Consider the following 72,089-nt stretch of genomic DNA (forward strand, 5'->3'; position numbering starts at 1 on the left):
AATTTTCTGAGCATCTCCTTATTTGGAGATGCCACTTCACCCATCACCATGGCAACCACCTCTTACCCTCTGTCAGGCCTGCATAAAGAGAGGAAGGGAAAGCCCAGAAATGTTCAACTTTTTTTCAACTTTTCTCTAACAGAGTCAGGCTCACAAATGTATACCTTCTGAGGCCTCGAATAGTGAGGCAAACCTCTCCTTCAAAACCTTTAGAGAGGAGGCCTCTCTAAATATCTAATGGTGTCTGTGTGTAGTAATCTACATCCAAAATATCTCTACAATACACTGTGTGCAACAACGAACAAAACACAAATATTTGGTGATAATTATAAGGTATTAGCCTTACAGATAAATATACATCTCAACAGTATATTACCTACCACAGGTGAGATTTTGAGAGCATGCAAACACAGAGTGCCCAGAATTATTTTTCTAAGCTTGTCAAAAACTGCTTCAGGGAAATCAAAGTTTACCTACACTGAAGTGTCCTGTTATGTGATGGAATTCAGTGAATTGATTTTTATTTTAAAATCCTCCCAATCTAAAAAGTACATTTGATTATTGACAGGCAAAAAAGCCTGAGGCGGCAGCCAAGCCGACCGCTGGGTGTCATTTAGTTACTTTTAAACCGGAATTTCTTCACAGTGCAGCCAAATATGAAACGGGCATCTTTTAAGGCACAGGATCGTGCTTGTGTGACAGCTGGTAGATCCTCCTCAAGGTAAGAAGCTAAACTGGACCAAAACCAATTATAAAAATTACTAATAGGAGGAATACCTTTTGTGGCTCACAAGGAAGCTAAAAAACAACGTGGATATTTTTTTTATAAAGGCAACTTGGCAGTGCTGTCTACACTCTGTCTCTCATCTCTGCTTCCAGCTAAATGCATAACACGGCACATAAATCCAAACTGTCAGTGATATTGTTGTGATGTGGGGACTTCTCTGGTAGAATTAGTTAGGAAGCTCAGCATCTCATCCAGGAAGTGTTCAGTGTGTCTGCTTACATGAAAATACTCCAAATGTGCAAACAGGTTTTTAAAGTCCAATCTAGTGCTGTTGGAAATCTAATGTAATCTAATACTGATGGATGTATGGCCTCAGTCACTAGTAGTCATAAATTATGGACTCATCAGGAGAAAAACAGGTGGTAAAACATACATGCTTCAAAGTGGTGCTACATTGTAATTGAAAAGTGCAGTGTAGCTCCGCCCATTCACCCCGTAAACCAGACCTTCCCAAAGTGTGGGGCCCCCCTAGGGGGGCGCAGAGCCGTTGCAGGGGGTCGCGGTATGAAAAGGGAAAAAAAAAAACAACGCTTGGACACTGCTAGCATATTGGACAGGTTTTTGACAGGGCTCCCACACAAACACAAAGCAGGAGATGAAGCATAGCTGAATATGTTTCCAAACCAACTTCATTCTAAGCCAAAGACTAGAAAATATGGTGAAGCATATCTTCCCTTTGGCTTCACCTGCACAAGTGCCAAGGTAGGTCTCCCCTACAGAATTGGTTTTCCCTTTGTCGGGAGCACACGCTGGGCTCTTCAAATCACGAACAAACAGTATCCCACATTCTTGATTTTTAGTTCACAAACACTTCTTGTAATGACTAACTACTCCTGACATTTTGGAGATGTAAACTCTGTATACAGTAAAGTTACAGTGGGATACAAATAATATCAGGCTGATCCTGCCACGATTTGTTCCCCCTGTCTAAATCAGGGACAAACAGTATCCTACAGTTTTTTATGTTTTTAAACCCATTTCCACAGAGAGGCATTTTTTGAAAAATGTATTGATAGCAATTTTGAATATTATTACCAGTGTTGGGACTTATTAAGTAAAGTGTTACAGTAACTATGTTATTATTGTGGTAACGAGCACGGTAACTAGTTATTATGCCAAAACCAGGAACGCGTTACTTGTTACTGGGATTTAGATAGGCTCGTTATTTGTTACTTTGTGTGGTGGCTATCACGGAGCTTCCACAGATTCAGTAACATTAGCAAGTGCTGGAGGCCAGCAGGTGGATGAGGGAAAGGGGAGGCAAGAGGAGAGACCCAAAGCGGCCGCTGGTCCGAGTGTCAGGAGAACTGAACTTCAGGTAAGAAGTTATGACCTGCAGTCTATCTGGGTCAGATATAAACCAAGTTTAGGTGGAGTTAATTTCGTTATGCTGACTTTTTCGTACTGCGTACTAGCTAGCATGACGGAGTTTCTATACAGCTGGGTGGGTAGCAATGATGTTAGTGATGTTGAACTTTATTTGGTTCATAAGGTTAATTATTAGAGTTGCCAACCGTCTCCTAAAAAACGGAATCGTCCTGTATTCAGAGAAAATTTTACGCGTTTCGTATTGACGTGAAAAGGAACGCGATTTGTCCCGTACTTCAGCTACGAGCTCAGTACGAGAAGTGCGGAAGTGAGAGGCTTGTGAAATGGGACGGTCTAGCCTTCATCGCGCTGTTCAGGTTGCCTAGCAATCATGATACTAACCGCGAGAAACCTTACATACAGCATTGTGTGACATAAATGAAGGAGAAAAAATGTTTTGTTGGTCATTCATTTTTGATACTCAACTAACTTTGATTAGTTGAGTATCTGAGGCTGAGACCACGGGACTGTAAAACATGATTGTTGGGGTTCATTTCTGTGCTGAACAGTCATTTCAAGATTAGTTAGTAAATAACAATGAGCTAATGTTGTTCATGAGACTAAAATCATCTCACTGTGGTAATATAAATATAATATGGCCAATATTATATGTATTGTCAGATTATTATGATGTATATATATATACAGTGGGGCAAAAAAGTATTTAGTCAGCCACCGATTGTGCAAGTTCCCCCACTTAAAATGATGACAGAGGTCAGTAATTTGCACCAGAGGTACACTTCAACTGTGAGAGACAGAATGTGAAAAAAAAATCCATGAATTCACATGGTAGGATTTGTAAAGAATTTATTCGTAAATCAGGGTGGAAAATAAGTATTTGGTCAATAACAAAAATACAACTCAATACTTTGTAACATAACCTTTGTTGGCAATAACAGAGGTCAAACGTTTACTATAGGTCTTTACCAGGTTTGCACACACAGTAGCTGGTATTTTGGCCCATTCCTCCATGCAGATCTCTCAAGAGCAGTGATGTTTTGGGGCTGTCGCCGAGCAACACGGATTTTCAACTCCCACCACAGATTTTCTATGGGGTTGAGGTCTGGAGACTGGCTAGGCCACTCCAGGACTTTCAAATGCTTCTTACGGAGCCACTCCTTTGTTGCCCGGGCGGTGTGTTTTGGATCATTGTCATGTTGGAAGACCCAGCCTCGTTTCATCTTCAAAGTTCTCACTGATGGAAGGAGGTTTTGGCTCAAAATCTCACGATACTTGGCCCCATTCATTCTGTCCTTAACACGGATCAGTCGTCCTGTCCCCTTGCCAGAAAAACAGCCCCATAGCATGATGTTTCCACCCCCATGCTTCACAGTAGGTATGGTGTTCTTGGGATGCAACTCAGTATTCTTCTTCCTCCAAACACGACGAGTTGAGTTTATACCAAAAAGTTCTACTTTGGTTTCATCTGACCACATGACATTCTCCCAATCCTCTGCTGTATCATCCATGTGCTCTCTGGCAAACTTCAGACGGGCCTGGACATGCACTGGCTTCAGCAGCGGAACATGTCTGGCACTGCGGGATTTGATTCCCTGCCGTTGTAGTGTTACTGATGGTGACCTTTGTTAGTTTGGTCCCAGCTCTCTGCAGGTCATTCACCAGGTCCCCCTGTGTGGTTCTGGGATCTTTGCTCACCGTTCTCATGATCATTTTGACCCCACGGGATGAGATCTTGCGTGGAGCCCCAGATCGAGGGAGATTATCAGTGGTCTTGTATGTCTTCCATTTTCTGATGATTGCTCCCACAGTTGATTTTTTCACACCAAGCTGCTTGCCTATTGTAGATTCACTCTTCCCAGTCTGGTGCAGGTCTACAATTCTTTTCCTGGTGTCCTTCGAAAGCTCTTTGGTCTTGGCCATGGCGGAGTTTGGAGTCTGACTGGTTGAGGCTGTGGACAGGTGTCTTTTATACAGATGATGAGGTCAAACAGGTGCCATTCATACAGGTAATGAGTGGGGGACAGAAAAGCTTCTTACAGAAGACGTTACAGGTCTGTGAGAGCCAGGGATTTTCCTTGTTTGAGGTGACCAAATACTTATTTTCCACCCTGATTTACGAATAAATTCTTTACAAATCCTACCATGTGAATTCATGGATTTTTTTTTTCACATTCTGTCTCTCACAGTTGAAGTGTACCTCTGGTGCAAATTACTGACTTCTGTCATCATTTTAAGTGAGGGAACTTGCACAATCGGTGGCTGACTAAATACTTTTTTGCCCCACTGTATATGTATATATATATATATATATATATATATATATATATATATATATTACAGCAGTGAGCTTGAACTCTGGGTCAAAGATTCAGGTTGCAGTTATTTATATTTCCTATCACCTTAAATCTTCACTCAAAGACAAGCATCTTTGACAGTGTATATATAGATGTATTATATATAAGAGACAAATATTGTTAGTTTAATACGTTGGCATTACATTACATTTGGCTCAATGCTTACATACATGTGTAAAAACAAAATGTATGAGCTGTGAAGACTGTTGCTGATAGAATGAAGAGTAGATTGATATATTAAATATTCCTTTATTGGGTGAGAAAATGAGACCATGTCATAACTGCTTTAAGTCATACAGAATAGATATCAGAGCCTTAAACAGGCTGACTTCTGCTAAATGGGTCAAACTGGGCAGAAAGTCTACAAACACATAACATCCTTATAGAATATGATGTAACACTATAAATCAACTTACCTCAGAATATATAAAGCATATAAACAATTACAGCAATATGATGCAACAAACACAGCAGTGCTACTGATCCAAAATACTCAAAGCTTCATAGAACTGAAACAAACATTTATTTTTAGCTCCATTCTGCTGCTGATACATACTTTAGGTTTCTGAATATTAAACTTGTTTCTGCCTTTCATAGTGTGTAACTTGAAGGCCCTGAGTACTTTCTCCCACACTGAAAACACTGGGATGATCAAATTATTTGAACATTACCTAATAAGACTGATTCAGGACAGACAGACAGGTGACAGTCTCAGGTGTATACACTGCTACAAAACAGCACAAGTGAAGGAGGATTTAGTGTTTGTGTTATTACGAGTGCTAAACAGGAAGAGTTCCCAGATGGTACAGTGGACACATGTGTGACTCCTGTGATTAAAGCATCTTTCTTTCAGCCTAACGAGTGAAGCGTCAGCTCGTTTAAACACACGTTAAAGTCCGTTTGGCTCGACACCACCGAACAGAGGCAGCAATATAACATAGCTAACATTAACAGTGCAGTGAATCCTGCTTGTGCTGTGATATTCAGGACTGCAAACCGAGCAGCATCACTGACTTTCAGCTTGTTGTGTTTGTGGATATATGACTGACTTTAATTATCCACAAAATCATCACATTCTCTGTAAGATTAAGGTCGACTATATATATATATTTTGAAGTAGAAGCTTTAAAACCAAGTTAATGCTGAAAGTACAAACATCACTAATGTCACGTAACTTTTCCGACATGTGGCCAACAGGAATGTTTTAATGTTCTTCATTATTAAACATTCGCACATAAATAAGTGACATCATATTCAGTACTTACTTTTGACAGTTCACTCTTCGGCCGCTCCCTTCTGCCGTCTGCCGTATTTTGCGGCAAAATTATCCACACCCACCGTTGCGCTATGAATTGTGGGATATATGGGACCACGAAGCATGCCCCAGACCACGCTTGATATTTGGGGAAATCAACGGCGCATTTGGAGTACACTTCGAATTGGGACAGCTGTCGTCGCGTGGCGAACATTTTTCTTGTAAAACAAAGGGGGGCCTAGCAAAAAAAGTTTGGGAACCACTGCCGTAAAGATGGTGAAAACTGAACTTGAGTACAGTGGCTGTATCAGATCCTTATATATGTATGACACCACACTTTGATGTGGAGTTAATTTGCAGACACATTAACGGTTCATTAGACTCATGTTTCTTATGTCTGACTCAGAGAGTCAAAGCATATTTTCTCTGTAGCAGTTTACACTCCAGCAGAGCAGACAGACGACTGATGGTACAACAACACGGCTAATGGGTGAGATGAATGCTGTCATGCTGTTGAACTACGATGCAAATGAATGTGTCAAACCAAAGTTCTATTCAGGGAAAAGATTCATGCTTGTTAGCGACTGAATGCCGACCAGAGTGGTGGGATCAGAGCTCCTGTGGTTCAACAGGCCATCTTCAATACATTCATATCACTAATTAAAATGCTTTTAAACCTGCACCCTAATTATTATGTACTCCAAAAAAATCTTCCCAATTTTGAACTTTTCCTTAAAAATGACAGAAGAAAACCTTTTGATGGCAGCATGTCACTCCAACACGCACTAAACCTAAGTGTCGTCTGGAGTCCAGCTGAAGTGAGAAATGCATCACTTTGTGTGGCTGTTCAGCGACTGTGACCAGCCGCACCAACTCCCTTACGTCCGTCAGGCTGAGTGTGCGTGTGTGTTTCTGTCAGGACAGACATGTCAGTACGATTAAATCTGTTGGCAGGAAAGCCACAATCTCCACGGCAATATCCATAAATAGCCTGCAGGAAAGCCACTCTGGCCTTTGCTCACAGATGACATAATTTCCATGTCAAAATGTGCTTTTATAAATAACTGTTTACATTGGGTTTCTGCTCATTTTCAGCTCCATATTTGTTTTTAATTCTTGGACTGCACCAGTACAGCTTTACATGACTTATGAAGATAATTGCTCCAAATAAACCTTATTTATCTTATACTGGCTCTGAAACAAGCTGTTCGAGCTGCTCTCTTTAAGGCCAGTTTCCTCTGATTGGCTGCTCCTGTAAACACATCTCCATTCAGTTATGTAATAAAGATCCAAGATCAGGAAAAATTATCAACAGTCTGAGCTTCTGGCTCACAGAGATGATTTATAGAGTGTTTTCACACCAGCGGTGTTTAGTCTGTTTGGATCGAGTTTGTGTCACCCCTTGGTGAGGTTTGTTCGTGCCGGTGAAAACACAGTAATTGCGTGCGGACCAAAAACACTGTGGTTTTGGTACAGTTACAAACTAACACAAGAGCAGTTTTTTGATGTGACCGTGATCCGACCCCAAATCAAACCAACTACCAGGTGAACGTTACAGGTTTGATGCTTTGTATTCTCAAGGCAGGAAGGTAATATAGACTTGCAAAGGTGTGTACAACTGTGAAATGAATGCAAACTCTGTTTTCTCACGCAGCACCTTCTTGCTGTAGTTACTTTTGTTCCTCGCACCCAAACACATCTGGCAAATGAGCAGACTGAACATTCTTAAAGTGTTTGTAGTGGCACATTTTGGTTCGCTTGGAGTTTACATTGATTTTTCTCTGCATGAAAACCAAATCCTGGCAGGAAAGCTACAAGTTAGCAAGCTCATCAACAGAGAAAACCAACTATAGGTGTGAAAACACCACTACATAAATGGACCTCATTATTTGAAACTTTGGTGATGTTTAATCTGAGAATCTACGCTGGGACAGTGTTTATGTGACAGATAATAAAGAAAACTGTGGAGCTGATTCTTAACAGTCACAGCAGGTAACACCAGTCTGTGTCCTTCAAAATGGCAGAATTATTTAACTCTGAATCTTTTTTTCTATTTTTCTTCCTCTTCACAAATGAAAGGATTGTGTGCTCGAGCTCATCCAAAGGTATATTTACAGTTTCCTCCCCTCAAGGTTCAGCCACATAAATTTCTGCTTGCTGTGTTTGAATGCCCGACAGTTTATTTGAGATGTGACTCTCACTGCGTGTAATAGTCTCCGTCGTAAGCCGATTTTAATCTTTCCGGAAGGTTCTCCTGAAACCTGGAAACTCCTCCGATGCCAAGATTATTGAGTTTCTTCTCCCCAATAACAGCATTAGATGCCATATTATGTATTTCAGTCACAAACACAAGCACATGCTCATAGTGTGGATCTCGTTATTACTCTGAGACTCCCTGTCTTTGCAGCATACATCACAGAGAGTGTTTGCGTATATCTGCGATCGAGATGGAATTTTTTCAGCGCAGTGACACCAAATATAGTGAGAAGGGACGTCAGACAAAAAATTAGTCTGGGAGCCTCAAACAGTAGGAACAGATATACAGATACACTCCAGAGTAGTTTTTGAGCCTCAAGTGGAAAAATGCCAGAAGACATGCAAAAATATCATTATTAATGTTATTAAAACACTTACTAACGGTTAATATACTTAAAAACAGACCATTTGAAAAATATCAGTGCAAAACTAGACATTGATTTTGTTGCTAATTCAATAACAAAGTCTTTGTGTGGTGGCTTTTATGATCATTTTTCATTCATTCATACACACAGGATCAAGAAAAATGTTTTCAGAACTGTGCGGAAATGCATGTGAGGACAAAATTACAGATTTTAAAAGCGACAAACACATTTCCTGCTGCTGTGTCAGGTTTTTGTGTATTCATCTGTTTCACTTTTACTAAATTTTAGAGGTCAGAGCAAACTGCGAGCTGCTCTTTGTGAAGTCGGCTCACAGGCAGAAACAGCAATATGTGGAATATGTGATCTAGTGACAGCATAATTTCTCTTTCCCCGTGTATTGTGAACGCTGAGCTTTTCCCTGCAGCGGTGCTTTGACAGGATACTCTTTCAGTGAAGCAGTCCTTACTGATGGACCTCATAACCAAACTCCCAGTTTCCCCACTCTGCTCTCACACACTCTTCTCAAACGCCCCTGTAAGACCACCAACTCACAACGTAGAGTCATCACAGCACCTAGAAGGACTAATACTAATAATGACTTGGACGTGTGTCAGCCGCTCACTGAAGGACGATGCTTCTGTTATATCTACAGGACTTTAAAGGACTTTTATAAAGAAAAGAAAATGCGTCATAAAGTCCGGATTCATTTTGTTTTAAAAGGCTGTGAGCTGATCCCCACCGCAGAATAAATTTGCGTCAGTTGCGTCAATTTCATTGAACGCTGAAACAAAACAACAAAGAAAAACTGTAAAAATATTTAACAGGATGAAGATGAGAAAAAAGGAGTATTTTAATATTACTCACGTCTTTGACAAATTTCGCACATCATCGTCTCCGCTTGAAAGAGAAGCTTCTGTGTGTACACGTTTTGCATGTAATGCTTCGAGGTCAGATGTTCAACGTGTGTAATGATGCTTTTAACACTGCCTTTTAACAGGTGACTGAAACCGAACAGTGAATAACAGTTCCATTAAAAATATCTGCCAAAATGGAGTAAAGATAAGCGGCCGATGAAAAGCTACATATTGGAGCTGTGGTGTTTAATATTTAAAAATGAAACCTTCGAAACGGTCAGAGGGTCCTGGCTTTTTTTTTCCGGGACACCGGCACTGATGGGAAAAGCACTAAGGGAGCAGCGCAGCCAGAGCTCTGAATAAATGTCAGGCGTCCACACTCGTTTCTTATTAATGATCCTGTCAGAGGCCCGACCCTGTCCCTCCTCTCTGTCTCACCCCCGGATAGCCTTGTTTTTACAGACTAACCAGAAATCTTGTCTTTAACAAACAGAATCCACTGAGTGACTTTGCAGTTTTTGCATTCATTATGTTAAGTGACTGGTATAAATAAGCAGTCATGATTGTTTCCTCTCACTATTAGTGAGAAGCTTCGTGAACTTGTTGTGTCTGCAGTCATCTAAAAACAAAAGTAGACCCTGTTTCATGTTTTATGTATCAAGGCATAAAAAATCCATCTGGTTCTTAACAGGTTCTAACATTTAGATGAAATATTAATGAAAATTAATATCAGTTGTTATTTATTTAACACAGATTAAACATCGTGCAGAAGCAGTACACCCCATGAAGTGTGGTGTGTAGAGCCATCTTTATCAGCAGTGATCGTTTCATGACTCACATCAGTGAGCAGGAAGTGTGGTCCACTCTTCTTCACAGCCATGCTTCACTTCATTTATGCACAGCTCTCTGAAAGTCCCAGCACAGTTTTCAGCTGGATTATGGCCTCCAGACCTCGCTCCTTTTCTTTTTCAGCCATTCTGTTTGCTGCAGTGCTTGGGATTGCTGTCCTGCCGCCGTGCTGCCATGTTGTTTTCAGGGAGAGGAGGCTTTCTCTTGCAGCCATGCTTGTTCAGTCTTTCTCTCCTTGTACAGTCATGAACTTTAACCTTTAACCTGCTAACTGAGGCCTGCAGAGTCTGAGCTGGAGCTCTTGGGTTTTTCGCCGTTTCTCTGAACTTCTATTTATTTTTACATAATTTGAAGCTTTATGCGCATCGTTCAATCAGTAAATTAAAAATCACTCACTGATGTTTTTTCAGTGGAAAAAAACCTATCACCTTCCTTACAAGAACACTCACTGAGCCCTTGTTTTAAAAGTTTATGAGGATAATCCTTTCAAGTAACGATCCGGGTGGGTTTTGTAATTACAGAGCTTTAGCTAAAGCCGTTTTCTTATTGTATTTGTGTCTCAAAGCTACGTACTAATACCTGTTTTGCATTTTCCTCTTCATTATAAACTCTGGTAGTAGTAAAGCTTTCCCTCAGCTGCTCAGATGCACTAAAGAGGCTCACAGCCTGAGGGTGGGATAGAGGCAGGGTGTGAAGTGAAATCAGTGCTGTGTGTTAAGTATGTATTAAACTCTTATAAGAAACCGCTTTGGCCCAATTTTCACTTTTCCTTGGCACGTTCGATCTAGAACTCTTTGCTGAGTGAAGCTTGGTTTGGATCAATATTGACAGTTTGTCAAGCTTCTTCAAACCAGCCTCGGTCAATTAATCACTTATTTTCTAGGTCTGGTTTGAGTCATTATTCACCAGTTTAACAGATGAGTTAGAGGCCAAATAGATGTAAAGGCAACTTTCTCTCTTACCCTTATGAAATCACTGCCAGAGACAGAAAACACAAAGAAATATTTCAAATGCCAGCAGAGGACATTAAAAGAAATCACTGATTCATATTTCATCAGCTTGATAAAATAGAAAACAAAACAACATCAGACCAAGAGGAGTCCTGCTGTGTCCACCCTGACCAAACCGACCCTCAAACTCAGACTCTATTGAAGCAGACATGTCAGTGTCTGTACTCCTGTGGCCTCATTAGACTATAGCCACAGCCCACATGGCTTTAGAACGGACTCTGTGAAGGCTTTATTTTCTAGGAATAAAGGTCTTTATTAGACATGAAACTGGTTTGCTGCATGCAGGGTCTTAATTTTGTGGTTCAGTTTGATCTGATATTCTGTGGCAGTGTTTGACGGTGGTTTTCTGTTTGTTGCTCCACAAACACTCCCTCTCACGCATCGTTTCCTTTCTCACTCTTTTGGACATTTGCTCTTCAGCAAGTCGCTGATCTTACCGTTCTGCTTCAGTTGCATATTCCTTACATTCACCTTATCACCCTCATTTGTCCCACCAACACGTTCTCATGCCAACACATGAATCACTTTGGAAAACACTATGTGATGGCTACTACATGAAGCTATTTTATTGTTGAATTATCAGTGATACTACTAACTCATGTGTTTGGACACGGTTGGAGCCTCTGCTCTAAGCATCTCTTACCGCTGCGAGCCGGTTTGTATTGGAGTCAATGGAGAAACCAGAGCGTTTAATAAGGACGTGGAAGGGTACCCTTTGCTTCACTATCAAATGCTTAGGGGCATGACAAATTGTCTGTATGTGACGCATTGGGAATGATAATGCTCTGGTTCCACTGTGCTTTTCCTATCAGCCTTGGTGTGGAGTATGTTGTATCCTCGCCCAACGATGCCTCTTCAAACTGTAATGCTTAAGCCCTGATTTTACAATAGCTTTCCTTTGAGTTTGGTTTATTCCAACACTAGCTTTCATTTTCTTTAGTGTAATGTTTATTGTTTTACAGCAGTGATTAAATCCAACTTGGTTTAGTCTATTATCATGCACCATTGCTGCTGTTGTGTGTAATATGTCGCTTGCCCTGGTTTGAATTTTCCCATTTTGATTGTGTTCTACTGCCTGCATTGACATTTTTGCAGTGATCCCTGAGACACATGGTGCACCACATCTGGAAGTCTTCATTACTAATTCTACCGCAGCACGACAGTGACTACATGTTACTCATGTTCACACTTGCATGCTGGTGTTCTGCTTCCACACATGATCTCCCTCACATTTGTAATCCACTCCTGGGTAAGTACTCGCATTGTCCTTAATTATTTGAATTGTTCTTTTAAAAGGAATTTGGTTAAGTTGCAACCTCATCTTTCAGTTTGTTTTGAAATAGTTTTATAGAGTCGAGGGTCAGTCAAGTCAAAGCACAGATCAGGTGAGGGAATGATCTGTAATGATCTGTCAGTCAGCAACTAGCAAGTTGCAAGAAGTTTCACGCCTGGTGTATTTATAGTCTGGAGTACACTCTTTTTATCTGTCCACTGTTGCCAGTCAGGATGACTGGTGGAATCCTACCAGAAACCAGATAAACCACGGGCCATCTGATTGGTTGGGCAGATCTGGATCACCCTGGGAGGCTCGCCATCAATTGGAATCACAGGTTTTTCCTCATAGAGCTCATAGCTCAATAAAAGACCTCACTTGTATTTAGAAACAGGTTTTTAGTCTCTGATCTATCACTTCATTTTCATATAATAAAATTATACTGTACGTTCTCTTTTACAGCATTCAAGTGAATCATAAATTCAACAATTAAACCATAACTGCAATTTGCAATTATTTACATCCTGAAAATGTGTGGTACTCTTCAGTTAGCAAATTAAATGTAACTGTTGTTAGAACCTCTGTCTAACCAACATAGTTGTGATTCACACACAAAATACAAATTATTAGACAAATTAAAATATAAATGTTAAAGCTTAAATTTTCCTTAGAACATACATCACAACTAAATTCTACATAAAAAGTTATGAAATTGCGTTTGTTTCATCATAACAAAAGCACTCCTTATTGATATGACACATAGAGCAGAAAATAGCATTTTATGCTTCAACTACTGTGATTAGCATCATCAGAAGTAACATCTGCAACACACAAAGAAAATAACACAAGTGCAATATGTAATTGCTCTCGTTGTGATTGTTGAACACAAAAGGTGAAACACTTTTTAACAACTTTTACGAAGCTTTTCTTCAGTAACCGAGGCAGTTTCTGCTGCTAATCAAGACAGCGTCTGCTTTTGTCTTTTGTCCTTCAAGTTTCTGGTAAAAACACTCCATGTTAACGCACAACTTCCGGTAGATCTTCAAAATAAAAGTTCCCACTAGGCACAGAGGGAAGTGTGGAACTAAAACACAGTTTTTTTCACATCATCACTTCTTGTAACAATAAAATAAAATAAATAAAAGAATGATTCTTTAGCTAAACAATCATGTAAAAGACAGGAAACAGCTGCAGTTTCTGTAGTACATACACACACTAAAGTCTAGCTGGTGTTTTTATTGACCTCGCTTCATGCATTTTATTTTATATTCCACGCAGACCCAATATGGAGCTTGCACACATGCATAGCAACTGTGACTGATGCGAACTTTTTCTGGTTTTTAAAACCCATGTGACACTGTCTAACAAAGCAACTTTCTAAAATTTCTAATTTTCTAACTGTAAATGCATCAGAGGAAAATATGAGTATGGAGATCACCCAAAAAGAAGGAATCACAGGACAGCATACTGACTGATGTCTGTCTGCTTTAGTAGTCTTAATATTTGATGGAGCTCCAGGTATTTGGGCCGAAACATCTTAATGCATTCACTGGTCACCGATTGCAAAATGCGGGTAAATTAAATTGTAATAAAGGCTAAATCATCAGCAGATAATACCCAGTGGCTTTGGGAGTGAATTTGAGTAAATGCATTCCCTCTTTGTTGCGACCAAAAACCAGCTCAAATGTAACCTGCTCAAAGAATTTGGACGGTAAACAAAACGTATACAGGGACAAATTTCTACATACATACATCTAGAGCTGTTATTTGCGCAGATTAATGTTGATGATCCCATATTTTAGCAGATTTTCAGCTTCTTTTATAACTACAGTCTCCAAGCTGGTGGTTGGTCCTTCCAAGTGTTGTGATATAAGTAACAAAAACGACTTTGTTTCCTTTCACAGTCATCATGTCTAAGAGTTCTGAGGACAATGAAACTAGGTGAGATGAGGTTAATTTTTTTTTCTTTTTGGGATCAGTAGCAACTGAGGTGGTTAGTGGACAGAGGAGGGATAATGAACATACTGGACAAGATGGAGCTGCCAGGCACGAGGAGAAGAGAAAGCGTACTTTTATTACCAATCAATTTTCCTAATGATACCCAAGTAAACCATCCAGTGCAGGGTTCACTTGGGCGTGCGTGAATACTTCTCCCCTGTCGTCTTTAATTCCTGAAAATGCAGATAAGCTTTTATTCGGCTTTGTTCTCCTCAGCGTGAAAGTAAAATGTTTAAACACCCTGACAGCTCAGAGCAGGTATCACTGGGCATCAAAGTCAACACGAAACACAGCAGTGTCTGCAGAAAGAAGTCACTCACCCTGAACAACTCTGGCCTAAAAATGGGATGCACACAAACAAACACACACACACATACAGGCCATTTCTGAGGCTATTCTCTTGAACAATCATCGGACACCATCTTTCCTAATCCTCCCTTTCCCTTTCCCTCTTCAATCCATCATCATCCGCATGAGAGAAGAGAGGCAGAAAACACTGACTGTGAACCGGAGGCCGAACAGATAAAGATGCTGGAAAGTCCATTTGAAGTGTGTTCACTGAGCTGGACTTGTTTCTTACATGGTTATATTGCTTTTCAGATCCTCTAAACCACAGGTGTCGAACTCCAGGCCTCGAGGGCCGGTATCCTGCAGGTTTTAGATGTGTCCTTGATCCAACACAGCTGATTTAAATGACTAAATGACCTCTTCAACATGTCTTGAAGTTCTCCAGAAGCCTGGTAATGAACTGATCATTTGATTCAGGTGTGTTGACCCAGGGTTAGATCTAAAACCTGCAGGACACCGGCCTTCGAGGCCTGGAGTTCGACACCCCTGCTCTAAACTGAAAGGAAAGTAACAGTAAGCTTTAAAGAAAATTGCAGACACCTGAAAACACTAAAAAAGCCTTCTGTGAATGCCCAAATTGACATTTCAGAAGAAAAAAACCCAAACCCAAGTCCCAACATTGTCTATCTGAGTCTTCCCTGCCGGAGCTACAGCGTTTCACATTACCTGCATTAAGGTTTTTACACATCCAGCCAACTGTAATTACCTCAAAGTGAAAGATGAAAAAAGTAAAGATTGGATTCGGAGCCTGACCATGACTCATTGGCAGTTCAGATGAGTGAAGCATTGATGGAGGCAGAAATCAATTAAGATGAGAAAATAAAGATTTCTTTTCCAGATCATGCACAGACCGAGAAGCTGTGCATGAGGTGCTTCTTACGTGGTCTCAGCTTTAGCTCACATGTATTTTCTGAACCTCCTACATAATACATGCACGTTTCTGTATGACTGAATTCTCTGTAGATGCGTGCAGAGGAAAAATGATGAATGAACTGTTTGTTTGAAACAAGCTGTAACACTGCATGACTTCGGGCTCTTACGCCATGTTCCAAATAAGAGTGTGGAAAGTGAGGCCCAGACTTCAGCTACATGGTGTATGTTGTGTTTATATAGTTTGTGAAGAATGGTTGAAATATGAGGGAAGGATCTCAGCTTGCAATATTTTTCTGCCTCACTCCTCATTGTGATATAGCAAAATTAGGACATGATAGGTGACAATCTACAGGGACTAGACAATGAGACCAGCTCAAATGTCTCAGCCATCCTTTACAGCAGAAATAAATGTTTACAAGCTGCTACAGACAACCGCTTTGGTTTCTATGGATAGTTTCGTCATTCTTAACTACTACATGATGGTTTAATGCTGTCAATACAACAACTTTGATTGGCAGCTGTCCTGACACAGGCAGCCAGATTCTCCTCAGCTCACGAGAGTCATTAAATGGGACCGCTCCACTGTGTTTGGCTTTTGAAGAACTTTATTGGATCACATGGTTGTGAAAATAGAGCTGTACTTTTCCTGATATTAGGTTTTCATTTTTGTGTTACATATTTGTCACACGTCCACGTTTCAGACCATCAACCAAAGTTTAATATTAGATAGATAATGTCACGGTATATTGGTTTTTAAAGGTTTATGTATTTCTGTTTATGTATTTCTAGCTCCTTTAGTTATTCTTCGGAGTTTGGGTCATTTCTATCCTTTAGGTTTTGTTACTGTGTCTCTCTTGTGTCCTTTGTGTTACATCTAGTCATCCTGGCCTCTATGTTAGTGTATTTCCTGTTTTACTTTGACAGTCCCCTGTCCTATGTTAGAGTACTCTGTTTTCCTTCCTTCCCTGTCTCGTGTGTGTAGTTGGTCCCCGCTGTGTTTTCCTCCTGGTCCTCACTCCCTCGTTATCCTTTTGTGTGTTTAGTCTTCTGTCTTGTTCTGTCATCTGCTTCTCTCCTCCCTTGTTTCAGGGTTCATGTGGTATTTTGAGTTAGCTTTCCCAGTTTAGGTTTTGTTAGTTCCCTTCCTGCCTTTTGTTTTGTTTGGCTTGCTGTTTGGCTTGTTTGGCTTGCTCTAATATCCTAACTCTGTCTCCATTGTCTGCATTTGAGTCCACATTCTCTCCTCTCCACCCCGTCTGCTTCACCAGACGTGACAGATAACCTGAGTAAATACACAATGCAATTTTTACCCCTCAGCTATAAACACGGATGTGCTTTTGTCATCACCGGGCGTGCAATGTGGACACCCAAGTGTTGGGTCTAAGTCAGACCCCGCTGATCCCAGAACTTATTCCCATGAAAGAAAGACAAGGCAACAGCGATCAATCTTTTTACTTGCAAGGGAGGCCTTGTCGGTATGTCAGCTTATCACAAAATTACATCTCCGACTGCCACCTCTCGCTGCCTTTTATTGGCAACGTTCACACAATAAACAATAGTTCACAACACGTACCTTCCCCACGTAACCCCCCTTGGTTACAAAGACAAGGCACTGTGTGTGTGTTATGTGAGAATGTGTGTGTGTGTGTGTGTGTGTGTGTGCGTGTGTGTGTGTGTGTGTGTGTGTGTGTGTGTGTGTTAGACCTCCTGCTGACCAAAGGGTCGTAAACGCAGGAAGCTTACATCAAAAGCACAAGGATGATAAAAGACTACAGCCCTACAGCCCCCCACCTAGAACCTCGAGAATCTGGGGAGGGGAGGACAGAAAGAATTCCTTTCACAGAATTAAAACAATGTACAAATGGCAAACATAAAAATGACAAACATTTAACAATTCACCCTAACACCAAGTTTGTGAGTGCGCTAACTCGAGAACACGGCAACTTTCAAATTAATATCATAGACGTGTCTACTAAAGGTCTTGGACAAGGTCGAATTTCAGTGACCTTGACCTTTTAAGGGGAAAAAGAAACCAAAGAGAAAAACCACTGCGAAGCTCAGGAGCACTCGGGTTATGCAGCAAGACTATGATGTGAAACTTGGCAGCAAGTCCACCTCTAATTGGCTCAAACAAACCAAATGTAGGTTCTGGAGCAGCCAAGTCAAAGTCTGGAATTGAATCAGATTGAGATGCTTTAGCGTGACCGTAAACGTTCACACTGTTCATGCTGGAAAACCCTCTAGTGTGTCTGAATTCAAACTATTCTGCAAAGACAAGTGGGCCAAATTCCTCCAGATATGTGAAACACTCACTGTCAGCTATCACAAATGTTTTTTGTAGTTCTTGCTGCTAAAAATAACACAAGCAGTTATTTATTTCAGTTTTGGGTGAAGCAGATTGTTTAACCAAGCTTGCAAGCTGATGATTTAGCGCTCCTTGTCCAAATACGGTCACTTCAGTACAGCAGCTGCCAAAACACAACTAGTGAGGTTTCAAAATGCTGAATCCTGAAACTTTGGGGTGACATGTCCATCTTTTATAGTCAATATTTTGCTGCTAGTTATTGAATTCCTTCATAGCTCTGTGTTTACTGCTCATGTTGCTCTTGGAGAGACCAAAACCCCGGAGCAGAGAGAATGCTTCATTTTAAACAGTGTCAGACTGACAGCAGCAGTTACACCAAGCAGCTCTCAGCTGTGACATCTGCTCATCATAAATACATGCAACAGTAAAAAGTCAGGTGATGAATTGAGGAACAGTGACTTCAGCCCATCTTCTTTTCTTCGACTTTTGTAATATCTAACTTGGGGGACTACATTTGCAGCCATGGATACACATACACATACATTAATGCATTCATGCATACATACATGAATGCATTCATACATACATATATACATATGTCTGCCTGTTGTTTTTTTACCCACTCTCTGCTGTCCCCTGGGATTTGACACTGCACTGAGACCTTTAGCATGTACCACTTCTCCCATCTCCAGACACCAGCGGCGACCTTACAAGATGTCAGAGTCGATTCGTATTAACGCTCGAGCTGCTGCCGTTAATCCCACCGACATCAGCAAACACACAGAGCTTCACTTTTTCCATCAGTGCTGGAGCGGGGCCGGGAGGACACACTCGCTCGGTCACCAGAAAGTCGGCACCAACTTTCACCTGTTTCCTGACGTCTCTCAAACTCATACAAACACATTTATATTTAGTCATTTCACACTAAGCGTTAACATAATTAACGGCTGAGAATCAAAAGCTCCAGATTGGAAAAGAGTCGTGCGAGGCATCATCCAGTCAGTGACAACAGGTGACTGACAGGTGCATACCTTCTGCAGCTTCCTAATTAATTAAACAGTAAATACATGATCAGTGACAGTAAGAAGACACCAGCACGAGGAAAAAAATAATTGTGTTCATTTAAGAAAAGAACCTTAAATCACATCTCAAATGACTAACTCTTGTATTAAATTCACACATTGTTAGTTTTCCACATGTAGACATGCAGGCAGTGCATTATTATATTACATATATACATATACATATATATATACACACATATACATATACATATACACACACACATATATATGTGTGTATATATATATATATATATATATATATATATATATATACATTATTATATGCATTATGTTTCTTACTGAGGAGTATAATTATATGCACATGACATATGGCTCCTCTAGCAGAAGCTGGAAAGTTTCTAGGAGCTTCTAGGACGTCTCAAATAAGTTTAGAGAAACATTTCCTGGAAATAAGCTGTAAAATAAAGTTTGGCCTTGCTTTTGTTTTATTTGTACACATTTGTATTTATCCTGTTTCTGTAATTTAATGTTATACTTCTTGTGCGCTTCATCTCTGAGGAAATATACTTATTGATTGTTTTTCGACTGAGATTGCTGAAGTGATTATGCCGCAGCATCGGGTCTTTATTTGGCTCCTCCGCCTGTAACTGGAGCTGACGACCATCACAGAGACGTGCTTGAGTCACAAAGACCGCCTCTTTGATTAACTGATCCTCTCAGCGTCGGCAGAATTGCATTTTTTCTTAAAAGCCAGATCAGTTCTTCCTGCTGCCACTTGCTCGTGTTACAGATTGTTTGCCTGCGTCGGCAGTTGAACGATTACTTTTTCAATCCAATCCTCTTTTTACTGGACAGCCTCATCAAACACTCCATATATTTGTTGTACGGTTTGCCTCTCACTGCGGGCCATCTCTCTTTTCAGCTTTGTCGTCTTTGTCATCATTGGTGTTTCTAGGGATTTTAGTGTGCAGTGTATTCTTTGTATAAGAAAGTGTTCATCAAGCCTACAGCACTGACTCCTGACTGCAGCGCTGCGCTGTAACAAAGCTGATGATTCATCACTTGTCTGGGAGGATGCTAATATCATGAAAACACCTTTGGTGATGAAATGACATCAGACTTGATGTCGTCGGTTTGCTCCTGCCAGGAAATATAAATAAATAAAATAAGAGTTTCCATCCTTTTGCCCTTTTCAACCAGATAGCCATTTTATCTGATGCTCGGGTTTGTTTACTGCCCCTGCTGCATGTGAGTAATTGCTTGTTTTTTTCTAACAACATCTCTTTATACATTCACTTAAGCTCCGTTCAAGGTTGTTCACTGTTTTTCCTTTGACACCCTTTGTACTCGAGTAGAACAGTTATGAGTAAGTCAGACTTGCTTTTGGGACTCTTTTGAGTTCAAATATTCTATATTTATTATCTGCAGTCCCACAGAGAACGTTTATTAGCCCAAAGTGAGTTTTTCACCTGAATCTTACCAGTGATTGTTTTTCGAATTCCTCTCGTCTCATTAACAGAGCTTACCTCCTCACCTGCACGTCTCCAGACTTTGACTGCAAAAATGCAAAAACGAGGTGGAGGCGAAGGAGGAACCTGCTGAAGTTCTTTTTGTGATCCAGCTCAGTGCAGGTGGGCTGTCGGTCTTATCAGATCTTTAAGCTTTGCAAGTGCCTTCTAGTGTTTAGAAGAACAAACAGATATTTGATATAATCATAAAAAGAAATGGTGTTCATATATGGTTTTTGATGAGTTTTAAATATGGTTCAATTTATCTGTATGTTTTGTTGGGGGGGGGGGGTGTTAGTTATGAAGTAAAACTTCAATTTGTCCAAGTAAAAGGTTTAGTGTGACTTAAATGAGTCATTTCCACCACTCCAGCCACCTGATGGAGGTCATCTATTTATCACCGATGCCGTGGGTAGATAAAATCTTGTTAACATAAAAAACTGACTGTTGGGGCCTTGAAGGCTAGTTTAAAACACTACTGTTGTCTTATTTGTGCCCTTGCCGTCCTCTTTTCTAGTTCCATCAGCTCTAAGAGAATAACGTGCGATTTTCAGAAGTCCCTTTCTCTCGTGTTTTACGTGCGAGGCACCGAGTGCTTGGATTAATCAGGCGAGTCACACTGAATATATTCTGCTTCTCTGTACAGTGAATCATTTTTATGCTGCATGCTGAGGATCTTTAACTGGAACTCTTTCTGGATGAATTACATTCTGTCTTAACAGGTTTAAGTGTACAGCTCATTCGGCCTGGTGGAAATATGTCTAACAGACCAGACCTACACTGCAGATATCAGGTACATGCACTGCAGCACAAAAATTAATTTGTGTTGCACATCTTTGTCTGCAAAGGCCCTAGAAGGCCCTTAGAGAGAGGCACATGGCTCAGGATAGAAATGCTGCTCCTTGTGTAAAAAAAGAACACTTGAGGGTATGATGCCTCCTGAGTGACGACCTGTGGATTTATTCTGAACACTAGTGATGGGATTTCCGGCTCTTTTTAGAGATCCGGCTCTTTCGGCTCGGCTCACTAAAAAGAGCCGGCTCTTTCGGCTCCGAACCGGCTCTTCAGGTTGTTTTGTTGCTTTAATTATTTAATCATTAACAATAATATAAAATTATGCAGAAAAGGAATTACTAATGTAAAAAAAGTGGTTTTATTTATATATGTTTATATATGGCCCCTAGAGACAAAGCACGTACAAACTCTAAAGCATATACAAACTCCAAAAAGCACGTACAAACTCTAAAACACATTTCTAGCGTTTACTGAACTTCCAAAACAGAGCTACCCAGATCACTTAAATTACACAATTGAAAGCATGTGTGTATTGTTTGTGTATTTATAGACAAGCACTCATATTTATTCAAATAATTTAAAAAAAAAGTTCATTTACCTGTTACTACGACACACCAAATCCGGTTGTTGATACTTCCTGGCTTGTGTAGCCACTAGGTAACAAAAGCTCAACACTGCGCCCTAGAAACCTGGAGCACTTCTGTTGTCATTTGTACGTGTTTTGGAGTTTGTACGTGCTTCTGAGTTTTTATGTGTTTTGGAGTTTGTACGCGCTTCTGAGTTTTTACGTGTTTTGGAGTTTTTACGCGTTTTGGAGTTTGTACATGCTTAGGAGTTTGTACGTGTTTTGGAGTTTGTACTTAAATATACTTTATTTATTCACTCCACATAAAATGTAATAAATAAATCATATAATACAAAAAACAACTATTTACATTTTAAACTTTTAACTATTTAAATTTTCAGCTTTTTCCTTTTGAAACAAATTTAACGTGAAACAACACAAAACACTGCAAACCACAACACAATTAAATATAAATTAAAATATTAAAACAAAAAGAAGATGCACATTCTCTGTCATATGGGCCTGCATGATTTCTGAATCCTTTATCATCTGCAACTGAAAATAGCGGATGATTACTATACCTTTCTAATGTGACGTTGTTGTCCCTCACTCTCTTTCTCTCTGGCTCTGTTCCTGTGCTACTGCGAGTGTAACTAACGCCCCTCCCCCCTCTGCCCAGCGCAAAGTACAGGCCGCGCATGCGGAGTTTAGCGGAAAAAAGGGCGAGAGAGAGAGAGGGTGAAGGAGCCGGCTCGCGTCGTTCACTTCAAAGAGCCGGCTCTAAGAGCCATTTCGTTCGCGAACGACCCATCACTACTGAACACGCCTGAGCAGAGGAGACACAGCGCTGAATGACAGCACATGACGGGGATTATTTAACCCACCTGGCCTGGGAGTATCCTGCAGGGGAGGCTGGAGGACACGACTGGAGAAAAACATTCGGACTCTGTCTTAACCTGCTGTCACTGCAGCAGAGATATGACCCTAATAAAGAACTGGACAATATTTTTTTTAAAGTCCTCAAAACACTTGGACCAATTTCCCAAACCTGCTGTCATAACTGTGATATGACCTGAAAAAACTCCTGAGCAGAATAATAATGAAAATATCTCCTAATAATCATAAAAAGGATTTAAAAATGCCTCTGCTGTTCACACACACACACACACACACACACTGGATATAATTGCAAAGGTTTGTACTATAAAGGTCCACAACTGTCAGGCAAAAACTGTTTCCATGTTTGTTCTATTGAACAACTACTCACGCTACCTTGGGCATCTGAGAAAGTTCCAGCAAAACAACTTCCTGGAAAAAAATATGCTGCAGATGACTGAATGAAGCATCCATCTATAAACAGGCCACTTTCAGCCAGAGCTGAAGCTTAGTGAGAGACACCCCTCACTGTGTCTGTTTGTCATTATCATGTGAGGGTAACAGGCAGGTGTCATCTTTGGATTTTCATACACAGCTAAAATCCACAAACCCATCGAGATATGAGTGCCACTAGATCTCTGAAGGTGCGCTGTGGTATCTGCACCATGATCTAAACTACAGAGCCTCCTTCCTGTAAGCTGTGAGGTGGGCCTCTATAGGGTTAGGGTCCAGCACATCCCACAGATGCTCGACTAGATTGAGATCCAGGAATCCTGGAGGACAAGCCATTGATTTGCTCCTCAAACTGTTCGTGAACCATTTCTGCTTCATGCGTTGCCGATTTCCAAGGTTTCCGAGCAGAACATCTCAAATCCTCACAAATCTTTTGTTTTTTCCTGATTCTAACATCAACTTTGAGGTCAAATGTTTCCCTAATCCCTGCTATATCCCACCCACTAACATATGTGATAAAGAGTTTTAGTATCTAAATCTTAGCATAATCACATGAATAAGCTGTCAGCTGAACGTGTACATCATCATCAAGTGTTGACCGCAAGTGTCACCAGACTACTCTTCCTCTCCCAGCATCCCTCCATCCTGTCATTATCCGTCTTCATCAATCATCAGTCCACCACCCAGCAGTCTTTGGCTGTTGGGAGCTGGTGGATAACAGTGTTATTCACTTCACCTGTCAGTGGTCATAATGTTATGTCTGCCCGGTGTATAAAAGATGCCACAGCAGTAGCAGCTATGAGTGGATTCATTCCTGATCATAATCTCAAACGATACAACAACCAAGCTGATTAGCAGGGGAATTATGTTGCATTACAACAATAGAAACAATAAACTCCAAAGTAAAAGACAAGCTCATACTGTCCCGAGTGGCACCACTGTAGTCACATTAATCGTCAATGTCACAAAAAAAGAAGATTTCATATGTATACATTTACTGTCATTTAATGTGCTGTGACGAGCAGCCTATCCTCCAGGGGTCACTAACGGGGTTCTTGGGCTCTTCGGGCCGTTGTGTTTTCGGCTGAACTTAGGAAAGATAAAGACAAGAGATGAGTCAGGCTGGTGTTTTGGCTCGAGGGCCCCAAAGTCATCGGCACAGACAGCCACATCCACTTCCAAACACATCCATCTTGTCTAATGACCTTACCCACTGTGACTTGTTTTCAACAGGCAAGACGCTCACAGCACAAAAGAAAGTGTGAAGGACAAAAACCAATAAATGGAATGATAATGTTAAAAGAAAGAAAGAAAGAGGATGGAGTGAGATCACAGAGGAGGTGCCGAGGAAAACATGACAGACAGAAAAAAAGGAGGTGGCGGTGTGAAGGCGGGACATGTGGGGGATAAACAAGATCAAAGCGGAGTAAAAGTTAGAAAGGCTGGGTTGATGGCGTACATTATGGGACAGATAAAAGGAAAGGGACAATAAGAAGAGTCAAAGTGGATCTGCTCTCTTCATTTTGACCACATTTTTCCTTTTAGGGGCTTTGAAAGTCCCAGCAGACAGAAAAGCACAAATCTTTAGAGAAGCAGTGTGGCACTCCAGTTGCCAATCTCCTCCACAAATTATTCTTTAACACATCCTCAAGTACCTCGAAATTAATTTGGTGTCATTATTTCTCTTGTTCAACATCTCAGTGTAAGGAGATGCCACACATCAAGCCTGGATTCCCTCCACAGACTCGGATCTGAAAAGTGAAACCTGCGTCTTAACCTGAATTTTGTCCAGCAGGAAGTGACACCTTTGAATCCCTGATTAAATCGAGCTCTGTGAGAAAATAATCAGTATTTGAAGTAGTTGAATCTGACTGAAGACTCGTTTAATAAATGGCCCTGTGCAGATTTCAATAATAACTTTAAATGTTTTGGAACCAAACAAAGTTCAGGAAAGTGAAACTTAATTAGACTAAAGACTTGGCTAACTGAAGTTAATGAGCTAATTCAAATAAAAATAAGGACTGAAAGGATTTTTCGAGGTTGGAAAAATAAAATAAAATAATAAAGGAAAGGAAATTCAATCCTTGACCTGTCATCGCCTCATCAGTTCACCCAGGATCTTTGTCCTTTCCCTTGAACCTTGTTTGTGGACTGTGGAGGGGCGGGTGCAGCTGATTAGCTGAGCAGGTGACCCATACTGGAAGTGATTCGGGTTTGAGCCTTCCTGTGCTCTCTGCTGTCCAAAATAAAGGCAAACATGTCCAAAACTAAATCTTAAAAATGGGGGGGGGGGGGAGATAAAGTGTTCATGTTCATGGTTTAAACATTTCCATGGTCACAGTGACCGCCACAAGTCAGAGACATCACTGTCTAATTTAGGATTTTGGGTAGAGGAGCTCTTTTCTGCCACATCTAAAACTCTTTTTGCTAAAATAACGTTGCTTCCATGCAGACTTGTCATTTCACAGTCGTAGCTTGCTGTACTTCTACTTTGGATGGACTCATAATCAGAATTATTGGACTTTTTACTACTGGAACATCTGTCACGCTCTATGGTTGCCTAAAAAAAGTCTGAGACAATCATGTCACCCAAAATGGTGGCATAAGAGCAGGTGTGTGTGTTTGCATGTGCACGTTTGTGCATGAGTGTTAACACGTTATCCAACAGCTCCTGACAGCCAAAGACTGCTGGGTGGTGGATGGATGATGGATTAAGACAGATAACAACAGGATGGAGGGATGCTGGGAGAGGAAGAGGGGTCTGGTGACACTTGTAGTCAACACTTGATGATGATGTACAAGTTCAGCTGACAGCTTATTCATGTGATTATGCTGAGATTTAGATGTAAACATACACCAAAGATATCATTTCCATAAAGACTCACTTCCAGCACGGCTTTGTTCTGTGCATTAAAGATCCTTGAAGTCGTAAATGTTTAATATTTTATGTTTTACTTTATTATTATGCGTCCACATGACTTGTGTATTGCATCACACAGTCCAATCACCAAAGGTAAAAAAGATGCAGTAAAATCCAGGAGCTGTGTCCAAATTCAGTTCAGTTCAATTCAGTTTTATTTACACAACGCCAAATCACAACAACAGTCGCATCAAGGTGCTAAATGACCCTACTCCATGTCCTACAGGAGGAGCAGCACTTCGTGCACACGTGCAGAGGGACTGTGATCACATTGATCACTCCACCCTGCACTTTAAAATGCAATTAATCTCCGGCTCTCTTCCACAGCATGTCTTTTATCCTGTCTTCCTCCTCTGACCGACAAACGGTCCTGGCAGATAGCACCCCGAGTCGAATGGAATGTTTTCCGTGGGAGAAAATCTTTTCCATGTTCCTCTAGCTGTTTGAAATTCTGTGATTTGACCTGGAAATGACCATTGACCATTTTTTTGAGTCTAATAATCAGTAACAGTCATGTCAGATACATCTCTGCTCTGCTTACGTGGAACATTACCTGCGATTGCATCGTCTTTTATGAATAAAACTGATTTCATATGGTCGTTTATGTCCAGACTGAACTCAAAAACACATACAGCAGCACGGTAAGGATCGATAGGTCCGTAGAATAAAGATTAAAAAAAAAAAAGTAATAACAGCTGTACTTCAATCAACAGCAATCTACGAGCACACAGCTGCTCCCTGCCTGCAGATGTGTAATGTGTAGCTGCGGGGGATATTGCTTTGACGACACAGGTTTTAAATCCTGTCACGTCAGTAAACGGAGGGTGAAAGCAAGTGTGTGAGGAGGCAGGTAGATCGATGGGTGTGTGGTTTTATTCTCTGGGACAGGGGCACTTACACATGTCAAAATGTGAAGATTTAGATGAATTAGATGTTGCACACCTCTCCTCCCGCTCTCTCTCACAAACTTGTGGTCATGATTGATGGGGCCCAGGTGAGTGCAAAGATGATGCCTTTTATTTTCTGACACTCCATTTCTTTCCATCAGAAAGCTACACTTCACTATTTTGTCACTGGAAATATTTCAAGCTGTCATTTGCTAATAAAAGCTTCTCTTGATGCCCCGTCACACCAGTCACACCGATCTCTGTTTTCTTGGGCCGATCTCTGTTTTTAAGTGCTGCACACTTAAAAACAGAGATCGGCCCAAGAAAACGGATAGAATTTAATAACTGTAATGGATCTACAGCAATTGGCAGTCTGGTTTGTGTCAAGTTCAGGGTGGGCAAACTTGAATGAGTGAATCTGTGCCATAAATCAAACAAATAGTGCTGACTGTACTGACCTTTAATGTCCACAGTGTAGGAGGCTAATGTAGCCTGCTAGCTGTGAAGCATCCAGTGTTATTGGGCTCACATAGGATTGTAATATTGGACAGGAAAAACTTTTTCTTTGTCTTTTTGTTTCAGAGCCACTCTGCATTGGATGATAGATCAAACGTGGAGACTGAAGACTCAAAAATCTCTAACACTGCCCATTCTAACCTCATTATTGGACATGGCAATAAACCAGTACTTGAAGAAAGGCTTAATATCTGCTTCTATAGTAACTTCAGAGACAGCTCTCAAACATCCTCAGAAAACAAAAGACTTTCATGGTGTCAAGACTTAAAATTTAGAATACCCACAGAGGAATGGCAGAAAGCCTGCCTGAAATCCCAAACACAATCTATTAACACCCACCCAAGCTAATCCAATATAAATGGTCAATGAGAAGATATGCCACTGTAACATTGTTAAACAAACGGATCCTAATATTCCGGACATATGTGTTAAATCCAGGGACAAAGGCAAAAAAGAAAAAAAATCCAGGCCTGGAGGACAGAGGTTGGAGGTGAGGGAAGGGAGAGAGAGAGAAGGGGGTGGGGGGTGGGAATGTTCAGAAATCCAAAGGTTTTGGAAAGAGTGTTAAGATGAATCCATGTCCTAAAAGTACCTATTTTAGGGATTTTCCCCACTGAAAGCCCACTGAGCAAAGTCCCCCCCCCCCCCCCCCCACACACACACACACACTCACACACATATTTAATTTATACAGGAGATGTGCTTTTGTTGTTTTTGAAGAAAGCCTGGGGAGCCTGCATGTGCGGGACTGTTCAGTGGAAGGGTAGGAGATGGAGATGTGGATGTCGGACTGCCTGAAGCAGAGGAGGACACAGCTCACTGTGACAGCCGTTTTGTTGGATGCCTTTCTAACTGACTTGGAATCTTTGGACTAAACTCCTGCAGCCCTGGTGTAACAAACTTAAAGCCTATTGTCTAACTGCATTGTAGCTGTTCATTCAGCACCGTCTGTTCCCTATTTTCTTTTTTTAATACAAGGGTGTATTCAGATGGGTGTGCGTATATATCAGTATGTGTGTATATGCACTCCTGCTATACATACAGAGCATGTATTATTATTATTATTATTAGTAGTAGTAGTAGTAGTATTATAGTATTATTATTTATTTATTTTACTTTTTTCTGTCTACTTTGTTTAACACATTTGTAAAATCAATAAATACATTTTTTGAAAAACAAAACAAAACAAACAAACAAACATGGAGGCTCCAAACTGTGTCACGGTCCTGGGTCTGTGACCTGGTGTTTATCTATTTGGACGTGTTGATTCTGTAATATTAAAAGTTTAGTTTATGTTCCTGTTTTTGGTTCTTATACTTGTGTCTCTGCTTTGTGTAGTATTTCTATTTTCTAGTGTTAGTTTTCCACGTTCAGTCACTCTTGTCTTTGTGTTTGTCTCTGTCTTGTCCCCGTGGTTTATGTTCCCTTCTGTCTCCCCGGTCTGTGGTGTCTCCTTGTCGGGTTACTCCCAGTCCTAGTGTTAAGTTCATGTGTCGTGGGACTATGTCCCAAATTAGGGGCCGCATCCTTCGGAGGACCTGGCCTTTGCGGTCTACGTGGGCCGGAAGACCAAGAACACTGGAAGTGCAAGGCTGTAAAATTGGACAGTCTGGCCTTCAGATTTGGGTCACCAGCTATCTCAGTGGAGTTTAATGAACTCAGCCATCTGCTCCTTGCTATCAAAAATATAACAGGACATTGGAGTAAATTCCCTACCATCTCACACTTCTGTTTAATCAGTTTTCTGTTTGACATTTATCTAGCTGTGTGAAAACTACAACTTTAACCTCAGCCAAACCGATTTAGTCAGGAACAAATAAAACACTGAAAAAAGCCAAACAGTAACATTTTAAGTGACTTATATATCATGTTTAAATTGAGTAGCGAAAGACCGCGCAGGGTCTGAAAATGATGTGCTGGGAGTCTGGTGTTCTCGCCTGCTCTAAGGAGCCTTCAACATCTGGTCAGCTATTGAGCTGGTGAGTAACAGATATCTCTGAAAACATTGGAGCACTTTTGCAAATATGGGATGTCTTGATAAACCGAACAGATATTTATTGAAAAGAGTTATAAAAGTAAAATTACAACTAAGTAGCTGCCGCCATTGCTGGAAACTGGAATTGGATGGGCCACGCTATGAATTCTGCGATATGTTGGGCCACAAAGGATACACCCAACCCATCCTTCAAATTCAGAATTGGGACATAGAATTAGTCTCTCGGTGTTAGTTTCTGTTTTACTTTGATAGTTTCCATCTTCCCTTGTCTCATCAATCTGATTAGTGTCAGCTGTGTTCCCTCGTTATCCTCTGTGTGTATATTGTCTGTGTTCCCCTGTGTTCACCTTCACTGTAGGTAGTGGTTCTGTCCGTTTGTTTGCCTTCCTGTCAGTGAATCTGTTTATTTTGTGTTTGTGACTGTTTAGTTGGGTCTTTTGCCCTTTGTTGCCTGTTTTTCCAGCATTAAAGCTGTGATTTTGAGTCCTTTGTTTTTGGATCTACAGCTCTCCCTGGCACACACCTACAGTTATGACATACAGTTATGCACAAGAAATTCACCAAAAAACCTATTATTAAATTTGAGTTATAGGTGCCTTTTAGGGCACTCAAGGACACCAAACAAGCAATTAAATACCAAAATCAAAGTATACACAATATAACAACAGGGAAACACCATAGAATTTACAAGTCAGGAGTAGAAAATTAAAGAGAAAAGTCAAGTTATAAAGAACTTGTGTTCAACTTGTGTTTCTTTTAGTCACTAAGGTAACAAAATCCCAAGGTCAGAAAAGAGCCTTTAAAAAACCCAACAACTATTTGGTGATCTGATCGACACAGACTGAGACGCGCTTCAATCTCGTACCCACGCTTTAAAAGGCCTCTAACCACCACAGGCTCCGGTTCTATTTCACACAAGTGCTCGCTAACATTTCAGACTCGAGAAACCGCCACAGGAATCACCTCAGGCTACCAGCACGCATCTACCGAGGCTTTTATGGCGAGTGTTACTGAGCTGCAGGTGATTCTACTGATTAGCACTCAGAGCGAGGACACACTGATGAACTCATGAGTGAAATCACCTACTGAAGTCTTTGCCGGTCGTCTACTGCATATCAACACGGGACAGATATTGATACATCAGTGTGCGCTTCACGTTTTTAAGACTTTTTGAATAATATTCCTCCTTTATAGCACAGCTGGATTGATCCGTTGAATAAATAGTTGTGCCAGTGAACAACTTGAACAGCACACTGCCAGAAAGGAGAAGAATGAAATAAACTAGTGTCAGTCCTAAACAGTAATGGGAATAATGGCGTTACTTTTTTCAGTAACGAGTAATTTAACTAATTACTATTCCTATCGTTACAATGCTGTTACCGTTACTAACAAGAAAATGCGGTGCGGTTGCGTTACTATTTTTCAACAAACAGACGGTTGAAGCTGTGTTCAGCTTACCGCACCTGCGGTAAGTAGCTGTCTACTTAAGTAATCTGGGCGCTACAGCTTTAAGCAGCTGATGTTTATGATATTTAGCGTGTTTGGAGTGTGTAGTTAATGTGTTGTCTTGTGTAGTTAGTGTGTAGTGTTGTGGGTAGTTTTGTGTTGTGTGTCAGAACAATGAGGCAACTGCTGTCTCCAGGTATCAGGCTGTGATGTTCTCCTTTATAGTGGACAGAAAATTTTTTTTTTGGAGTGACACAAATAATTTGTGTGGCATCTTATTGAATGTAGAACAGCTGTTATGTAAATAGTTTGAAATGGTTATTTAACCTCCTAAGACCCAAACTCTTCCACGGCATGCATTTTTAATTTCTCTTTGATATTTAGTCACATTGGGGCCCGATCAATGTAAAAACAAAGATTTTTTTTTTTTACCTGATTTTTGTTTATAAGAAAAATGAGAACCACATATGAGGATATTCGTTTAAAATTTTGATAGAACAGTAGCAGTATAATGTCCTCGTAAGTGGCCCTTGTAGAGCAAAATTGAGTATTTTGGTCTAAATAACCGAAAATGTGATGTCCACTTATGTCAGTGGTTCCCTACCCTTTTCATACCGTGCCCGGGGAAGGTCTGACTTATGTGGATGCCAGGTCCTAGGAGGTTAAAAAAGGGTAAAAGGTAAATGGCTGCAAATAACTTTGTTTGCAAAACTTGTGCATATGATTTTAAAATTCACAATTTATATTTGCATTTAAAGTCATGAAATATGATTAAATAAACATGTTTGTGGTTGTTACAGTAAAAAAAAACTTTTCTACTTGGAATTTACGTTTTTTTGTCTGATTTTAGATCAATTTTGTAAATACAGTTTGTCAAAATGAAAACATAACTGTAAATTCAGACACGCAAGGTTGCGCTGAAAAGAATGATACCAAACAAGGCAAAGCAAATAGTTTTTAACAGTGAAATGTAGAGGAAACATCAAAAGTAAAAAGAAAAATGGCCAATTATACCCTGGACCCCAGAGGGTAAAATTTTTTTAAAAGTAACGCAATATTTACTTTTCAAGTAATTAATTACTTTTAGAATATTGTTAGTCAGTTACCTTTTTGAAGAAGTAACTAGTAACTATAATTATTTACTTTTTTAAAGTAACTTCCCCAACATTGGTCCTAAATGTGGCCACTCATTTTTTTTTTACACTGTTAAGAAACTGCTCAGCCACAAATTAAATCCATATTTTTTCCTCAGGTCTTTAGTGTTATTTATTGATCTAATATTTATACCTCTGCTGGCTTTTTTGTTTCTTCTTCTTCTCTTTTGAACCTCTTCGTTGCCTCAGTCTTTCTGCTTCTGCTTCAGGAGCAGCAGCCTATGGAAGCCCGTTTCCGCCACTAAAAAAAAAAAAAAAAGATCCATATTTCCAAATTTCGAGAAAGTAACTCGAAATTTCGAGTTATTAACTCAAAATTTTGAGAAAATAACTCGAAATTTCGAGTTAGCGCTGCCAATAAGAAATCTACGTGGCTGATGTCATTTCCTTGTTACCCGGAAGGATATGGTGCAAAGGGGTGCGCACTCAAAACTGGATCGTGTCGTGAGCTACTGTATAACAACAAATGGAGCCAGGTTCTTCAGTTTTGATCAAATGATAACTGGATAAAAGGTATACCAAAACAGTGTGACAGCGATTGTTACATACGAAGTTGAATAGAATGCAACGTGAGGGTTAACCAAAGGTACCTATAAGGTTTCTGTTACACGCTAATGACACCTGTTACGTCTGATGAAACAGACATTTTGCTGAAAGCATGCGTAATAAGTGTACAACACTGTATAAAACAAAATCACAAATCACCCAAAACAGGGAATATGACTGGCAACTATATTAATAAGGAACAAAACCAATAAAACTGTAACCAGACAACTGAGAAAATGTGGGATTGACTGTATTGTGATGCTGATTGTAGTTACAGTGCAACTGGACACTTAAAAATGCAGTTCCCACTTCTCCACCATAGTCAGAGCTCATAATGTAGGTAGGCACAGATACTTTGATGATAATATGGTGGCTTTATAATAGGTAATTTTAATTTACATCCTTCCTTACAGCATGGGAGGCTTGACTGAATTCTTGAAAAAAAGAGAAGTCTCTGAGGAAATTATACAGACCTTGGAGAATAAGAAGGTACTTAATTCCAACAAGATACTGGTTGAAATGCAACTTTTCCTCATTGTTCTTAAGTTAAAAATAGGATTGTATTTTCAAGGCTGGTTGTTTTAATAAATTAAATTATTTTTCCATCTTTAGATTGATGCCAGTGTTATAAGTCTAATGACAGATGAGGAGCTGAAGACTTATTTGCCATCATACGGTGATCGTCTAGCAGTATTTGGATTTTGCAGACGTAGGGGCAGCAGCCGCAAGTCAGCGCTTTTTGAATGGCTGAAATCCAAACTGTCCAAAAGAAAATTATCTGAAGAGGATGGCAGTAGCACACGGCAAGAAGAACATTCCCAAACAACCCATAAAAGAAATGCTCTGAAGAGAAATAGAAAAATAGAAATAGGATGGATGCATTATGATGAAGACACTGAGGTTTTCAAGCAGGTTAGAGCTAGACGAGGAGGAGGAACAAGAAAAATAGACATTTGCAAGGATGCCAAGAAAAGGGACATATTACAGGTTGCAACAGGCCTGTTCTTTCCAGATGGAGGAAACATTCAGGGGCCCTTAACAGATTTTGACTGTGATCTGAAGGATTATCAAGAGATGATAGTCGATGATGCATTAACAGTAGGAGAACTTTATCATGTCACAAAACTAAATATCCTCAGGTTCTACCTCACCACAAAGAAAAAACAAAATGACAGCCTTCAGAGCTCCAACCCAGGTTTGCATCCATCTTCAGAAATTGAAGCGAGTCCTCAAAACCAAACCTCTTCTTTTACTGTCACTACAGTCCAAACATCTGCTCCATTTGAAACAATCAGCCATGATGTGACATACATTGAAGACACTCCAAACGATAACCTTCCACAATCTTCCACGCAGCCTCTAAGTGCTAACACTTCTCACAGCAGTGACATTATTTTTGTTGGCCCCTTTTCTGACAGTGAGCCAATAAATTTGGATGACACCCTGATTTTTTTTGATAAGGACCTTGAAGATGTCGACATCAAAATCCAGGTCTTACTGCCTGATGGAACACCTGAAATGGCCCATGACGATGGGGGAGTTGTGAGAGATTGTCTTTCAGAATTCTGGAAAGAATTCTATGACCAGTGCACCACTGGAAACGTTTACAAAGTGCCCTTCTTAAGGCATGATTTTGGGCAACCAGAGTGGGAGAGTGTGGGCAGAATCATTGCATTTGGATGGGTTAGAGAGAAAAATCTGCCTGTGAAAATTGCACCTGCCATTCTGGAACAAGCTGCCTTTGGATATGTAAAGAGTGATATTATGGAGAATTTCCTTAAGTTCATGCCTGACTCTGAGCGTACAGTGTTAGAGGCGTGGCGATCAGACTTTAGCACCGTGGACCAAGAAGAACTTATAGACATACTTGATAACCACAGCTGCAGAAAGATACCAACAGCCTGCAATGCCACTGAAGTCCTATTAGAGCTTGCACACAAAACACTTGTCCAAGAGCCTGCCTATGTTATTGAACAGTGGGCAAGAACACTCAGCACTGCATGGGAAAGCCTTTGTGATCTATCTTTAGTTTATGAAACCCTCCAACCAACTGTGAGAAAAGTTCTCAAGTGTCTCACTTTCCCTGAAACAATGACGGCTCACCAGAAGCTGGTTCAGAAATATCTGACTACATATGTGAAGAATGCTGAGAAGGAACATTTGTGTTTGTTCCTCAGGTTTTGCACAGGTTCAGATTTACATCTGGGAAAGAACATCATCATTGGGTTTAACGAACTTAAAGGTTTCCAGAGACGACCTGTGGCACACACATGTGGGTGTGTACTGGAGCTGTCGATAAATTATGACAGCTATCCTGACTTCACATCGGAGATGAACAGTGTGTTGGAATCAAATATGTGGGTTATGGACATTATCTAAAGGTTTGATTCACGGACAATGGCTTAAAAGCCATTGTTGTTTTACAACAGATTATATTTGAGTTGTGAACTAAAACTAAAGTGTTGCCATGTGAATGTCACAGCAAAGGTTTCAGGTGTTTAAAAACTGAGTTCCAAGAAAAAGTCTTTGGTGAAATACTACTGTAATGCAATTTGAGGTACTTCTTTGTGTTTCTGTGTTTTCCTATTACAACTGTATGGAAGAAATATAGTATCATCAGAATTCAACTATTTTTAGACATTGAATTTATAACACTACATTTTTATCCTCCAAATTTCCCTGCAAAAAATATTAATCTGCAAAAGTGATGAACTTGAATGACCCAAGCCAGAGCAATCAGCACTAGATCGAGTCGAGCGGCTCTCAGCCAATTAAATTACGCTGTTTGATCACATGACACCGTTAGCCAGCAGTGTGTCTCCTAAAAGAGAGCTGTTTAAAGGTGAGTGATTAAGTTTTTCTCCTAAATAGAGATCATTACAGAACGCCTAGTCCTACTTAAAACCCCATTCATTTTTCTTTCATTTTATCATCTACTCAAACTAAGGAAAACGTTTGACTAACTCAAAGACAATTTCCACGCCTCCCCTGCCTGCAGAGGCAGTTTTGAATTTAGGAGCAGCAAGATGGCAGTGGCAAACCCTGGTGGTTCTCCGGTAAGTATATTGTTTTTTTATCTTCAAGTTTGTCTTTTGAAACGTTAATTTTATTTAAATCCGTTGCTCACGTATAAAGTACACAGACGGGGTCTTTGCTCAACTGTCTGAGGCGTGTCTCACTAAGCGCTACATGCTAGCATCCTGCTAACCGAGCTACCCTTTTCATGCTGTGCTTTAGAAAATAGGATACTCGGTACAAAACTGTACTCCGCAGATATTGATAGATAAACGAACACTGCAAATATAATGTTGGAAACGAGAACGGCCTTTGGTGAAGGGGTAAAATACACCATGAATAAAGCCATAGAGTGAATGGCTGCCATGGTTGCAGAACGGCCTGATTTAATGACAAGAATGGGGAAGAGTGAGGTGAAGTGAACCAAAGCCACAAAACACGGTCAGACAAGCCGGGAAAAGGGCAGTGATCTGTCCGTCAGTATGAAGTTGGTGTGTGCTTTGGTGAACAAAAACTTGAGACCGGTAGCAGGAAGATGGGAGACTCGTGTTTCACTGGAATAGTGGTGAATTAAAACATCCTTTGTTGGGGAAATTTAGGTGTAAATGCATCCATACAGGTGAGACAGAGGCAGACCAGACAGTGAAGAAAACAAGGCAAACATTAGAAATATTAAAACGGAAATATAGGATTAATATAGCAAACAATTAGGGAAAATGTAAGGAACACAATGTAAATTATATTGTAAAGTCATTAAAACAGCATACTCTGATTAAAAGAAACATGTAATTGGGTAGGATGATGATGATAATAATAATAATAATAATAATAATAATAATAATAATAATAATATTAAAAAACATGTACAAGATGGGTATGTATACTTGTACCCAGAATTTAACAACTATAAAGTTGTAGCATGCCAGACCATCTTGATTGAATGTAACTTCGCTCCACACAAGTTTTATGGTAGACATATTCACATTGCTATCTAATAAATGATTAATTCTTAGATTTTATCGAACGTTAATTTATAAATTGTTTCTGTCTTTATGTGTTTGTTTCAGATTATGCAAGATGAAATTATTCAGTTAGCAAGACACTTGCTGCTGTTGCTGACATCATCCAACCGAACTGCTGCTGTAATGAATCGGAATACAAGGTACTTTAGCAAGACTTATGAGTTAATGCTACATTTAACTAAATTGTTATATATATTTTTTTTTTGTGTCCAATATTGTCTCCATATGATTTTTTTTTTTTGCAACATCTTGCAGAGAACAGAGTCAAGTTGGCCAGGGTACCAGCTTGGTCAACCCTGAAAGACCATGCGTTCATCAAGAAATGACCAGGTGAAAAAGTCATAAACTAAAAACTCTGCATGAGCATGGAATTTAGGATGCAACTTTATATCTTACCTGCTCTACACTCAGGGCTTGAATTACAACAACAGTCAATCACATAAAAAATATACTTTTGGTAGTTCTGTGTCTCTGTCTCTCTCCTCCAAACCCAGATGGCTGCTGGTACTGAACCGGGTTCTGCTGGAGGTTTCTTCTTGTTAAAGGGGAGTTTTTCCTCTGCACTGTCACTTCATGCTGCTCAGTGTGAGGGATTGTTGAGGTTGAGTCCATATGTCCTGGGAACAACTGCTGGGCAATGACACCATGCAATCTTCTGGGATTCCTTAGAAAACCTGTGAACTGCACTTGTCCTTGGTCTTCACAGCTCACCTTTTTACAGTTTATTGAATCAAAATGCTCCAGTGATATGGATTCTACATTGTAACTGATGTGATGTTCTATAAAGTGGTTTTAATAAAAAAAAAAAAAAAGAGGCAAAAATAAAAATTTGTTTCTTTATTCAATTTTTGAACAGTGATACGCGGTCAGTACATATTCAGTAAATGCAAATTATTTACACAGCAGTGCACTACAGGCATAAATGTAGACCGCTAGATAAAACATTATGGCATTATAGCAGTGACAACTCCTCCACAGTAGCAGGTGGGATTTTTCTTTTTGAGGACGGCTCCTTTTACCTGTCACTACAGATGGTCTGTTTATGTTTTGATCAAGAGCCTTTTTTTGGGCAGCTGAAGAGGAGAAGTCTATCTTATGGCCAACCACTGACTGTATCTTGGTCACATTAGCCAGCAAAACTCAGTATGCAGGTTCATCTGTAACAGTCCTTGTGCCACAGATCAACACTGTTGCTTCTACATTAAACAGAAGAGCAGTGACGTGGGTGCAGGTCTCCGCGACTCCGGCCTTACAGGTGCAGTGGGTGGCTTCAACCTTCCCTGTGATGCTCACAATGACCCATGGCTGCAATGCTGGTTCATTCAATTCAATTCAATTCAATTCAATTTTATTTATATAGCGCCAAATCACAACAAATGTTGCCTCAAGGCGCTTCATAGATACAGAGAAAAGCCCAACAATCATATGACCCCCTATGAGCAAGCACTTTGGCGACAGTGGGAAGGAAAAACTCCCTTTTAACAGGAAGAAACCTCCGGCAGAACCAGGCTCAGGGAGGGGCGGCCATCTGCTGCGACCGGTTGGGGTGAGAGAAGGAAGACAGGATAAAAGACATGCTGTGGAAGAGAGACAGAGATTAATAACAGGTATGATTCAATACAGAGAGGTCTATTAATACACAGTGAGTGAGAAAGGTGACTGGAAAGGAAAAACTCAATGCATCATGGGTATCCCCCGGCAGCCTACATCTATTGCAGCATAACTAAGGGAGGATTCAGGGTCACCTGGTCCAGCCCTAACTATATGCTTTAGCAAAAAGGAAAGTTTTAAGCCTAATCTTAAAAGTAGAGATAGTGTCTGTCTCCCGAATCCAAACTGGAAGCTGGTTCCACAGAAGAGGGGCCTGAAAACTGAAGGCTCTCCCTCCCATTCTACTTTTAAATACTCTAGGAACAACAAGTAGGCCTGCAGAGCGGGAGCGAAGTGCTCTAATAGGGTAATATGGTACTACAAGGTCATTAAGATAAGATGGGGCCTGATTATTTAAGACCTTGTATGTGAGGAGCAGGATTTTGAATTCAATTCTGGATTTAACAGGAAGCCAATGAAGGGAAGCCAAAACAGGAGAAATATGCTCTCTCTTTCTAGTCCCTGTCAGTACTCTTGCTGCAGCATTTTGGATTAACTGAAGGCTTTTCAGTGAGTTTTTTGGACATCCTGATAATAATGAATTGCAGTAGTCCAGCCTGGAAGTAATAAATGCATGAACTAGTTTTTCAGCGTCACTCTGAGACAGGATATTTCTAATTTTAGAGATGTTGCGCAAATGGAAGAACGCAGTCTTACATATATGTTTAATATGTGCGTTGAAGGACATATCCTGGTCAAAAATGACTCCAAGGTTCCTCACAGTGTTACTGGAGGCCAAGGTAATGCCATCCAGAGTAAGAATCTGGTTAGATACCATATTTCTAAGCTTTTCAGCGCCGAGTACAATGACCTCAGTTTTATCTGAGTTAAGAAGCAGAAAGTTAGTGGCCATCCAAGTCTTTATGTCTTTAAGACATTCCTGCAGTTTAACTAATTGGTGTGTGTTATCTGGCTTCATGGACAGATAGAGCTGGGTGTCATCTGCATAGCAGTGAAAATGTATGCTATGTCTTCTAATGATGCTGCCTAGGGGAAGCATGTATAATGTAAACAGAATTGGACAACATTGCAATGCTGGTTCATTCAGTCTTTGAGAGTGCAGTACCTGAAACACACACAGACAAAGTTAATTTAAAGACAAGAACTATGAGCCAAGGCCGACATAAATGATTTAATCTACTTTATCATAAATGTAACAAAGTGTTTAGAAAGTTAGCACATACATGTAATTTTTCATTTCTTTGTGTGTCCATCTATAGAACGCTGCATGTTATAGTGTAAATCTGCCTGTTCTGTCAGAAACCTGCCTGCAGAAAATGACCCTAAAGTATGTAATGCAATGATGTCATCACTTTAGAGATGGAGAAAGCATAAAGTGACAATTATGAATCACTTAATATGATAAGGAGATTCTGCAGGTCATTAATCAATGTATAAAATTAAAATAAAATGTATTTTTAGTGACACAAGATACAAATATGGAAGCAAGATGTATAATCACTCAGTTTGGGGAAATTGTGGGTAGCCTGCAAGGGCCTCAACTTCTCCATTCCCACAATGTGCAACAAATGGGCACAGCTGATCTTCAACAGTGGAACATCGGCCAGTTACTTCCAACTTTAACGCAGCTTGTAGTCTTGGAGAGCAGCACACCAAAACTGCATGCACAACTTCTGCTAACAGTGGAAATGGATTAAGAAATCTGTGCAAACAGATTCATAAACCGAAAGAATATTATTTTACAGGATTAATTTCATCAGCCGCTGGCTGATCACAAACCCTGAGGGTGTATACGATAAGCAGAAGAAGCGGAGGAAATATCCTGTTTAAGTTTAGATAGTATTTGTAAAGATATTGACCATATCCTTTTCTGAAAGTGTGGAAATAATGGATGGGGTAAGGTACTGACATGCTACAACTTTATAGTTGTTAAATTCTGGGTACAAGTATACATGCCCATCTTGTACCGAAAATACATAAACATGGTGCACCTTTAAGACCGATTGTCTGCATGATCAACTCTGTCACCTATAACATCTCCAAGTTTCTGGCTTTGATCCTCAACCCACTGGTGGGCAGCTCTGAACACCACATCCAGAACACCCTGGATTTTGTTGAGAAGGTGAGAGATGTCATTATGGAGGGAGATGAAACCATGGTCTCGTACGACGTTACATCTCTCTTCACTTGCATCCCAGTCACGGAAGCGTTGGAGGTAGTCCGTAAGAGATTACAGGATGACACCAACCTCAGCAACAGGACCACTCTCAGCATCGACCAAGTGTGTTTGCTTTTGGAACTGTCTTCATTCCACCTACTACACATACAAGGGTCAGTTCTACAGGCAGAAACATGGGTGTGCCATGGGCTCCCCAGTTTCACCCATCGTGGCCAATTTGTACATGGAAGAAGTGGAAAAGAGGGCTTTGCTATCCTACCCTGGAACACCACCAAGCCATTGGTTCAGATATGTGGATGACACTGTGGATGAAAATCAAATCTCAGGACGTACCACAATTCACGGATCACATTAACTCAGTGGACCGACATATCAAATTCACCAGGGAGGATATGAAAAGTGGCAGGTTAGCCTTCTTAGACTGTGAGATTTCTATCAGTAATGGGGGACATCTAAAAGCTGGCGTGTACCGTAAGCCTACACATACGGATCAGTATCTAAGGTTTGACTCTCATCATCCACTGGAGCACAAACTGGGTGTCATCAGGACGCTACAACACAGAGCGAATACCATCCCCACTGACACAGCGGCCAGGAAGGCAGAAGAACAGCACATCAAAAAGGCCCTGAGTAAATGTGGTTATCCCAGCTGGACTTTTGTCAAATCTGGAAAGGCACCTAAAGAAAGCTCCAGCCGATCCAGGAGAGAAGGACAACCGCTGCCCAAGCGAAAACCTGTAGTGATCCCATATGTGTCAGGAGTATCGAAACAGTTGAGACGCATTTTTTCGAAACACCGGGTCTCTGTGGCTTTTAAACCCCAAAACACGCTCCGCCAAAAATTGGTCCACCCCAAGGATTGGGTCCCCCGATACAAACAGAGTAACATAGTGTACGCTGTTAAGTGCCAGGAGGATTGCCAGGATTTATACATCGGGGAAACCAAACAACCTCTGGCGAAGCGAATGGCACAACACAGAAGAGCTACCTCGTCAGGCCAGGACTCTGCAGTCTATTTACACCTACAGGCTAGTGGACACTCTTTCAAGGATGAAGATGTACACATCCTGGACAGGGAAGAACGCTGGTTTGAGCGTGGAGTCAAGGAAGCCATTTACGTGAAAAGGGAAAGACCATCTCTGAATCGAGGAGGGGGCCTAAGGGTACATCTTTCGCCATCTTACAATGCTGTGATTGCAGCCATTCCCCAACTCTCTGTGAATGGTACTCATGGCCATTGATCAGTGGTCTTTGATCAGTGGGTTTTGGTCAGTGGTTGTTGATCAATGGTCATGAGAATTTGGTTTCAGTCATTATGCAAATGTACTGTTTATAAGATTGGGGAAACCTGCAGTCAGCTGAGACTGAAGAAGTCACTTGGATGAGTGACGAAACGTTTCTCCCAGAAAACGCTACGTCCAGATGAACAGAATCAACTTTTGGAGATTTATTTTCCTGGATGATTGAGAATGCATCAAGACATTAAATCAGGCCGTTCTGCAACCATGGCAGCCATTCACTCTATGGCTTTATTCATGGTGTATTTTACCCCTTCACCAAAGGCCGTTCTCGTTTCCAACATTATATTTGCAGTGTTCGTTTATCTATCAATATCTGCGGAGTACGGTTTTGTACTGAGTATCCTATTTTCTAAAGCACAGCATGTAAAGGGTAGCTCGGTTAGCAGGATGCTAGCATGTAGCGCTTAGTGAGACACGCCTCAGACGAGTTGAGCAAAGACCCCATCTGTGTACTTTATACGTGAGCAACGGATTTAAATAAAATTAACGTTTCAAAAGACAAACTTGAAGATTAAAAAACAATATACTTACCGGAGAACCGCCAGGGTTTGCCGCTGCAATCTTGCTGCTCCTAAATTCAAAACTGCCTCTGCAGACAGGCAGGGGAGGCGTGGAAATTGTCTTTGAGTTAGTCAAACGTTTTCCTTAGTTTGAGTAGATGATAAAATGAAACAAAAATGAATGGGGTTTTAAGTAGGACTAGGCGTTCTGTAATGATCTCTATTTAGGAGAAAAACTTAATCACTCACCTTTAAACAGCTCTCTTTTAGGAGACACACTGCTGGCTAACGGTGTCATGTGATCAAACAGCGTAATTTAATTGGCTGAGAGCCGCTCGACTCGACTCAAATGCTGATTGCTCTGGCTTGGGTCATTCAAGTTCATCACTTTTGCAGTTGAATTTTTGCAGGTGAAATTTTGCAGGTGACTTTTTTGCAGGTGAATATTTGATGGTGAATTTTTTGCAGGTGAATTTTTGGAGTTGAATTTTTTGCAGGTGAATTTTTGCAGATGAATATTTTTGCAGGGAAATTTGGAGGATAAAAATTCAGTGTTATAAAATCAATGTCTAAAAATAGTTGAATTCTGATGATACTATATTTCTTCCATACAACTGAGGCAATAGTTTTCTAAACAGTTGTGAAATGCATTTCTGCAGAGGTCTCAAAGTGGCAGTCTGGAGACCATTTATAAGCATTCCCATTTCCTCAGTCAGCATGTGTGCATGTAAACAATGAAAGCAGTTTTCCCACCTTTTATTCAATTTTTCTATTATTTGAATCCAAAATCAACTTAAAAAATGCATTAGGTTAATTTTAATTTGTCAAATTTTATTAATGTAATGTCACAAGATGACATGTATTGTAGTGGTTCACCAGAAAATTAGAGATTGAGACCCCTGCAATATGTAGTATATAGTACATGTAGGAGATATTGCATATATCTCCTACACGTTTTATCATCGTGCACACATTTTACAGTTTACAAGTCAGGTTTTACTATATCATTGTATTTTATTACAGTTATGTTTGTACAGTTCTGTTTAGCCCTCTGGGTTATGGTGACTTTTGCTAAATTGAATGGCCATAAGGCACACCTATATGCTTTTATTTTGGATTTCTGTGAAATCAGCAATTGCTTAGCTGAAGGTTGATTTTTGGTTGGCTTTTCCTGATTTTTGTAATGGAAAAAAACCCTTGTTTATCATAGCCCCCTTTTTTAAAACTGCATAGCCAATGGGGTAGTTACAGTGGGGCAAAAAAGTATTTAGTCAGCCACCGATTGTGCAAGTTCCCCCACTTAAAATGATGACAGAGGTCAGTAATTTGCACCAGAGGTACACTTCAACTGTGGGAGACAGAATGTGAAAAAAAAAATCCATGAATTCACATGGTAGGATTTGTAAAGAATTTATTCGTAAATCAGGGTGGAAAATAAGTATTTGGTCACCTCAAACAAGGAAAATCCCTGGCTCTCACAGACCTGTAACGTCTTCTGTAAGAAGCTTTTCTATCCCCCACTCGTTACCTGTATGAATGGCACCTGTTTGACCTCATCATCTGTATAAAAGACACCTGTCCACAGCCTCAACCAGTCAGACTCCAAACTCCGCCATGGCCAAGACCAAAGAGCTTTCGAAGGACACCAGGAAAAGAATTGTAGACCTGCACCAGACTGGGAAGAGTGAATCTACAATAGGCAAGCAGCTTGGTGTGAAAAAATCAACTGTGGGAGCAATCATCAGAAAATGAAAGACATACAAGACCACTGATAATCTCCCTCGATCTGGGGCTCCACGCATGATCTCATCCCGTGGGGTCAAAATGATCATGAGAACGGTGAGCAAAGATCCCAGAACCACACGGGGGGACCTGGTGAATGACCTGCAGAGAGCTGGGACCAAAGTAACAAAGGTCACCATCAGTAACACTACAACGGCAGGGAATCAAATCCCGCAGTGCCAGACGTGTTCCGCTGCTGAAGCCAGTGCATGTCCAGGCCCGTCTGAAGTTTGCCAGAGAGCACATGGATGATACAGCAGAGGATTGGGAGAATGTCATGTGGTCAGATGAAACCAAAGTAGAACTTTTTGGTATAAACTCAACTCGTCGTGTTTGGAGGAAGAAGAATACTGAGTTGCATCCCAAGAACACCATACCTACTGTGAAGCATGGGGGTGGAAACATCATGCTATGGGGCTGTTTTTCTGCCAAGGGGACAGGACGACTGATCCGTGTTAAGGACAGAATGAATGGGGCCAAGTATCGTGAGATTTTGAGCCAAAACCTCCTTCCATCAGTGAGAACTTTGAAGATGAAACGAGGCTGGGTCTTCCAACATGACAATGATCCAAAACACACCGCCCGGGCAACAAAGGAGTGGCTCCGTAAGAAGCATTTGAAAGTCCTGGAGTGGCCTAGCCAGTCTCCAGACCTCAACCCCATAGAAAATCTGTGGCGGGAGTTGAAAGTCCGTGTTGCTCGGCGACAGCCCCAAAACATCACTGCTCTTGAGAAGATCTGCATGGAGGAATGGGCCAAAATACCAGCTACTGTGTGTGCAAACCTGGTAAAGACCTATAGTAAACGTTTGACCTCTGTTATTGCCAACAAAGGTTATGTTACAAAGTATTGAGTTGTATTTTTGTTATTGACCAAATACTTATTTTCCACCCTGATTTACAAATAAATTCTTTACAAATCCTACCATGTGAATTCATGGATTTTTTTTTTCACATTCTGTCTCTCACAGTTGAAGTGTACCTCTGGTGCAAATTACTGACCTCTGTCATCATTTTAAGTGGGGGAACTTGCACAATCGGTGGCTGACTAAATACTTTTTTGCCCCACTGTATTTAGAAGACATTTTCCTATATTTCTGTTTTCATGTTCGAGCCTAATGTATTTGCTTCATAGTGGTTTTAGACCACACGTTCTTATTCTTTAAGTAATTGTAGGATATTGTTATCAGATCTTACCATATTATCCTCAATCTCTTTTTATTGTCCCATTCTGTTTGTATTTTTAATAATAATTGAATTTTTGCACAACATATTGCATATTTTTGTTGAGTGTATTGTCGTACTTTTTCCAAGTCTTGTGCTTGCAATTAGATTTTTATAAGGATACTTTAAGGTTTTTTGTGTTACTGTAAATACAGTACAGTTGTTATTTTGTTTTAAGATAAGATGATGGCAAAAGATCTGTGTTTTATAATAAAGTGTTCAATGAGACAAATTACATCTTTCACTTTGGTAATTTCTGGGTTTTTATTATTCTGAGGCGCAATCTGAAAAAAAAAAAAACATAGGTCCACAAATCTCACTCAGTTAGGTTATCCATATGCTAAAAGATATATAATTATACTGCCCATAATCAGGAAAACAGTCAGTATATATAAAAAGTCTCAGCAGTGAAAAAATGACAGTGAAAAAAAAAATTACTGCTACATAACCAGATATTTCAAAACATCAATAATTACTCAAATAAAAAGAAAGATGAAAAAGCATATTTACAAAAAGTTGAAATCATAATTCCAAGGTGACGTGCGCTGCATATCCTCCAAATAGCAGGTCTAACAGACATTATGTGTACATATGTTTTAATAATAAGGCTTTTAAAACAAAAAATTGGTTTGTTAATTGAAATAAACCATCCAAAAAAAAACCCTCCAAAAATCAAATACAATTTTTAGAGCCTTTTTCACTTGGCCCTGTTTCTGAAATACATTTTCAGGCCCTCAAAACCCAATTAATAACTCATAAAAGTTTACAGTTTAAATATGAAAATACAGCATTAAAAACGTGTCTTTTGGGGTGATATTTGTTGCAGACAGCAAATGTAGCAAAATTAAACCCAAACAAAGGGGAAAAAAGGCCTAAATATCCCTAGATGTCCCTGAAGGACAAGGGTCAAAGAATGTGTTTTTGCCACCTCAATCAAATGCATAACGATGTCTAACCTTTAAGGCAAAAGATCCAACTCAGTAAGCATCAACTGCCTTAGCTTTACATACAGATCCACTGTATGAAACATCATCTGAGAAGTCCAGGTTATGTTCTGACATGAGTTCTACACAGAGATGAAAGACATCCTCTTCACATGGAAAGTCTTTGAACACGCATTCTTCAAGGCAGGCTTCAACTTTGTCCATATTGACATGTTTGAGACAGTCCCTCGCGCCATAAATGTTTGGGAGGGCATACATAAAAGATGGTCGGCCATGAGGACTTCAGGAGTTGTGGACTGGGCGCATTCTGTGGTCATTCCAGGCCAAAGCAACTTCATTTAATTCTTCCTAGATGAAAACAAAATGCACAAAAGAAACATTTTCAGGCATACAATATGAAAATGTTAATGTACAAAAGCACAACTAACTTCTACATATATTTTCTTAGCTTACACACCATTAATGTAGCTCAAAGCTACATTAATGATATCTATCTGTATATATACACACATACCTATATACATACACACACACACACACACATATACATATATACATATACATACATACATATATATACATACATATATATACATATATATCATGGACAGACAGATACTTATTTACTTAGTTTTGACCCACCAAAAATGCTAACCGAGTACAGAGACAGGCCTAAACACATATAAATAATCAATGTGTTATAATGTATAATTGTGTTCCTTGATATATATGTGGAATTTTTTTTTTAACAAAACAGTTTGTTTGTCTTTTAAAAAGCACTCTACACTCACACATATCTGATGCTTCTATAATATGCAAAGGCCGTGTGAGTTGTTACAAATTAAACAGTTACAATACATGTCGTTTACACAATCACCCATGTAAACTTACCTGTATAATGTGAAGAAAACAGAACTGGACCAATGATTTGTCCAAGAAAGAGTCTGAGAAGTGGCCATCCTCTCTTAGTTTGTCAAATAGTTCAATCCAGTACTGGATACACTGGCTTCGTAAAATTAGCCACCATCTTTCAATGCGTTGATTTCCTGTACTTGCTCTAAATATGACGTGCTCTCTTTCTGGTTCATTGTCTGTAAAGTGCAAAAATCGTTGCACGTGAGCCACATGGACGTTTTCTGTTCCTAGATTTAATCTCACTCGATCAGGGCAACCACCTTGTTGAATCACGGCATCCATGAAGTAGCCAGCATTTACTCTCGGGTCATTATTTGTCTTGTAAGCGTCTAGCCATATTACACTCCTTGAAAAGCCGTCAATGCATCCACTGATTGCAATCCCAAATGGCTTCAGCTTATCGTAGCCGTCGATATGCCACACATAGTTGGGGCCTCTGCTATGATACACTCGCCTCCGTAGTCGTCTACGTGACCTCAAATCCACACCTTCTCCATCGAATAAACGGAGCAGAAGACGGTTTCTCTGTCAGTAACAATGCCAATCATCCAACACTTCTGGTGCATCCAACGATACCCATGACACTGTCCTGAGGTTGCCAATTGTGCTTGTATAAAAGCTGCCACCTCTCCCACCTCTGTTTTGTTCTTTCTGCGCCAAAGTCGGTTGTTGTGTAAAATCCTTTCAAGTGTACGGAGGCTGATAGTAATGCCATGTGATTCAGCTAATAACGCAAGAATCTCCGCATTTGTGAAGCCACGCTTAAAATACTCAGCAATTTGTGAATTCATGATCCGTATCTGTAATACTGTTAGCATATTTGTAGCTGAGGGCTTCAGCTTCCGGGTAACACGGAAATTACGTCATTCACATAGATTACTGATTGGCAGAGCTAACTCAAAATTTTTAGTTATTTTCTCAAAACTTCGAGTTATTTTTCTCATAATTTCGAGTTGCTAAGTCGAAATTAGTGGCGGAAACGGGCTTCCATAGCAGCCAGATGAATGAAGGCTGACAATGATAACTGAGTCACACAGTGAAATGTGGCATACCTGTGTTGGTCCACGGGACTTAAAGCACTGGTTTCCCGGAGAAGCTCCTGACACTGTGATTGTCAGTGTTCACTGTCGAGTTTCTTTCTCTTTCATTCCCTTGATGGCAGGACAATGTTCACATCAGCAGGCTGGAGGAGTTGTGTCGTTACCTTCCATTACTCGCACAAATACAGCTGCTCAAGTACTTTTTGGCCCCTTCAAGGACATGCACTGCCACTTTGCTCAGTTTTCATCAGGCCTTCACCTCTGTCTTTCTTCTCTCCCGCTATCCACAAATTTAAACAATCTGCACTTCTAATTGTAAATCACACTGAGAGAATCCACAGCTTTGGGCACAGAGACCTCGGATAACTGCCATGACTCTCTGTCAAATTTTTCATTGAAGCTGAAGCAGCTTCCTTCTCTCCTTATTCAGGGTGGCATGGGGTGTGTGGAGCCTATCCCAGCTCATGTCTAGTCATGTCTCCTGACAACTTTGCATTTGGTCTGAATACATAACGAGGAAGAAAGGTGATGTAAGCACTTTAAACATGCTATGGTTGTTGGGTGTGTCTCAGAAAGTGCTGATCTGCTGGGAGGTCCATCTCTAGTGTCTAGTAACTGAAACAGAGAAAATATCCAGAGAGCTTCAGTTCTCTGGGAAAAAATTCCTTGCTGCCAGACATGCTATACTCAAGCGTGGTTATTTGACACCGTGCTGAACTTATTTTTTTTTCTTCAGGATGCCGCTCGTGGAAACTGAGGTTATATTTTCATTATGGATCCTGACTTTTATCTGTGATTCAGGCTGCTGGCAGTGGTATAATGGTGTGGGCAATATTTACTTGGCACCACCTTATCATTATATATGAGATCTGGGTTGCATTTATTCATTTGAGAGTGAAACATGGATTCATTTTGTACCTTTACATTCTCCCTTTGTTTGTGACCAAACAGTACTCTTCTTTACTGCTCTATAATAGCGTCATGGTCTCGTTATGATTAATTAAATTTAATGTGAACAAGCTGACACAAATAATCACTGGAAGCGTGAACTTTAAAGGGCAGTTTTCATCCAGAGCTGCATTTAATATTCCTGACCTGCCAGATTGTTGTGGATTGTTTGGAACATGTAGGTGGACAAACATGTGGATGGTTGCGCAAGTTACTGGGTGGCTGCTTAATGGGCAGAGAGATGGATAGATCGGGCTGGTTCACGCCCTGCTGTATCCACACATCAAACAAATGATCCTTTTCATTAATTCACATCCGCATTAGGAGCCGCGTATCATTTGAACAGTGGATAATTGCATGTCATTCTTTCATTCATTCAATAATCTGCCTCCTCATTTACAGTGGCCACAGCCTTTTTTCCTCTGTCCTCTTTTGAAATCGTCAACCTGAGGGAACATCATTTGTCATGAGCTGTTTTCAGCCTAATCAATTTTTGAGACCGTCCTGGCCCCCAAAACAGCCCCATAGATCATTTGTGCAAGCCTTTATCAATGCCAACTCTAAGGGTCATGTGGTGAGATCCACACCTCAGATAAAAAACAGTCAACACTGCATCCAACATGGCTGCCTGCATTATTAAAGCTCATAGCACCATCATGCACTCAGCACCACATTATCAGGGTAAGAGTATCGCCTGAAATCCTGAAATAGAAGCGATGTGGTACAAATGCACTGTGATTAGAAAAACAAATGGAACATTTGATAGCATATAGGTCATTTCTGTTATTTTAAAGGTAATTATTTAATTAAATGTAACATTGATGGTAGTCATCTTAAGGCACTGTTGCAGAGAAAGGCCTTAAATATCCAGCGATCCTCTGTGACCAAGCTCTCGGTGAAACGAAAAGACAGAATGCAAAGAGAGGCAAAGTATGAAATTATTAATGAGATCAGAAAAACTTAATGATAATCTGTAGATGCATGAAGTAAAACTCTAAACTGTGCAGGCAGAAAATCACAGAAACAGTGAGCTGCATAGCCACAAACACTCATTCATTTTACTAATGAACAACTAACTTCACTACACTGCAAAGTGATTTTTTTCTCACGATAATTAGAGAAAAATCATGAATTTTACTTTGTCACTGCATCTGGCTTCTTAAAATTGAGGTATTCAACCTGTCGACAGGCTGTGCTGCTGATCCTGAGTTAGCTCTGTTATAGTGTTGATTTGGGGCTCAGTTCACACGAGGGAAGATTCAGCAGGATATCTAAATCTTTATTCGGCTGTGCTATTTTCACAGCACAGCCGAACCTGTGAAAATTCAGGGGACAAGACAGCAGTGTGGTGCTTTTGTGCCCCTTCAAAAAAGGATGTTTTATTTGTTTGTTTTCAAAGATTTTTTTTTTTTTTTTTTTTTTACAGCTTCTGTTTATGTTGAAGCCACCGAAGTGTATCGTCCTGTTTGGTTGCACACCTCTGTGGGAAAACATTGTTGGGAAGTTGCCCTCGCATTCTATTTTCTCTCAGAGAAACAAAATGCTGTCAGTCACTGAAAATGGCCAGAGTTTGGCTTCAGGTCGAACCTCTCCAAACATGAGAAATGTAGCGTGAAATGCCTCAATTACTTGGCCCGGCACATCCAAGAGGAAGATCATTACTTTTCAGCAACATCCAGCACAGCAGACAAGAACAGTCTGCAGCTGCATGTTTAGTTCCAGTGACACGGAGCAAATTCTTACTTTGTCAAGAGAAAAGTGCATCTCTAAATTACGAATTCACATGTGTGGCTTTTTTATGCAACTGGTTCATTTTTGTTGCCTCGAGGCAGATGTTACAATTTTCTGTAAACACTCATGAAACAAGAAATTTATTCAGAATTTTCATTTTTCTTCTGACAAATACCAAGTTCATTTCCATAGAAGGATTAAACCCATCAGCCAAATAACCCTGTGTGTGTGTGTGTATCTGTGCGTGTGTGCATGTGTGTGTGTGCGTGTGTGTGCTTAAGCATGCTTGGGTTACATTCTGGGATTTTAGGATTTTAGGCCTGTTTCTGTGTGACTGTGAAACAGAGGTGGATCTCACATTCTGCCATTTGAATTTTGAGTATCATTGCATCCTGGTACCTTACCCATTCGTGAAGGTTCTGTCTGTCTCACACAGATGTTCCTTCTTGTGGACAATCATCCATGTGTTTCTGTGATATCTTGTTTGTTTGTTCTGAACCCCTGAGTCAGTGATGGTTGATTGAGGTAATCAAACCTGCAGGAAACACATAGACAGGAAGTGAAGGATCTAAATGAGTGTGAGGAACAAAAATAAAGGAAAGAAAAATAAAAAGACAAAATATGACTGAAGCGAAACTTCACAGAAAAAAAACCCACAACGCTATTTTTCTGTCTCTTCTAGTCTGCTGATTTACATCCCTCAGGTTCATGGATTTGTTCCTCTGTTCTCCATCCATAATGCAGAATTCCTCAAGCCTGAATCCCACTGGCAGGGTGGAAGTGGGGAATGAAGACAATGGCTGTTGTTCTTCCTGCTTGTTATTCCTGCTGTGCATCTCAGAAGTAGCACAGTGGCTCAGAACAAAAGGCACACAGGTTAAAAACCCAGGCAGGTTTGTTCTCCCTGTGTTTGCACAGGTTTTCCCTGCAGGGGGAAGAAGGGAAGTCAGACACAGGAGCGGGTGTTGTTGGACCTCATGTCAGCTTTTCCAAACTAAAACACCCCCTACAAACTACATGCTTCATGCTGTGTGGCTGTGCATACGCAGACTGCTGCGCCGAGTATTCCCTGGGTCACACTTTGGTTCCATCCCACCCCACCTTAATTTCCCCGATACCACCCCCCACCCCCTTCGCTCGCTAATTACAGCAGCATATTTCCACCTGCTCTCGATCAGCTCATCAGCATTGTGTTGGCTGACATTTGTCACCCTGGAGCTCATTAAAGAGAATAAGAAAGGTCCTCATCGTTATTTAAAAAGCATGCTCAAAAGTCAAGAATGCATGCATCGTTTGCTACTCGACAAAATAATAAATCACAGCTTACATAATATAAGCATGAAAAGTTTAAGATAACAAATAAGACAGAGAAAGAAATACAAATGGGCTAGTAATTAGTAATTAAAGTCAAAGCCAATTAATGTTTAACATCTTCTCTCTCCACTTCTCAGTGCTTCACAGTTTTCTAGAGCTGGAGCTTCCTGTCATTGTAAACTCAGATTCACTTGTTCAGACATCCAGCTGGTGACAGCTGTCAGTCTGTAGGCTCCCTACATAAACAGATTGTCCCCAATCTGAATCTCTGACTGTCTCTGCCCTCTAACGCTATGACACTGAGTCTCTTGTGTTTCTGCTTAATATCAGTGACAGTTCAGTTCAATTCAGCTTTATTTATATACCACCGAATCACAGCAATAATCTCTTCAGGTGCATTATATTGTAAGGTAAATACATTAGACCTATACAGAGGAAACTCCAACAGTGAAACAATCCCCAACAAAAAAGCGCTCGGTGACAGGAAAAACTCCCCTTTAACAGGAAGAACCCTCCAGCACAACCAGAAAGGGGCAAACATGGATGCTCTGGAAGAGAGTCAGAAATAATGACTAATATTTAATTGCAGTGTGTGATAACACATAATGACTGAAGAAGAAATGCTGGGTGCATCATGGGAAACCAAAAAACTAAAAACTACTTTTAAATACTGTCATGTTCCTGAGTCTGACAACTCAGTGTTTTGTGTTTCCTTATTATATTCTGTGTTCTTGTTTATTCTGGTTATGTCTTTTGTTTAGATTTGCCATTTATTAGGTTTCTGTTCTGTGTCTGCCCTGGTCCCAGTTCCCTGTGTTCCCTCTGTCTGTCCATGATGTCATAGTTGCTGTGTCTGAATTCAGGGGAAGGATGCTCATAAGGACACTACCTTCCTACGTCAGAAGGTAGGTAGTGTCCTTAGACGGACGGTTAGTCAGGAAGTGAACGGCTGTGGACAGCCCCCTTTTTTTCCCCCATCAAAACTTTATTAAAAAAAAAAAAAAACAATGAGTCACAACATATAAACGGCTGTGGACAACCTGCCATTGTTCGAATCCACCCTCAATTCCACATGTTTGCCAATCGCTAACGCCACGTGCGAAAACAGAAAAATGGACCGGGAAATGTTGCTCTGTGTCCTGTGCACTGTTCTAATCCAAGAGGAGCTACAAAACCAATATCAACGTCGCCGGCATGTTTGGTACCTTAGGCTCATCAGAGCCAGTCACATCCAGGTAAAATAATCTATCCTAAACTACACACATTTAGGAATTACTTAGCTATCCCAGCCAGGGAAACCAGCAATCAGCTGGGACTGAAGAAGTCACTTGGATGAGTGATCAAAACGTGTCTCCCACTGAAAATGCGACGTCCAAATGAACAGAATCAACTGTTAAGTTCAATGGATAATGTCAATAACTGAATGATAGCCAGTCATTCGTACACATTCACCATATCATAAAGAAATATATAAAGTAAATGTCCCTGAAGCTGATATGAGAACATGCAGTATGCATTTACGATGATGCATTGGATCCTGTAACTCATTTGTGTGCCTCGAATGGCAGTAAAAATGTCACAAAGCTGAAAACAGGGTACCTTAGAGCACCGGTCCCCAACCTTCTTTGCGCCACAGACCGGTTTATGCCCGACAATATTTTTACAGACCGGCCTTTAAGGTGTCGCGGATAAATACAGCAAAATAAAACTAGTACCGGTACCGAAGAAAAGAAGATTTATTCATAACACACGTGAAAGAACCCAGGAAAACCAAGTTAACGATAAAAACGATAACAAAATAACGCTGAAAACCAATAAAAACCCTGAAAACCATACATTTCACACCTGAGCCTCAACTCTCGCGGCCCAGTACCAAACAACTCACGGACCGCTGCCTTAGAGTACAGAAACATGCTTAGTTACACAGATGAACTGTATATGTATGAAAGTATAAGTATTGTCACAGTACATTAGTATATTTTACATAAGCATAATAATCAGAATAATGCTTGGATCCCTTAAAATAAATGAAATCATACCCTTCCACTATAACTGTTCATGTTGTTCTCCACCTTTTCTTCAAGCAGACGAAAATCGTATACTGCAGGATTAACCTGAGTGTTCCCATCCTGGACCGTTTTTTTCAACCAGGAGGATACGAGGCCTGATTCTCGGCTAAGCAGGGAGTCCCTGGAAGTGTTGCTAAATCTCCTGAACCAGGATCGGCGCCATAGTTGGGGTGCCACAATTGAGATCCTGGTGTTTATTTTCTGGTTGGCAAGTGGAGTATCCTACAGGGTGGTGTCAAGAGTGTTTGGGATGCCTCATTCTACTGTCCACAGCATTGTCCACCGTGTCACAGAAGAAGTGGTGGCCATTTGCCATAAGGTCATCCACCTCCCAAAGACACCAGAGGACCTGGAGGTAGTGTCCCGTGGGTTTGCAGGGCTGGGACGCCACAGAGCCTTTCTGAAAGCGGCTGCCACATCCGCATCAAGTGTCCAAGCGGCCCTAATGGTCAGTGCTATAGAAACAGGAAACTGTTTCCATCTATCATCTTGCAGGCAGTTTGTGACCATCAAGGCTGCTTCGTCAACACCTACGTGGGCGACACAGGAGCCTGAGCTGAGAGTGACACAGGAGCCTGAGCTGAGAGTGACACAGGAGCCTGAGCTGAGAGTGACACAGGAGCCTGAGCTGAGAGTGACACAGGAGCCTGAGCTGAGAGTGGCTGCTGGGCAGCTAACTGAGCAGAGAGTGGCTGCTGAGCAGATGACACTGGGAGCTGAGCTACTGGAGCCACAGGTGACACTGGGAGCTGAGCTACTGGAGACACAGGTGACACTGGGAGCTGAGCTACTGGAGACACAGGTGACACTGGTGTGGTGGGGTGAAGGTAGCGAGGATGCAGTCGCTTTCTTAAGGGAGGATCGAATGATTTAGTGATCAATATTGGTGGGAAAAGATGCTGATGCTGAGAATACCAGGCCACGAGGAGGGCAGCTGACCCTTCCTTGCCTGGACCGCCCATGCCAAACAGTTCGAAGCAAATTCTGGCTCTCAGAGCTGTTATTAGTTGTTTTAATCTTTTAATGTCCAAAAAAACAGCTGTGCAGAGGGTGGAAGACAAAAAGTTGTCGAAAAAGACTACCTGGATGAGCCTCTTTGGAGTGTCCTCAGCGTGGATTACGCCCTGGCAGTAATCCCACAACTGCGCGAGATACAGAAACCGTGAGTCCGCTGGATCCATTTGATGGTCGCGTCGTTCTGTCATGGTAGGCTGTGTGGCAGGCAGGCAAGCAGGAGTGGTGGATCCAAAATGCAGGACTGGTGGATCCAAAATGCAGGACTCAGACACAGAAGTACAACTTAAAGCACAGCTTTATTGCTGGGAAAACCTCTTACTAAACTAAACTCACCAAAAGACAAACAAAAACACTGGTGGACTAAAACACTGTAACAGAAATACTGAACTGGAGGTGGAGACAAAACACTGGAAACACGGAGGCAAAACACACAGCTTGTTGAGGGTATGACGCAACACTGACTCAGAGAAACACAGGGTTTAAATACACTGGGAAGTAACGAGGGGAATGAGACACAGAAGGAGAGCACAGCTGGGGGAAATAAGAACTGACGAGACAAGGAAGCGTAAACTGAACACATTCACATAAGACACGGACCTTCAAAGTAAAACAGGAAGTATGACACAGAGGCACAAACTTGACACGGTGGAGACAGCAACTAAGAAACACAGAGACATAACCAGTAAGGCAGAGGACTCGATGAACCAAAAGACACAGAGGGAAACTCAAACATGCAGACACAGACTTACACAGAACAGAGGGGACACAGAGAGACATGAAGGGCAAGGGATCAAAACTAGAAACCATAGAATAAATCACACACAAGTACAATAATACAAAAATCAGAAAGAACTAAAAACGCTGGGTCAGGAGACCCAGGACCCTGACAATATCGGACCCATCCTTAAAATTCGGGGCAAAGTAGGACGCATTTGTTGCCACATTTTTTTTTTTTTTTTTTTTTTTGCCTGTCCCATTTGGTTCTTTAGCCGTCAGAATTGTTGTCTGAAGACCAACAAGGATACCCAATGGATTTATTTTGCCAAATGGATCATCATGGCATTGCCGTATTGGTCCATTTGATTGACCTTTGTTTTTATTATTTATTTTATTTTATTTTCAGTTGTTACAGACGGGACAGACATGAGTGAGGGATAGGAAAGGGAGAAAGAAAGAGGAAGGAAAAGAAAAACAGAAGGGGAAGAGGGACAGTGAGAAAGGGGGAAAAAAATATCTCCGGGATCACCTGTTGAGAGAAAAAGAATAGAAAATAAGCAAAAAAAACAAAACAAAGCAACATACTAAACAACACCATTGCATTAATCTAGCTAAGTGTAAACAGCAGTAAATACTAAATATTGAATGTTGTTGTGCAGCACGCAGGACAGACAGCGCACAATGTGCTTTGAAGTAGCAGCCAAGAAAGGTGTGATATAAGTCTACGAACAGTGAACACCCGTGTGCACACCTGTGTGGATCGGCGCGCTTGTATTCAAATGGTTTCCCCATGTAATGGTCTGCAAGAGGATGTAGAGAGCCATAGCCCTGTCCCCCAGGGCATGAAGCAGGCATGGAGGAGATCCAGGCCCCAGACATCCAGAGGCCCCAGAGTGCAAGAGCCCAAGGAGGACCACCGGAGGGGCATCCGTGCCACCTTCATGGGAAGGGCTGAGGATCCCCAGACGAGGGGTCACCCAGTAGCCACCGGGCAGAAGCTAGAGGGCCCCGCCAAGTAGCCACTGGGAGTGAGCTGGTACATACCTGAGCGCCCAGCCCCGGACACCAAGAACCAACAATGCACCGACCAGTCATCAGTCACCGGCAGGGAGTGTGGTGAGGGGAGATAGGCCTCCACACTTGGAGGGCCTGGGAGTTCCCAGAGAGGTGGAGTCTAAGACCCGACCTGACATATAGATACAGACAAACAGGCACACACAGACACAGACATGCATTCCCACCCTCATATACACATATACAAACACTCAGCACTCACCCAACTTAGGAATAAACGTAAATGGACATGTACACACAATCACACTCCCCAAACATACTCTATACCCCGGGTCCAGGTATCCTCGCCCCCAGAGGGGGAAACGGCACCCAGACCCAAGAGATGTTACCCTTCCCTCCGGGGTGGAGGCAAGCAGACCGCCCCAGGCTCCGCAGCAGCAGGGAGGCCAATTGGATAGGCAGCATCTCTTCCCAGCCCCCCCGCCCCGATGGCTAGTAGAGAACGGGGGTGTGTTAAGACCCCATACCTCCCTCCTCCCGCTCAAGTGTAGTGTTGCTGCGTGTTGCTCTAAAGTGCATTTAAAACAAGGGAGAGCATGGTGCTGCTGCCAGAGAGCAGCAGGTGTTAGCACGGCCCCTCCCGAGAACCCTCAATGTCTACATGGATTTAAAATTGAGAGGTGGGCACCGGCGCCAGAGGTAGGTTTGAATACACAGACCGTCTACTGGACGCCATTAACGTGCCCAACCTCAAGGCCCTATATATATGTGTGTGTGTTATGAGAGTGTAAGTAATGTGGATGTCTAAGTTGTGAGATAAAATTGAGGCACAGGTGGCCAGAAGAGGACGGGGGGGGGGGGGGGGGGGATGTCTCCCCTGCACCCTGGTGACACACCCGCACCCCAAGGCCCTACCTGTGTGGGTGGGTGTGGTGGAGCGGGAAGAGGGAGGTAGCCGGGGATGGGGAGGAAAAGAAGGGAGGGGAGGATGCCCCTCCCTAGGGCCAGCTCCCCCGCTGACCCCAGTAGGCACCCCCGTCCTCTGGTATCCACCAAGGCAAGGGAGCCCAGGTCCATCCAGACCGGGGCCTACGGCAGCAGCACCGCCAAGCCCCACAGGACCCGGGGCAGCCCACCCTACCCCACCGCAGAGGAAACTGTACCCACCCCAACATTCAATCATCTCCCAGACTACACAAGACAACAGACACCCAGGTTAAGTTTATTCTCCACCTCTCCTATGTCTCTCCCCCACCTGCAGAGTGGACTCCTGCAAGGATGGAACAACCTCCCTGCCAGTTGAAGAGCCACATTTTGACTACTCTTTGAATTTGGACTTCGTCGCCGTGATGTCATTGCCTCCAAATATGGCATCAAAGCATCCTTCCCCTGAATTCGGACACCGCTAAGCCTCAAATTTGGAGCAAAGTTGGACGCATTTGTCGCCACATTTTGAGTACTCTTTGAATTTGGACAGCCTTCGTCACGTTGCTGTGATGTCATTGCATCCAAATATGGCATTTTAAGCATCCTTCCCCTCGGACACAGCCTTCATATGCCTGTTAGTGTATCTGTTGAGTTCAATGTCAAGTCAGCTTCCTTGTGAATTTTTTCTTGTTTCCTGTTTTACTTTGTCTCATGTGAGTGTATTCAGTTTTGCTTCCCATGTCTTGTTAGCCCTAATTTCTCCCAGCTGTGTCTTCCTTCTGTTTTCCGTTCCCTGATTCCCTGTGTATATAAGCCCTGTGTTTTCCTTTGTTCTCTGTTGCGTCGTCCCCTCATGCTGTGTGGTTTTCTCTCTGTGCGACTTGGTTCCAGTTTTCTTAGTGTTTAGTATAAGTTTCTAGTTTAGTTTTTGTTTTTGCAAGTTATCGTTTATGGAGTTTTTTCTTCTACTGCAATAAAAGCACCCTCTTTGAGTTTACTCTTCCGTCTGAGTGTCCTGTATTTTGGGTCCTACATCCTGCGTGCCACAGCCGGTTCCAATACGTTCTCACTCCCAAAGCGTAACATTTTACGCTAGGTGACAAATCATCAACATATTACGTTTTCGGCTACCCACCACGTTCCTAAATGACGACCTCGGAAAAATGAGGAAATATGAGAACCGTATGGACTCAATCTACACATGTTCGCTCTTTTTCTTCAAATCGCTTAGAAACACGCTATTTAACATAATTAAAGTCATGGTTAAGGTCAGGAAAAAGGTTATGGTTAGGGCTGGAATACAGGGCTGGAACGTCTATTACCGCGGGAGCATCATTGCACTGGATTTCGGCCATAACCCGCCACGTACCATAAGAACGCCGAAGGTCTCCTTTCGCGTTCCTCAGGAACGCCGCGGGACGTGACAAAACGTCGGCATGTTACGCCTCGGGAGTGAGAACGGGCTCGCCGGTTCATGACAAATACTGTAGGAACAACAAGTAAGCCTGCAGTGCAAGAGCTAAGTGCTCTAATGGGGTGATATGGTACTGTAAGGTCCCTAAGATAAGATGGGGCCTGATTATTTAAGACCCTATATGTGATGAGCAGGATTTTGAATTCAATTCTGGATTTAAGAGGGAGTCTACAAAGGGAAGTCAATATAGGAGAAACAGACACTCTGGACTGGTCACCAGTCTGACGCAGGGCTAGGTTAAATTAACAACAGTGAAATTCGATTCAGACTTGCTGGTTATCCTGTTTTGATGCCATCTTGGGAACTGCAGTGTTTTGCTTTAGTTCCACCTAATCAGTCTTTAATCTCTCACCCAGAAAGTCAGCGACTTAACGGGAGATCACAGCTGCTGTTTGCTATCCTTTCTGCTGGTCAGTCTTGAAGTGATAATTATATGCAGTTTTGTTTCAAAGCAGGACGACTTCTTTGCATATCGACTGACAGAAAACAACAGAAAGGATGTGCATGGGAGAAGTGATGAAAACCAACTGGGTTAGCATTCTGACGGCACAAACGTTTCAAATTTTCATTTGATCTTATCATCGAGCATGCAGTGACAATTTCAAACTGATTTCAGCTCACTTTTAACATGAATGATGAGGTTGATCTACATGGGGATCTAATTTGTCCTGTATATAAAGATTCCTTTATTATTTCACACATACTGGCTTTTCCCCTTGCTGCCCCACCCCCCCCGTGTTATATTCCATGAAGTCTTGTTGTGCTCATGTCACCCCCTTTATAAGCCTTGGGAGATAATTATCAAATACCAACACTGCTGGAAACAACCTTTCTGCGCAGATTTTTCCTGTCCTTTGCCCATCAGAATTCATCCAGTTATATTGAAGCAACAGGCAACAAAGACAGGCAACATTAAAGGGAAGAAATGGACAGCAGACGTGAATGTTGAGGAGAGACATGAAAAGACACGAGTTAATGGAAGCTGAAAGAAAATGCAGAAAAAAAGGAAGAAATGCGGGAGGAGACGATCTGATGTCAGCGGAGAGCAGGCGAGGGAGCTCATTACTGCAGGAAAGATGACCTCCGTCACTCTTGATGCTAGCTGAGGATGATTGAGCCTCCATGTTAGAGCCACTTACGCTGGAGGAAATCCCATGCAGGCGCGGTGTGGGACTCAATCAGGAAGGTCCTTCCATTACATTTCAAAGTGTGTGTGGGGGTAAAACTGCCCGTCAAATGTCCTCCATCAGAAACCTCTCAGTATGCAAATCTGGAAAAATCATAGAAATTCACACAGTATTGTCAGTCTCTTTGTAACCTGTCAAATGACAAGGAGCATGGCAAAATTTAATTTACTGCAGTAAAAGCTTGCCACCATGTTCAACGAATTTCCCTCATCATTCCCATTTTATTTTAGATTTGATTTGATTTGGTAGTAGAAACCGGTGAGTGTGGAAGTCAGAGGGTGTAACAGGCTTTGGTTGAAGTGTCTTCCAGCTGCTCTCGGCCCCATTTCCTTCCATTTATCACCTTACTCTTCCCGGTCCTACAACCCTACCTGCTCACACACAGTGCTATCCATCTATGGCTTATCCTCTGTGAGTGTTTCTGTTTTCTAGCCTTTTAGCAGTCTTACTGTAAAACTCTGGGAATCAGTTTATCTATTCCATGTCCAATTTTGCTTCTGCCAAAGCAGATTAAAAAAACAGATGTTATAGAAGTATGAAAAAATGATGCTCTTACGCACTCCTGAATGAGTAAAATACACTAGAGTAAAATAGATCACTGTCTTGTAGTTTACTAGTCACTACTGTTTGTATCTTCTGCTGTGTTTTTACAACCCGCTGTTACACACAGGTGGGAAAAATATAAAAAGGGAGAGAGTCTGGGATCGATTCAGACATAGGTCTGAAACCTGTGTGAGAATTTTACATTAATAAAGATTTTAGAACAAACCAGAGTAGTGAAAGATGAGAGAATAATCTAAAGCAGATAACATTGTGCTCAACAAACAGGTTAAAAAATCACAAATCACTGCACCTATTTCCCATTGTCCTACCAAAATAAAGAGAAATCCCTGAAATTAAAGTTACTTTAGAAAGTACTTCGAAATAATTAGTGCTGAGAGACATTTAAAGGTGGTTACAAGTGTGGAGGCTTGGTTTGGCTTTGACACAGATGTTTGTTCAGGAACTGTAGACATCAAAGTTAGTGTCATTGTTTTCAGCACGACAAATAACCATGGCAGCTGGAGAAAACATCAGAAAAACTGAGAGCAGATGGGATTTTCACCAGCTGCTTCATTTTACTGGTTTAAGTGTGGAGAAAAACCGTCCCAAACACAAATCCAAGTAAAATGAGAACGTTCTTCCACGCAAATGGAGCGTCCTCCTAGGAAAAGACAACAGCAAAAGTGTGATTGAGTTAAACTGCCAGACAACCTGGAGAGATTTTGTCACGAAGAGTTTCCTGTTCAGGTTTAATTCACTGCAGTACATATAAATAAATAATGAGATGCTTCATCACTAAAACATCTGGCTTCAGAGACGAGGACTGTTAATCACATCTCACAGTAAAAAAAAACCCATAAACACAGACATCCAGAGGAAAGACGAGTTAACTTCTGTGCTCCTCATGTATTATTCAGGCTGAGAGTGGATGAAAGCTCTGTTTGCTCAGACAGGTAGAAGGAATGAAAGCTACTGACAGCGAGCGGTATTGATTACTATTTGGGGGCAAGAGGGAGGGCAAGACTTTTCACTTTAAGGTCCTCTGACTTGCCTGCAAATTATGTTTGACAGGATTTAAAAGTCCTGATGTGAAACTTAACTGATCAGAAACAACAAGTCTTCTGCAGCAACATTTTCAGTATGAAAGATTCTCACTCTTGTACTTTGAGGATTTTTCCTAAAACTTCTAATAAGTAATGACTGTATAGTACCATATCACTCCATTAGAGCACTTTGCGCTCACACTGCAGGCTTACTTGTTGTTCATAGAGTATTTAAAAGCACAATGGGAGGCAGAGTCTTCAGCTTTCAGGCCCCTCTCCTGTGGAACCATCTCCCAGTTTGGATTCAGGAGACACGCTGAGTGTGGGTTTTTTTGTTTTTGTTTTTCATTTTCTTCTTAATTTCTGGCTCTCTTTTACAGGGTGTCTTCATCATTTTCTTCCTCCCCTCACCCAAAACTGATCATGGCAGATGGCCATCCCTCACTGAGGTTTTTTGAAGTTTTTCCTTCCTACTATTGCCAAGTGAAGCAGACAGTCAGCAAAAGCAAAATAATTCAAGAGAATCAAAATTCAAAAGCATGCAAGATGCCAAAAACTCACCACTGGGCATCATTTTTTCAGTGAGGCTTTCTCTCAGTGATTTATGAAATGAGTTTAAAGGCAGCTGAAGAAGCGTTCCCTTCTTCCATTCCAACTCTGTGAAGTGCTGTTTGGTGGAGTACTGGTGCCTCCATTTATCTTTGAGCCACAGCTGACTCAAACTTGCTGTGTCACATTTCCCTCCATACAAAGAAACAAAACAAGAACAATAAAAAACAAGTTTCTTTCTTATTCATATGAAATCTGCATAATTTGTGGTCATCCTGAAAAATCTCCCCTTTATATAAAGGGCATCAGGTGATCCATGACAACAGGTAAAAGTGACAACAATTGTAAACGAAAGCAAGACAAAGTAGAGTTTAATATCTAATAAGACCATTTTAAAAATACGTTTTATTCTAAAAGCTTGCTCAGGACTTCCTTTCCGCTTTCGCCAACATGTGTTTTCTTTCACTCTCCGAAGTGAGTGTTGTGTCGTATTCATTGTCTGGACCTAGAGTTGGATGTCTCGAGACCGGTCTCGAGACCACTTTTACGTGGTCTTGGTCTCGTCTTGGTCTCGACGGACTTTTGTCTTGGTCTCGGTCTTGGTCTCGACGGACTTTTGTCTTGGTCTCGGTCTTGGTCTCGCTGTCTCGGTCTTGCGCTCTCAAATCGACATAGTGTTCGGGAGATTTGGAGTCAACCATCAGCGGAGCGGGGGGTGTCTTACTGGGCTTAAGCCCGGGTCATTTTTTCTGAAGCATGGGGTTTTTTGGAGTGTAATTTGTTTGTTAGATGCCTGACTGACAACTGTATAAAACAAAAACAACACACGAAGCACAGAGCGCACCGTCCTAAATTCCCCCTGATTTTGGTATGATCCGAGCTTTGGCACTAGGCGACTGAGCACAGCACCCATGTGAGCGAGGGGGGAGAAGCTGCTGCCTGCGAGTTTGCTGCAGAGGAGAGCTTAAGTTTGACCAGGTACCAACGGAAATCATTCGTACTGAACTAATAATGTAAATATGACGGTGTATCACAAAAGATTGATATCAAACTGATCACTTGGTTGCGTTACTTACTCTTCGAGTGAATCAACAAATGGATAAATAAAAAGCCGAACGACAATGCTGATTTTTTTTAGAGTCTTAGCTTACATCTCATATTTTCAGTTGTTACCCTCCACGGCTAAACAAACTCTCTAAATCGGTTTCAGTTGTGTACTGATGAACACAACAATGGACATAAGGAGCTTCTTTCAAAGAAAAAACTCAGGTAGATGTTATTTTATATATTATGCTTTGTATGTTGTTGTTGTATGTTCAGTATATCTATGCAAAACAAGAGGAATTTCAATACACAGCAGTATATTCACAGTTGAAACCAGATATTTACATACACTTTAGGGAGAAAACATAAAACCTTTTTTTTACTGTTAAACATCAATTTAGAGTAAACTTTTGTTTTAGATAAATAAATGTTGCAATGTCTTTTGAATTAGTTAAATGTCAGAATAAAAAGAGGGAGCTGTCTATTTTAATCACTTTCATCAAATGTAGGAGTACATATACACTAAGTTTATTGTTAATTAAGATTAATTAAGAAAACTCCAGATGATTCCATTCTGAGCTTAAGAAGCTTCTGATTGGTTAGTAGAGTCCATGTGGGTAAATTGGTGGCACAGCTGTGGATGCATATAAGGCAAAACACAGAGCCTGTTTCTTTGAAATGGGAAAGTTTCTTTGAAAAATCAAGAGATGTCAACCAAAACACCTGGAAAAGAATTCTGGAAAAGAATTGTGGAGCTCCATAAGTGTGGCTCAATTTTGAATACAATTTGGTGCCATTTACAATTAAGAAATACAGACAGTTTCTCTCTTTACTCTTAAAGTTAACAAATATGTTTTTTATATTTATCAATCTAAAAAAATAAATATTTAGTCTGATTTGATGTTACAATTAAAAAGTGTTTGTGTTTTTATCTGAAGAGTATGTAAATATCTGGTTTCCACTGTATATTTGTGTTTGGCTTGATTGTCAGCACAAAGAGGGAGAGAGAGGAACAGAGAGGGAGAGAGACGACGAAAATGACGACAGAACAGAGATGGAACAAGAGATGGAACAAGAGCAAGTTAGTCAAATGGTTGTTTGCCAAAAACTCATCAGAACATGTATCTCGTACCTATTGTATCTTTTTAGATAGCGTTTGTTACTTTTAAAATTCTATATTTATTAAGTTATGCAGGCTTGTTTGCTCAACAAGGCTGAATAATTATATAAACTTTTCAGAATCTAAATAGTGTACTTTGGTAGAATTAAAAAATAAGTGTAGTGCAGGTCTAAGATGATTTTTAGTGCTGCTATCATCTAGTTCTGATTCTGGTTCTGTCTTGGTTACTGTTGTAGTCCTGTTTTAATTCTGGATCAGTTCTGGGTCTGGTTGAATTGGGGTTTAGTCCCTGTGTCTTGATACAGGCCCGACTTTGTTCTGCCTTGCTGCTTAATTAAAAAACTACATATATATATATATATATATATACATATGAAGTCATTCTTTTTTGAACAAAGCTCAAAACAGAGCCTAATAATCTTTCAGTCATTTCTACCCCCACTTAATTTCCTTTGGCTGCTCAGCTCTCACACAGTGGCTCAGCTACGCTCCAATCCCTCCATATTGTGGCCAATCACATGCGAGGATATAGGATAATATCATTATGTGAAAAACAGAGAGGGTGAGAGACGCAACAGTCAAGTGGAGCATGCGTCAGTCCTTTCAGTGAGTGAGTGAGACAGTAGACAGCGGTGAGGAGGGCTGTGCGAAAGCAAAAACACATAAATATGCCCGAGACCCGTAAACGAAGCAGCATCTGGCTGCAGTTTAAAGACTTTTTTTGTCTCGGTCTTGGTCTTGGTCTCGTCTCGTCTCGTCTCGGTCTTGGTCTTGGTCTTGTCTTGGTCTCGATACCCTCTGGTCTTGGTCTTGTCTTGGTCTCGATACCCTCTGGTCTTGGTCTTGTCTTGGTCTCGGATTAGGCGGTCTTGACTACAAGTCTATCTGGACCTGAACACTGAATGACGTAACCGTTTTCGTTCACTTGGCAATAGGTTTTAATCCTTGGGGAAATTTATTTGTGTTTACATGTCTAAATCCTTTCTGCTCTTGTAGCAACAAAGAGCAATTTCCTCCCTACATGTCTGAGTCACATTTTATCTGCAGCCACTAAATTAGATTTGGACCTTTTGTGTGTAATCTGATGTTGTGCCAACATCTCATCTCAGCGAACCATGCCCTCTGACTTTTGCTGAGATGCTTTCTCCACATTCATTTCTGATCAGTTAAAAGCATGACTCAGACATGAAGTTTGGCCAATGAAGAAAAGATGCAAAGAAATGGAAAGTTCAGCAATCGAGTCTTCATTTCTGTTGCTTCTCTAATGAATTTTCCAGCTGTTCCTCAACAGCAGGACAAGAAACCATGTTCCAAGTGGACAGCAAATGGGCGGCAAAAAAGAGAAAACCCAAATCAAGCAAAGCAGAAGTTAAAACAAACCAAGGAAAAAAAGCAGTCTCATCAAAAACAGAAAGAAATCACCCGCTTTGCTTCAGTGCTGCACACGATGAAAGGGAAATTATTTATTTAGATAAAAAACACTTACTACAAACCCTGCAGGCCTAACCAGACTGGGTTTGGAGGTCAAAGACCATGGCTGTATCTCAATTCAGGGTCTGCAGCCTTAAAGTACGCAGCCTCAACGATCCTCAAGGGCCGCGTACTTAAAGGCCGGAAGTGCGAGGCTTGTGAAATGGGACAGTCTAGCCTCCGTTGCGCTGCCCAGGTTGCCTAGCAACCATGATACTAACAGCTGGAAACGTTTCATACAGGTTTGTTTGACAGAAATGAAGGAGAAAATCTTTTGCTCATTTGTTTGTTTGTTTCTACATGAGCTTTGATCATTGTCTGAAAGATTAAGGTCAGCTATTGAACGGCGTATATTTTAAAGTAAAGGCTTTAAAACCAAGTTAGTACAAACGTCACTAATGTCACATAACTTTGCCGACATGTGGCCAGCAGTAATGTTTTAATGTTCTTCGTTATTAAACATTTGCACATAAATAAGTGACATGATATTCAGTACTTACTTAAAGTTTACTCTTCGGGTGCCCCTCAAATTATCCACACCCACCGCTGCGCTATGCATTCTGGGATATGTTGGGCCACGAAGTCTACACCGCCACGTCCTTAAAATTCAGGGAAATTAAGGACGCATTTGAGGGCCGCATTTCGAGCAGCCTTCGAATTGGGACAGCCTTCGTCGCGTCGCTGTGATGTAATCGGCCTTAAAATGCGGCCTTTAAGGCTGCAGACCCTGAATTGGGATACAGGCCATGACAGCTGCTGGTGTCAGTGTGCTGATGTCATAGTCCTAAAGAGCCTGGCTGTAAAATAGCAGGACACCAATCAGCAGCAGTCGAGACCAGACATGCAGATGGAAACCTACAGGGGGATACTTAAAGGTCCTCATAAGCCGCGAGAGCACACTCCTATAAACACACATATGTAGAGTATTACACCGAGGCCTGGTACTGCTGCAAAACTCCAATGACAGTGATCTGAATTTTGAACTTTATCCACTGAGTTTTCTGAGCCTCCACTCCAGTGACAGCTTGAACCTGATGTAGAATTAGTTAAAGGTGATGGTGATTTTGGTCAGTTGAGGTTCAGAAACAGGCTGTAATGCATCACTTTCGTTCTATTGCTATGAAAAGTACAACGCTTAATGTGAGACATGTGAGACGTGCAAAAACAGCTGTATTTATTATTATGAGTCTTTTTAAATGAGTTGCCTAGTTTTGGTGAAGTGCTTCATCCATGTAATGACTCCATCAGTTTGTGTTGTGGTTGTTGTTCAGTCAGGACGTGTTGTCCTCTGTCTCCGTGTCCTCTGACTCACAGTTAAAGCACTGGCTTCTATATCTTTCAGTCTTCTTCCCCCTTGGCTCTGCATTTACTGCAAACACCTCCAGTTTTCTAACAAATGAAACCTCTCTCCTGATGCCCCCACCAACCTCCCCACCTTCATATTTACTCCCCCTAACACCATCTTTTGATTTATGGTTACAGCATGTAGCTTTGGTGCTCCACAGCAGCTTTCATAGCTGCAACTGCATCAGATAAAAAGGAGGATTTTTTTTCTTTATACTTTTTCACTTTCCTGATTCCAAGTCGTAACTCCAATCACTCCCTTTTTTGAGACTGGTACATCATTTTATTGGTTGGTCTGATGTGAGGCTCTATTATATCACCAGTTTTTCCAGGACGGCCTCCACTCCACCAGAAAGACTGAAAAATTAAGAAAATGAGCAGGAACGAGAGCGCGCACACAGCACGAGTCTATGTATTGTCACTGAGCTGCAGGTAGACATGGATGAGGAGCGACATTTATTCATTAAAACAGCACACATGGTGTTATTTGAGGAACACTGTGATGAACCAGAGGCACTGGGGTTCCATTAATTATCTTCTTGCCATCTGATCTGAGATGATGGAAAATTTCGGTTTAATATGAACAAGTTTAATGAACTACTGACAGGATACCATCTATTTTTGGTATACATGCAAGTATGAACTATGTTTTGTGCTTTGACTAGATAGACAGATTGTTAAATTATGCTGCACCATTATTTGCCATTGCTTGGCTCACTGGCACGGTCACCTGTAGTTTGTCTGGAAGACACAGACTGGTCTTCAAACACTCAACAATTATTATTTGAGCGTTAGTGAAACTGAAACAGGAAATGGAAACTGTTTACCTTCAAAGTAAAAGTTGTGCCGTTGTAAATGTGTTGGCTGAAGCAAGCTGGCATGTGCTGTTCAAACTACCGTCAACCATGGCCGTCTGCCAGATTGCACCTGTTTTCACCCAGAGACTGTGAGCAACCTCCAGCAACCACGTACCAGCCAGCTGGAAAACCTGTGTGACAGATAAAATTTAGATAACACAGTTTTGTTTTAATGTGGAAACTCATGGAACTTTATGTTTGCACCTTCTACAGCAAAGCTGGCCAACCTTCAAGCCGAAAGCAATAACTCAACAAACTGTGTGCGTCTGAGACTGTGCTTGCTGACTCACAGCACAGCTGTGGAACATTCACATTAAATCATGACTAATGCATAAAGTGATTTGTGCTTATGAGAAGGTTGCAGCACAATGAGTTTGGTACTATGACCTGTCCTCTCCTTCTCTCCAGTGCTCCTCAGACGCTGCCCTTTTCTGCCTCTGCAGCAGGTGACTGAGCAGTACTCTTCTCATCAAGACCAGCAGTACAAAGGTCAAGAGACAAGGTGCGGTCAGTGCCAGCGTGGGCCATTAAGCAGCACTCTGACAGTGTGTGGCCACTTGTCTCTGCAGGACGGTGGGGTGGGAGGTCCCATTATCTTACCTTTTACTCTCTTTGTACTTTGTACTTTCTATTAGAGATGGCACGATACCACTTTTTTATGTCCGATACCAATACCGATATCATAAATATGGATATCTGCCGATACCGATATGAATCCGATATAGTGTGTTTTTTAATCAATAAAACTGTTTGTTTTTTTTATACTGATCAATCTAATAAACTTAAACCTACTCCATCCTTCCTATTCTGGTATTTTAAAGAGTACTTAGCAGAAATATTAAGAAACCTAACTAACAGGGTTGCAAACTCCCAGAAAGAGAAATAGGGAACCCCCCACCCTCCGCCTCATGATTCTTAATCGACGTAATCAACTTTAATTTGATGCAGTGTAAAAAAAAAAATGCACAGAAATAAATTATTTTCCAAGAATAATTAAATAGAGTCAACATCTTTCTTTAACAGAATTGCAGACTGCACAGATGGTATCTATGGAGGACCACAAGAGCCACGCGCATCGAAATAAAAAATCCTGTGCTTAATTAATGAATTGTAGAATAAAATCTGTATTTGTCAATTCATTTTAGAATTCCAATTTAATAAACTTATTTTTAAAATGCTTTTTAAGTCTTCATTTCAAAAAACATTTTTGAATTGCACTTTAATAAACTTCATTTCAAAAATCTTTTTCGAATTGCACTTTAATAAACTGCATTTCAAAATCCATTTCCCTTTCCTGTTCGCTCAGGGATTAACATGTGGATTAGCATTTGGATTAACAACTTCATTTTAAAAATCCTGCTGCTATTCAAATTAGCCACACCGTGGGATGTAAGGAGCTCTCTGATTGGTTGGTCAGACACAGGCTGTCTGCCAGCCTGGATTTTTCTAGCTCATAGCTTCGCCCTGCTAAGAAGCCTGTGTGCTTGTACAAAGGCCGTTCGGCCTCGGGATTTACACTCGGCTCGACATGGATATGTGAAGAATAAAGGGACCCTGCAGCGAAACGGAGAGCCCAACCTCTGACTGAGTGCCTGTTTACAAAGTCTGACCACCTGTGAAGGTAACGTGCTAACGTGGCTAACGCTAGCATCACCGCACATAGCCCCATTATTTTAAGGTCATCTTAGCTTATGAAAGTTTTACGTCGCAGCAGTACCGGCTAGCTATGTGTTTTGTAAGCTGCTGTGCTCTTCACAAATAAAGCTGGAAGCAGCTCAAACTATTAGAACCAGCACTGAGGCCCATTTACATTTATACAGTGTTAGAGCAACGGCTGCAGCCTACAGCCTTTAAACTAGCGATTAAAATGCTGACAGTAAACTCATCAGTCCAGATGTTACCACATTACTTTGTGATACTTGTGAGTTAAAACAACTGAGACAGGCTGATTAAAATAACAGCTTTCAGTTGTCTCATTCAGCATATAAAGACTGGAGATCACACTACTGATTTCAGTTCATTTAATATGTGAGCGCACAGATTCATTCTCAACTGGACATAAACAATGATCAAAGGTTGTATATATGATGAATTCATCAAATCCCAGCCTCTAACACAGTGCGCTGAATCTTAGCTTTGAATGTCCAGTATATTCTAATCAGTGCAATCTAAGCATTCACTGAACCTACAGTATCTACACCTGTGTGGCAAATGTGTGGTAAAGCTACAGATAATGAAATTTAATTATTAATACAATATACATCATGAGAAACGAAAGCTGAAATTGATTCAGTTTAGTACTTTTCTCTGTATGCTCTGTGATGATAAAGGCCTTAAATTCTGTGATATATACTGTAAATGATTTTCACAGAGGTCTTAAAGTACTTAAATCACTGCTGATAGTCTGGTTGTTTATATTTTCACATTTTTGTGTCTGTAGGGCTGTTTGATGACAATTTGGACTCCTCTGGGAGATGAGGACACACCCACACCTGTTCCATACTGCAGCCATTGATGGTGTTATGGCTCTGAGTCAGCTTTGGGCCATCAGACGCACACACTGGAAAACCAGCACCTGGACTTCATGCAGGAGAGACGGCCTCAGTGATTTAGGTTCATAAGCAAGTTCAAACATTTCTGGCCTCTTATCACTTAGATTTCTTAATCTTAAAAGTGAATGCATTTAAAGCAGGAACTGCACACCTAGCCATCAGAAGTGTGGCAGCATGAGTACTGTAAAGTTTTGTAGGGTCCTTGTTAAAAATTCTACAAGCACCACACCACATTTGTCATATAAAGTTCCATTTTTTACAGTACATTGTTGAAATTATAAACTATATATTCTAGTTATCCACTTGTCAGTAATTTTTGAGTAAATGGATGTCATTGATAAATCAGTGGTGATTCACCTGCAAATGTTTTTAACAAACTTTGTTTTTTGTAGAATTCATCAGCAGCTGTGGAGAGATGCATTTGAATATCTTCTGGTTCCACTTCTCCTAACCTGGAAGCTGAGCATTGCTAATATCTGACAAGGACACACACCTCAGCGCTTATCATGGGTGTTACATCCTCCGTGCAGCAATTCCAGAGAAAACAAGAGAGCAACGACCACTCATTAAGACCAGCCAGAAATCTGTCCCTTTCTGGCAGCTGTGGAAACTTCCAATAAGAAAGTTTGCATTCTTAGAACAATGCTGGATCATGTGTGATGTGTCATCATATGAGGATATTACATTTTGACTTAATTCTGCTCAATCTGTTTTGATCGTTGATCCAGTATTTCAGCTTTGTGTTGTGCTGCAAGTTTAAAACCCATTGTCCTCATGAGCACAGCATCTAACAACTCTCCTTAAAAAAGTCAATTGACTTTAACTGGACACAATGGTTTCCAGTGGGGGATACATTCATCACTCATCCGTGACACTGGAGCAGTCACCTGAGTGAGTGATAAAACAATTTTCCATGGAGAATCCAGAGGAACTAAACTTTGTTGTTTCTTTGGGCTCTATTTCAGCTCTAGCAGCATCTCTCAGAAGAAAACTGTTTTCCCTATAATCAGATGAAAAGATTGTTGAACCAGGTGGTATTCTCTGGAGTTTAAGACCAAGACTGAACTCAAACAGTGAATTGACATTAGACTGGA

The 72,089-nt window shown here is 41.0% G+C and overlaps 1 protein-coding gene, 1 long non-coding RNA gene and 1 pseudogene across 3 annotated transcripts; 1 reads left to right on the forward strand and 2 right to left on the reverse strand.

The window, feature by feature from the left end:
- Positions 1–32,787: 32,787 nt before the first annotated feature.
- On the forward strand, positions 32,788–35,094 carry LOC146502173 (uncharacterized). Its single transcript, XM_085133520.1, has 2 exons — positions 32,788–33,032; positions 33,156–35,094. The coding sequence occupies exons 1-2, from the start codon at positions 32,958–32,960 to the stop codon at positions 34,920–34,922; spliced, it is 1,842 nt and encodes a 613-aa protein (XP_084989646.1). The 5' UTR covers positions 32,788–32,957; the 3' UTR covers positions 34,923–35,094.
- Positions 35,095–39,258: 4,164 nt separating this feature from the next.
- Positions 39,259–42,510, reverse strand: LOC146502174 (uncharacterized). Its single transcript, XR_014869498.1, has 3 exons — positions 42,421–42,510; positions 42,203–42,315; positions 39,259–39,296 (listed from the first exon to the last, which is right to left on the reverse strand). It is a non-coding gene; the product is annotated as an uncharacterized LOC146502174 (long non-coding RNA).
- A 2,519-nt stretch (positions 42,511–45,029) lies between these two features.
- On the reverse strand, positions 45,030–49,773 carry LOC146502175 (uncharacterized; annotated as a pseudogene). Its single transcript, XR_014869497.1, has 2 exons — positions 47,012–49,773; positions 45,030–46,468 (listed from the first exon to the last, which is right to left on the reverse strand). The product of XR_014869497.1 is annotated as an uncharacterized LOC146502175 (transcript).
- Between the last annotated feature and the right edge of the window lie 22,316 nt (positions 49,774–72,089).

Source organism: Neolamprologus multifasciatus, chromosome 15 (genome assembly GCF_963576455.1).
Source record: "Neolamprologus multifasciatus chromosome 15, fNeoMul1.2, whole genome shotgun sequence".
Taxonomy (NCBI): Eukaryota; Metazoa; Chordata; class Actinopteri; order Cichliformes; family Cichlidae; genus Neolamprologus; species Neolamprologus multifasciatus.

Bases quoted from the DNA above. Each gene is read 5' to 3' on its own strand.
- LOC146502173 (XM_085133520.1), top strand. From the start codon at position 32,958: ATGGGAGGCTTGACTGAATTCTTGAAAAAAAGAGAAGTCTCTGAGGAA. The intron at 33,033-33,155 runs GTACTTAATTCC...TTCCATCTTTAG, and splicing joins AGACCTTGGAGAATAAGAAG to ATTGATGCCAGTGTTATAAG.